We start from the raw sequence: 67,040 nt of genomic DNA, 5'->3' as shown, positions 1-67,040 counted from the left end.
ATTTAAAATATTTTATATATATTATTTTATTAAAAAAATGTGTCAAATGGTTTCTTTGAAATTAATATATATATATATATATATCCATAAAGCATTAAATGCTCCTGCTGTTGGAAGCTTTTTTTAAATATATATATTTCAAATTTTTTTTTATCGTTAACTTATTATTATTATTATTATTATTATATATTTTTTTACCGTTTGAAAATTTCAAAATTTTTTAAAAAAATAAAATTATTATATATTTCATCTTCTTATTTTTCTTTAATTTCTTTTAATCTCCACCCTTCATTTTTTTTAACACAAATCTAATGGTCCAATTTAAATTCAATTTTTTTTTCCTTTTCATCTCTTTATAAACCATCTTCCTCTCCAAATTTTGAACTAACAAATTTTACATTTTATAGTCCTCCAAAACTCAAAAGTTTCCATTGTTGTTCTCTCTAAGCTTTCAATTTTTTTTTTCTTTTCATCTTATTCTTGAGAGAGTGTTATTGTATTATGAGGATAAATTTGTTGAGTGTTTAAACTTGTAAATCCACTCTAGTGAGAGTTGTATTATGTTCTTCAAAAATTTCAACATTTGTAATGGTTTGATCCTAAACTGTGGAAAGGATCGGGTTTGCTTTTGAACCCGTAAAAGGAGCGGTGGTGTAATGGTTGGGCTCTAATTCGTGGAAGGAGTCGGAAAGATTTTATTCAAATTCCCAAGAGACACTTGGGGAGTGGAGTAGGTCAAGTTTGACCGAACCACTATAAAAATTACGGTGTCTTCTTCTCTAACTCCTTCCTTTTTATTTTTGCAATTAATTTAAGCAATTTATTGTATGTTTTAGTTTGTTCTTATTTATTTGCTAAAATTTGATAGAATTAAATTATCACACTTTTTGTCATCTTATTTGTTGCATAAATTGAATTTTTCTTATTATTTATAAAAAGTGTATTAATTAGTTTAATTGGGTTAATTTAAAAAAAAAGTTTAATTAAACCATATTCACCCTCCCCCCTCTAGGGTTGCCATATTGATCCAACAAGGTTGCCACAGATAGTCAAAGGTTTCACTGTGATATGGGTTATGGTAGACAGACTTACAAAGTTAGCACATTTCATACCTGGGAAGTCTACCTTTTCAGTGAATAAGTGGGCACAATTATACTTGAAGGAGGTGGTGAGGTTGCACGGAGTGCCTGTGTCCATCGTGTTGGACAGAGACCCTCGTTTCACGTCTAATTTTTGGAAAAGTTTTCAGGCAGCTTTGGGGACCCTGATAGATTTTAGTACAGCTTTCCACCCACAGACTGATAGGCAGACAGAGCGATTGAATCAGATATTGGAAGACTGTGCCATAGAGTTTTCAGGAAGCTGGGATGCTCACTTGCACTTAATAGAGTTTGCTTATAATAACAGCTACCAGTCCACTATTGGGATGTCACCATTTGAGGCCCTATATGGGAAGAGTTGCAGGTCCCCTATGTGTTGGGATGAGGTAGGAGAGAGGAAATTGTTAGGACTTGAATTAGTTCAGGCCACGAATGAGGCAATATAGAAGATCAGGGCTCGTATGTAAACAACTCAGAGTAGACAGAAGAGCTATGTCGATGTAAGACGTAAGATCTGGAATTTGAGACTGATGTGAAAGTGTTATTAAAAGTGGCACCCATGAAAGGTATTCTGATGTTTGGCAGGAAGGGGAAGTTGAGTCCAAGATTCATTGGACCTTTCGAGGTCTTGGAGTGGGTTGGCCCCGTAGCTCTACCGATTGGCATTGCCCCCAGCACTATCTTCAGTTCATAATGTCTTCCATGTTTCAATGTTGAGGAAGTATGTGACAGACTCATCCCATAGTTGACTACGAGCCCTTACAGTTGAATGACAACTTGAGCTACGAGGAGAAGCCTATAGAAATCCTCGTCAGAGAGGTAAAGACTTTGCGCTGTTGGGAAATTGCTTTTGTGAAAGTCCTGTGGTAGAATCACCAGTTCAAGGAGGCTACCTAGGAGCGAGAGAACGAGATGAAGGCCCAGTACTCGGAACTTTTTTCAGGAATGAACTTTCAAGGACGAAAGTTCTTTGAGAGGGAAGAATGTAACACCACGTATATTTTTTAGTAATAATGTAAGTTCAGTAATTTTTTATTATTTGGAATTTCAGTAATTGTTATTAGTTGGAGGGTATTTTGGGAATTTTGGAGTTCAAGTGTAAGTGTGGAAGTTTAATTGTTGGCGTAAAATTATTCAATTTGGAAATTAATGGCAGGAATTAATTTTTCTTTTTAGAAGAAAAGGAATTTAATAGTATAAAGTAGAATAAGGAAAGGATAAAAATATAATTATACTTATTTCCTTTTTAGTTGTTATTATTATTATTATTATTTATTTTTATAAAAATCAAATTTCCCTTTCTTCTTCACGCATCTGCGCCTCCCCCACCCCCCAATTTTTTTTCCTTCACCAAAGCCCTACCTCCAGCCGCCATCAACACCACACCTGCACCACGTCACTCCCGGCGCCAACCTCGACTAGTAGTCCGATCTCCTCAACCCGTCATCCAGACATCGTCGGTCCGACCCTAGCCGCTCGCCACCAAGGTTTTTGCCCAGCCGACGTCCACCGTTCGGCGAGGCTCGACCATGTGCGGACCCCCCCTCCCCGATGGTCGTCGCTTCTAGACGCATCAGCAATCGTTCTGTCGCTTTGCTACCCGCGTCGTCGTCCAGATCTGCCAACCACTGGTTACCGTCACTACTCTAGTCGCTGTCGCGCGTTCTGCCGCCCTCTATCGAGCGCCGGCGTCGTGGCTTCACCGAACCTTGAAAATAGGTGAGGTCTTGGGTAGATCTTAGAGCTACCGTTGAACTCTTTTGAAAGAGCTTTGAATGTCCATGGAGTTTTGATTTTGTTTTTTTTTTTTTTGTTTACTCAAATTAATTGGGCTTTGGATTCAAGTTCTGGAGAAGTTTTGAATTTAGAAGCGAACGATTTGAATTTGATTCTAACGAAAATTTTGGTGTTAGTATTTTGAGGTGATCTTGGCCAAACCACTATTGGGTAAGTTGTGCTGGTAATCTTGGAATGATTTAGTGTTTAAAAAAATTGGGCTTAAAGGTTAAGATCGATTTTTATCCATGTTCTAGGACCTCATTCAAAAGTTATGGAAAGCTAGAAGGAGCTTGTTCGCTTGAATTAATTTTTGGACTTTATTTGAGGTAAATAATCTTACTACTAGAACTACCCACGAGCCAGGCATTAGATGTATGCTAGCATGATAAATGAATGTTATGGCAGAATGACAGCATGATAGACTGATAGTATAATATGATCAAAGTATGTTCTGGTACGAGATCTGAATTATTTATTGATGCACATAGACACTTGAATGCTAATATGAGATGGTATGTGCTTCCATATAGTTGTATTTGATCTGATGATGTTGAGGTATACATGTATGTTGTAGAACCATGAGGTTGAGGTATATGTGTATTTTGTAGAGCCATAATGTTGAGGTTTATATGTTGTCATAGATTCGTACAGTGATGATTATGATGTTGAGACTGTGCAAATGTCCTTACTGATTAGTTAGATGCCCATTAGATTTTGTGTTTCCTTCGAGATTCACCAGTTTGTGTTTCCTTCGGGATTCACCAGTTTGTGTTTCCTTCGAGATTCACCAGTTTGTGTTTCCTTCGGGATTCACCAGTTTGTATGGGCATACTTAACTATAGTAGGATAGGACTCAGTCTCCTTCTTGTTTCATGTGTATATGTGTCCCATTAGGACTAGTGCAGTTTATATGTTTCACCAGAGGTGGGTATCTAGAGGACATAGATGTCTAGTCTGACCCCAATAGTGGGGTTACTTACTGAGTATTTTATACTCATTCCTTCTCATGTTGTTGTTTCATGTAAGGGTAGAGATGCACCGACGATGGACAAGCAGAATTCGTGATCGAGCCACTGGGACTAGTTTTTACGCTTCTGCTCATGAGATTTAGAGTTATTTTCATGTTTCTCTTAACTTTTAGTTTCGATGTTTAAAACTTACTTTTAAGAATCACTTTTCAGACTTATTAATTATCCTTTATGATTTTTGGGTACCCTACTATTGTTTTAGTATTTGAATTTAATGAAAGTCTTTTGAACTTACCTTATTTAATTAGCATTTATTTCACCATAACCGAGTGTCGTTTTAAGTTCCATGCATGCATATATTTAGTAACGGCCTAACTTAAGTCCTAGGGGGTCGAGTCGTTACAGTTGGTATCAGAGTGGAACCTCTCCCAGTAAGATGTGGTTCGGGGACAAACCAAGCGGAAACTGGTGGGCATGTAACGACCCGAGTTCAAGAGGGGTACATGAATGAACCGATATTCACATCCGAATGAGAGGGATCCTGAGGACATGAAAGTATGGTTAAGAAAGGCTTAAAAGAATTGAAAGTTACTACCTATACCAACAAGTTGTACCTTCCTTTTTAGTGGCTCAATCATAAGAACTCCAAAGTTAAGTGTGCTTAGCTTGGAGTAATCCTATGTTGGATGACCTCCTAGGAGTTTTCCTAGGATGCATGTGAGTGAGGACAAAGCATGCTGAAAGGACTCTTGTTGGTTTGTGGGGACAACTTTCACTTCTAAAAAGCATTCAAGGCAAGAGAGGATGACATAGCCAGGTCGAAGGGGACGTAGGGGAATGTCGAGGCCATCAGGGGCCGAATCCAGATTCTGAATCCTGATTCTGGGGCGTTACATATAATCCTTTAGCTGTGCAAATCTTTAAGGATTGTATCTAGGTACTCTTGCCCATATGCCCATACACTTCAATTCAAATGGTCATGCAAAAACTGGTCTCACGTTACTGATACAATCTAAAATGCCTTTAAGCTTCTGGTGGGATGTTTTTCTAATTTCTTCAATCTTGATAAATGGTATGCCAACATAAATTCTAAAAGGTAAATCACCTCTTGAAGTGTTATTCAATCGTAAATTGGATTTTAAAAATAATTGGTTGTACATGTTTCCCGTGCTTACGTCTCTGTTAGCCCAATAAATTTAATTTTCGCTCTAATAAATGTATATATCTTAGCCCAATCCCGATACATAAAGGATTCAAATCTCTGACTAAGTCTAAAAAGATCATTATCTCTCATCATGTAAAATTTAACGAAGTTGAATTCCCTTTTACTCAAATATTTGGCCCAGCCCAGTCAAACTCCCAACCTAGCCCACCTCTTATATCAAATCCTTATCTATCAGTTCTCCTACCTTGGCCTTTATCTTATTTACTAGCCCAATCCACTTCCCAATCTGCCAACCCACAATCGACCTCTTTACCTCATTCATCATTGTTCCTCTCCTATTCACCAATTTCAGCCCATAATTGATCCAATTAATCCATCAAACTCAAATAACCCACCTACATCAGTGCTCTTACTTACTCCTACCATGAACATAGGATTCGTGTGCCCTTCTCCCCAACTTCAGTCTCCATCTCCTTTATCTTCTCAACCTTTTGAGTCTTCTACTCTTCCGTTTACACACGATCAACCTTTGTTGACCTCATCCTCTCTGACTGATCATTTTGCATCAAATCCTCTGCCTCAGTCAACTCATCCCATGATAACTCGGGGAAAGTAGAGATCTTTAAACCGAAAGTTTGGGTATCGTCACATAAAATAGATTGGGCTCTTACGAAACCAACACGGGCGCGAGATACTATTGCGACTCCTAAGTGGAAGCAAATTATGGACGGTGAGTATTCTGCCTTAGTTTAAAATAAAATGTGGCATTTTGCCCCTTCTTTTTCATCACAAAATGTTGTTGGGAATAAGTGGGTTTTCAAATTAAACGAAATGTGGATGGTTCAATTCAAAAATATAAAGCACGTCTTGTAGCTATGGGTTTTCATCAGAATCTTGGCATTTGTTTTTTCTAGACATTTAGTCTAGTGGTTAAAGCTTCTATAATCTGAGTGGTGTCGTTTCCAAATTTGGCCCCTAAGACAACTTGATTTCAATAATGCATTCCTCAATAGAAAGTTGAAGTAAGATGTTTACATGACCTAGCCTCCCGACTACGTTGATCAGTCCTATTCTACCTATGTGTGTAAATTGGACAAGGCTATTTATGGCCTCAAGCAAGCGTCCATGCATGGAACACTATATTAGCAAATGCATTAATCAGTTGAGGATTTACTTATTCCAGGTCAGACTCATCACTCTTTATCTTTCGCAACAAAACCTCTATGATTCTGTTACTTGTCTATGTTGACGATGTTATGGTCACTGGTAATGATCCCTCATTGATTAATGTCTTAATACAATCCTTAGACACAAAATTTGCGTTGAAAGATCTGAACAAGCTGAACTATTTTCTACGAATACAAGTTCACTATCTTGAGTTAGGATTTATCATTAATTGAGCCAAATATATGGATGATTTGCTTCACAAGTTACAGCTTACTGATCTGAAACCTACCCTTTTCTCCTAGTGTTCTCGGGAAACACTTGTCAATCAATGATGGAACACCTCTTGATGATCTTTTTATATATCAAAGCACAAGAGGGGCATTACAGTATCTTACTCACACTTGATTGGACATTTCCTACGTAGTTATCACTTAAGTCAGTTTTTCAAAATCTAATTGATGTACACTGGCAGGTAGTCAAACAGGTACTTCGATATGTCAGTGGAACCAAAACATTTGGTCTTCTATTCCAGCCCAACACTAATCTCTCTCCATTTTCCTGCTCTGATGTTGATTGGACATTAAATATTAATAATTTTAAGTCTGTTGCAGCTTACTGTGTATTTGTGGGGAGAAATCTTGTGTTATGGTCGTCAAAGAAGCAAATGATTGTTGCTTGGTCTAGTAAAAAATCCGAATATCGCGCTCTTGCCCATGCTACTCTGAAATCATTTGGCTCAAACAATTACTTATAGAACTCGGCTTTCCTCTGTCTTCAAAGCCTATTTTATGGTGTGACAATCTAAGTGTTGGGGCTCTTGTTGCAAACCCCATGTTCCATGCTCTAACCAAACATATCAAGATTGATGTACATTTTGTTCGTGATCAAGTTCTTCAAGAAGCTCTCGAAGTCAGATACGTCCCCTCTTTGAATCAACTTCCTGATTATCTTACCAAGTTACTAACACATTCTCAGTTTTAATATCTTCGGTCCAAACTCGGAGTACTTGACATACCCTCTCGTTTGAGGGGGGATATTAGAGCGAATTGCCAAGTCAACATTGTAAGCGTCTCTTAAAATCATGCCAGGTCACAAACAAGTCATCAAATAAGAAAATCCACTTCATCGTCTTCCAAAAGCTCTAATCTGTTAGAAGGTTGTTCAAAGGAATATTCCTTTAACCAATGAAAAGGGTCCATCTGTATATCAATGTAATTTCTATGCTTTTATTCTGAATTAATTTTCACCCTAACTAAAAGGATTGTACCCGTATAAATTGTACCAAAATCATCTTATTTGTTGAGTGAAATATCAAAGAAAATTTCTCATACATTTTAGTAAAATCTCTAAATTCTTTATGTGTATTCTTGTGATAGAATGCATGAATATTTGGAGCATTCAAGTGAGGATTAATCTATGATCTAGTTTGTAGAAATATTATGGGTCTAGATTCTATTTGGTCTATAGTTTCAAAATGTTATACTTTTAGGGTGTGTTTGGGGCAAAAACTATCCTAAAACTACAACAACCAGCCATTGCTATAGTAAATACTATTTTGTATTCCATAATTAGCTACAATCAACACTATTTCAAAACCTCATTTGTTAAAGTATTAACTATTTGCTACAATTTTTACTATTTTACATTCAATCATTTTTTTTTTTTTTTGCTACAGTGTTTACTATTTCCTTCTCAAACTAAAATAGTTTACACATAAAAAAATCTATATTGTAATCTAAACTAAAATATTCTACACCCCAAACACAAATTATTATAACCCAACTATGATAACCAACTTCTTGCCCCAAACATCCCCTAATATTTAACTTTTTAGTTTAGTTTCAATTTAGTCTCTAGATTTCATAGTATTACATTTTTAGTCATTAAGTATTGAATTTTATTTTAATTTAGTCCTTATATTTAAAGATTTATACTTTTAACCTTAAATGTTCACTAAATATCCACTTTCAGTTTTGACTTTAATGTCTATTAATTACTTTAAAATAATTATGATGTGAGATTCCAAACTTAATTTTAATAGTTAAACTTAATTAATTATAATTACCTAGTACCAAACTAAAGTAAAATTCGAACCTCAATGGTAAAATTATATAATTTTGAAATTTAGGGATAAAGTTGAAATCAAGCTAAAAACTAGAGATATAAAAATGTAATCTATAGGTCAAATAGAAATTAAATTCAAAATTTTGAGACCAAAATAGTATATTTTCCTGAAAAAAATATTAGGAAAGTATAAAAATATAATAGATGAAATTAAAACATCTTAAATAATATTTAGTAAATTGTAAAAAATCTAACATTACCCATATATATAGCCAAAACTTTAAATATATTTCTGTATTTTACATATTACATTTGTTTTTTTATCTTTTTCGTTGCTGGGGATTATTCTGAGCTCTGGGGCGTTTGGCGTTACTTTTGCAGGTGCGGTTTTCATATTCATTGGGGACAAAGAAGACACCTTTGTTCTACACATAATCAGTGAGCATTCAGTTATTCCTCAAAGCTCTCTTTGATTAATTTTTCGTTTTACCCATTTCCCCCTTTTGATTCTTCACTCTTGCAGTTCTCGTTTCAATCCATTCGCCACATTCTCCCATTGTTCAAGATCCCGCCTTCTCTCGCGTTTAATCCACTTCTCAGCTTCTTCTTTGTCGATAATTTCTTTCCAACTCTTTTCGCGATCGTTTATTTCCAATCTTTCAGGTTCTTGTCATTGATCATGAACTATGAAGCCTCCGACAGTAGCGGTAAGTTAGAATAATTTGGATTTTGTGGGAATGTGTAGTTCTTTCCAATGTAGTTTGGGGTTTTTTTCTTCTTTGAGCTTGCTGGGCTCTTTATTTGGGCAATTGGGAGTTCTTTGATTGTTCTGTTGAGTTGAAGTGCCTGATTTGGTGGTTACTTCGACGAGTGCTTCAAAATAGGTTTTCAGTTTTTGGTGTATAAACGGAAATTGGGGTTTGGTCATTTGGGGCATCCATGGAATAAAGGTTTAATTGGGTTTTTCCCTTTGTTTTTATGAGTACTGGGTTTTATCTTTTCCGTTATTTAGGTTTTAATTTTTGTAATTCTTCGCGAAATTTGTATGCGAGAAGGGGGGAGATTTTAGACTATTGCGCTCGATCATGGTGGGTAACGGCCGTTGCTTGACTGGCAAGCCAAGGAATTTTCTTTTTGGTTCCATTTTCTCAAGGGCATAATGAGGCAGGCATGAATCTGAACGAAAACGAAAATTGAACCTTCGAGCAGAGAAATTATTCCATTTAGGACTGTGAAGATTAAGGCTTTTCTGGATTATGAGTTCCCTCAGTATCCTGTTCGGTTGAATTGTTCCTAACATAAAGCATACATGATAGGGATTTCATCATTATAGCCTGTTTATAGGAACCTGGAGGATGTTATCAGAATATCACCATGTTAATGGGGAAAATGATGAGTTATTCTAGGTGTAACATCCTTTAAAATCATGTATCCTGCATATGAAATAACTGCAGGTACTGATGATGATCTTCCACCATCACGTCATAACAGAGTTTCTAGAAAGGGGATGCCTGGTTTGAGTTCTTTCTCATACTCTAGAGTGCATGACATGGAGGCCCAAATCCATCATCTCGAACAAGAAGCTTACTGCTCAGTACTGCGTGCATTTAAAGCCCAAGCGGATGCCATTACCTGGGTGTGTTCATCTTTCTCAAGTTCTGCTAGTATATATTTCATCTTCATGTTGTATTTATTTTAAGTTTTTGTTCACTGAGGTTCATACTCAATGCTTGGCAGGACAAAGAAAGCTTGATAACGGAGCTTAGGAAAGAATTGAGAGTATCAGATGATGAACACAGAGAGTTGCTCGCCAGGGTTAATTCTGATGATATCATCCGTGAGATTAGGTTAGAATGTTTGCTAAGCAATTGATTTTTTTAGAATTTTAGTTCATTTGGGAGATGTATGTTTCCTCAACTCTATTGTGTTATGTGTTGAGATGGTACAAGGGAGTGGAGACAGGCAGGTGGGCACCTAAATGTGAGACGCAGTTCGTCCCAGCCAATTCATGATGTTGTTCCCAGTCCAACGGTTTCAGCGTCGCGTAAGAAGCAGAAAACAAGTCAACTGGTAGGCTTTCACACGTCAATTCTGGTTCCTAAACCATGCTTTTTGTTGCACTAAAGGGCCTTTCCCCCTTTTTTGCAGCAACATATAAATAAGACATGATTGTCCCGAGTTTTCTGCTTATTTTAGCTCTCTTCATTTTTTTTTCTTATTAGAATGCACCATTGCCTGGTTTTTCATCTATGAAACCGATGCAGTACTCTTCTTCTGTTCCTGCTGGAAGTAGACAGTTAAATAATCATAGTTCTTCTGGTGCCCTTCTGGCAAATGAATCTGCTGAAGCTCCACCATATGACACTTTAATTGGAAGGAAAGTGTGGACCAGGTGGCCCGAGGACAACAGCTTTTACGAGGCTGTCATAAAAGATTACGATCCTGTTAAGGCATGTCTGAGTCTGAAAATTTTGCCCCAAGTGTTGTTTTGAACTTATTTTTATTTGTGTTTCAACATATATGTCTAGATGTTTCAAATTCATATTATTACTTCACCTCATTCGAGCCATCACCCACGCCACCCCCCCAAAAAAAAAAAAAAAAAAAAAAGATAGAGCTACCTTGAATCTGATAATTATCGGCTTACCAGGTTTAGTTTGCAAATGCATAAATGACTCAGGTAGCACCTGCTTTGGCTGTTTGGGATGATATTTTCTTATGTGCTGATTGTTGGTTATCTTCTGTACTTCATACGCTATTTTTCTTTCAGGGCCAGCATGCATTGGTTTATGATATAAATACTGCACGAGAGACATGGGAATGGGTTGATATTAAAGAGGTATGTTTGGGTTCTGCTTTCTTTATTGTGCCAAAGTATTTCTCTGCATCAATTGTGAGATTTTTGTTTGTGAAACTTTGGATTTTAGGTTCCATGGATTGAGTTATGGAATATGTCAAATGTTGGCCAATTTTAGGAAATGCATGAGAATAAATGAGATTCAGTACATTCTTTAAAAATAAATGCCGTTTTCTGTACTTTTTAGGAAGTGTTAGTTTTCAAAAGTGGTTTTTGGTTCATGAATCATACATATTACTAAGACCTTTATGTTAATTATTTCCTATTTGTGACTTTGCTATTCTCTGATCTTAAGCCTTAGGCTTGACATACCTTAATTCCTCAAGTTAGACTACTGCCATCCCTCTTTACCACTTATTCATACGTGCAAATGCACAAATACGTGAACCCTAGTTTGGTGTATTGGCTCCTCTTGCTACTCAAAGTACTAGTAGTTCTCTTATCAAAGTTCAGTTTGATTGGCTCAAGAGACAAAAAAATAGACTTAGTTAGCATTGTTCCACCCTACCTACAATCGTGTGATCTTATTTTTAAGTTGGAAGGTTGGCGTCCGCAGTTTATTTGGATGACCTGTGGAGAAAAAGATTAGAATTCTCTTCTTCCCAAAATCGTTTGCTGAGTCCTTGAAAATTTTTATATAATTGACAGAAGTTGGAATATGTTTTGCTGAGGATATTGTTATGCTGTTTGCATAAAGTTTGCTTGATGGAACATGTTACATTTTGGTGTGATTAGGTTGTGAAGTCCAATCTTGTGCAGTGACTGATTTTCTGCTAACTGCAGATCCCGCCGGAGGATATTCGATGGGATAGTGAGGATCCAGGAATCACTCATCGAGGAGGTCACGGAGGGCAAAGCCGTGTCTATAGAAGATTGCAAAGCTTGGGTGGTGGGTTAGCTCCTGGTAGTACAGGTAGAGGGAGAGGACACTCAAAGAGCCAATCCAGAAAGGAAATTTCGCCATCACAAAATGGTGTTGGAAAGAAAGTGCTGGATGATATAGAATTACTTAATACAGAGGCATTGGTACAGGAGGTAATATATATATATATATATTTTGGCAACAGATTGGATAAAAATTCATACAGGGATATCCATTTGCTGATTTTCAACACCAACAGGTAGAGAAAGTTTTCAATACAAGTAATCCCGACCCTGCAGAGCTCGAAAAGGCAAAGAAAATGCTTAAAGTATGGTCCATATCATGCTATTCCAATTCCATTTTTCTCTGTTCCATCTTTCCTTTCCATTACAAGATAAATCGCGTTTCGTATTCGACGTGCAGGATCACGAGCAGGCACTTGTGGATGCAATTTCTAGACTAACTTATGCATCTGATGGTGAAAGTGGTAACTAATATGTGTACTTGATAATATAGCATCTCTGCATTCCGTTGTTTATCTCATATCTTCCTCTTTTGGTAGTAATAATCACTTAAATGTGTTTGTATGAAGAACCTGGAACAGGTTTCGGTTAGCATTATAAAAATTTATTGATGCCCATTTGTATTTTCCCTTTTTTTCTACAGAATTACAGCTGGAATCCCTCTTTCATCTTCTTGTATTGATTTTGAATTTTGTATGTTCTTGTGGCGCAAACGAATAGAGATAAACAAATTTTGGATTTTAACTGTATAGTTTCCCGACATTAGTCTTCAAAGCACGACAATAATTTTCTGTGTTTCATGTTCATTATTCTATCAAATTTGCTTAACTAGTGATCTCGTTAAATTTGACAATATGGTGTTGGGATTCGTTTACCAATTGTTGAATAAGCGAAACAGATGTTTGTATCTAATTTTCTTCTTTTAATGCATAACAGAAGGGGCGCAGCCAAATGTGCATGACCAATTAGTTGACAAGAACAATACTTGAGCTACCAATTGCCAGTGCAAGTGCCAGTGCCAAATCTGAATATGGAAATGTCTACAATTATTGAGTTGTACCAAAAATTACTCTATGTTAGTGGATCAAATTCTTTTGTTTTTTTTTTAATGTTTTTCTCTTCCAGGGAGGGGGAGGGATTGCCTTTTCTTATGATTATCTATGGCACTAGATAGAATAGTAAACAATATTGTGAAAATTAGCACTCTGTAGCTTTGTAATTGCATTACTCCCGAATTCTTTCAATTCTCTTTCGCTGTTGTTTCAATATTTGTGTTCTGCTTAAGCTGTATTATCAATCCAGCTAAACTGCAAGCCAAAGTAAAATGAAATGGTTATGTAAAACAAATAAAACAAGAACAGTGTATCACTGTATCTTGCAACTCTAGGAAACGCTTCAAATGGTTTAGAATTGCTGAAAAGTGAAGTTGATAGGTTAAGAAATAACCATCCAACATATTTAGAATTCAGATAATGGCATCTCTTTTCTAAGGTTTCTAATGTCTGCCAACTGCAAATTGATTGTTTGTAGCCTCCCTCCCCCTAAATTGACACCAATAAACGACCATGAAAGGACAATAGTGACGTATCCCTTCACAGAAATGTATACTTATGCAATATCAGTAAACTCTAATCATGCATGGTATCGATGTTTTAGGAGATCATTTTCAAAACAATTAAAGCAATTACTTTAAAAATTATTCCTATGAACTATGATGGCAGCGATTTATCTATTTAGAACTACTTGCACATGCTCATGCTCATGCTCATGGTTCATGTAAGAACATGTTCTTCAAATCTTGTAAAACGACGCCATCCGTGAGAACAGACTAAAGAAACAGAAGAAGAGAAAACAGCTTTTAAAAACTAGTAGAGCAGATATGTGTATATTAGTTTCTGTTCTTGGAAATAGAAATCTGTCATAGAAAAACAGCTCCTAACCAGCTGCTTGATAACGTTCGAAATTTCAAGCTTTATATAGTTGTCTTTAGCAGTCTTCTAACTTAGACTGTGGGAAGAGAACAAGAAACACAGAAGCTAACAGAACATTACTCCAATAGTCCAAACACAAAAAAGTCCTAGTTTCCAATTGTAAATCTAGAGTCCAAGAAAGATTGTCCCTAACATTGAAGGAGGTCACCGTCTGAACAACTCTTCAGCAGATTCCTTCAATGGATAAAGAATCTAAGTATGAATAGAGACATACACAAAGAACTCAATTGAAAAACATAGGATGGAACCTAGAAACAGATAGCACCATAAAAGAATTCAGATCCTTAGAAAATTATACCTCAATTGTTATCAAAGATGGGGTGAGATTCCAAACTCTGAAAAACAAAAGATAATAAAACGTTGTGTATGAATATACCAACATAAAGAAAGCCTTCTCCACCTTCACCTAGGGACCCCTCCATTATCATTTCTGTTGTTAAGTTTCCTGTTTCCATTACTGTGGCAAGCAAGTATCACACTCCAAATTGGCAAATATCCCTTAAGAATTGCAACTATCCAAGGAAGATATGGAAGATTTGGAGAATCTCGCAGTCTCCAAGTACAGAATCAATAGAGGGCAATACTTTGAGAACTATAATTACAACAAAAGAGTTGCATAAATTGTTCTACTTCGTTCTCTTTCAATCAATCTACTAATTATGCAAAGGTGAATGGAATAAAATAAAGAGTCATGGATGGTCAACTTCGACCAAAGGCATACATGTCTACAGCCAATAATTTATTGTCAAGCACCCCCCTCTCACCCCAAATGCATGGATTATAAAGTTTCAACAGATTGAATATGATCTCAGTCAATTCAAATAAACTCAAGGAAATAAAGTTCATGCCAACATAGAAACCATCAAAATCCAAAAGCTAGTGTACCAAAAGGAAACAACCACCGCCGATCGGAGCTGTCACTAGAGAACACAGCGAAAAGGCACAGAAAAAACAGGAGGTACCATCTGGAGCTACCCATCAAGTCAAAGACCACTAAAGTCCAGTTGAAAGAGGAAAATCGAAATTGAAAACAATCAAATACCCACAAAAAAAACAGATACGGAAGTGGTGAAACAGACCTGCAAATGAACCCCTACCAAACAAAAATGTGAGTGGCACAAAATTATTGCAGAAGAGACTTCTGTGAAGAGTTTTCATCTAATCGTGGTTGAATATCAGAGCAACCAATGAGAAGCTAGCCGGATGATCTTGCCGCCACGCCTCTCATATGGATCGCGGCAGCAGGAAAATGGTCGCAAGCGAAGCGATTGATGATAACTGAAGGAGCGACGCCATGAAAACGCTGAAAGATCGAAGCCCAAAAACCATGGTTGTAGATTGAAATCTTGCGTTACTTGATTCAATTCTTATCCCTCCTAATTAAACAGAAAATCAGGAAGAAAGGTTAATCGATGTCAGAGAGAGAGGAGGAGAGGAGAGAGAGAGGATGGACATTGAAGTGCAGCTGACGCTAAGATTGGGGGAGGAAATGCCGATGTTTTATTTGGAACCGATCCTCGAGGGTTGGTCGACATGTCGTTTTTAATTTGGAAATCTTTTTTTTTTTTTTAGAAGAGGATTTTGAAATCTATGATTAATGATGTTAGAAATAATGATATTGGATAAATATAGATGTTTAAGATTCCTTGTTATTTTCTTGGACTTTCTGGAATTATCTCTACTCTTGTCTTTGATAGATCTTGTCTAAGAGGTTGCTATTCATATTGTCAAATCTGTAGAATATTTCTTTCCTTGTTTATCGTATTTTGCATAATATTTTATTTGAATTTTTTTCCTCTTTAGTGAGTTGACGATTTTATTGGAAATATTTTTCATCTTTTGGTTGTGTTATTTAAGCTTAAGAAGTTATTCTGCTAGGGTTGCCGCTTCGATTATTGTGTGAGTTTTACGAACTTCTTGTAAGATCTACATTGTTTCTCAAGAAGAAGTTCTTTGTGTTATTTGTGGCAGTGTGTTCATCGCTTGTTCTTACTACAATTCATGGAGGTTGATTTATTTTAAAGGGAGTCAAAGACTTTGTTGATCGAGAAGGATTTCTCTTGCCTTAAGAGGAGCCCAAGTTCTCACGTGAAAGGAGTTCACAAGTAGAATGAAAGATATCATCAAGTGAGAAGAAGTCTCACACTTTTAAGGGGAGCCTAAATGTTTCAGCACTAATAGGGGAGAGAGAAAACCTCACATCTAGAGGGAGCCTGTCAAAGAATTTGGGTTGTTTGAGTGTCATTGTAATCGTTTTTATTTTATAGATAAGTACAACTTTGTAATCGCTTGACTTTTACATATTAGTGGATTATCTTTCTAGGCACTTTGTCCCCAAGACGTAGGTGGTTTATCACTGAACTGGGTAAACAATCTTGGAATGTTTGTCTTCATTTTACTTCTTGTTGTTTTACTGTTGTCTTTAAATGTGTTAGGACATTGTGTGAGACAATCATATAGAGTGCGAATAACCAATTTTCAAAATTTCAATTGGTATCAGAGAGGGCCACCTTTATCTCAAGTGCTTTGATCATGGAAGGTATTAAGGAAGGTGATTCCACTATGCGTCCTCCTATTATTGATAAAACAAATTACTTATATTGGAAAGCCAAGATGACTGCATTTCTTGAAGTCAATTGACAGCAAAACTTGGAAGGCTACCATGACAGGATGGTCTCCTCCAACTGTGAAAAATGGCATGACAAAGAAGGTTTGAAACCCGAGATCCAGTGGTTTGAAGCTAGAGATGAAGCCTCCTTGAGGAATTCTCCTACTTTAAATGTTTGATGTGGATCGCAACATATTCCACTTGATTAATACTGCATGTCAGCAAAAACAAGCTTGGGATATCTTGTTAGTTACTCATGAAGGAACTTAGAAAGTCAAGATGTCTAGACTGAAACTCTTGATTTCAAAGTTTGAAAATCTCATAATGTAGAATGATGAATCGATTGCCGAGTTTAATGTTCCATTACTAGATGTTGCCAATGAGTCATTTTCCTTGGGAGAGAAAATCTCTGAAGAAAAGCTGGTTAGGAAAGTGCTCAGGTCCTTACCTAAGAAATTTGATATGAAAATAACTACTATTAAGGAAGCCCATGACATCTTCAAGATGAAAGTTGATGAACTATTTGGCTTTCTGTTAACCTTTGAAATTTCTGTGGAAGGAAAACTGGAAAAACAAAATAAATGAGTGGCTTTACAGTCCTCGGTTGAAGAAGAGCACGATGATCTAAATAGGGAGACTGATGAGTCTCTTGTTGAATGTCCAAACAATTCAATTGTGTTCTCGAACGTTTTGAAAAGAAGGCGGGAAATCTAAGCATCCAGAATACCAGATCATGAGGAAATCTTCCTTCTACACATTCTAAATCCCAAAATATTTGAAAGGATCTTGACAAGGTTGGCTTTACCAACTACCAAAACAAGGAAAAGTCATACAAATCCAGAGAGTGTGAAGACTTCGAACACTTTCAAGAAGAATGATGTCCAAATTTTCTAAAAAGGCATAATAGAAGTTATGTCTTGACCTAGTCTGATGTTGACTTTGATGGGAGTAGTGACTCTGAAGTTGATGTCAAGGCTTTTGTTAGTAGCATCTATTCAGACACTTTGTCCTATGAAAATCTTGTCCTTAATGTGTTCGTAGAAAGTGAAAATAACGAGTATAATCCCGTGTCTTCTGGCCCCTCCTATTGAGCTCTGTTCAACAAGTGGCAAGACAACTTGAAGGACTTGATGTTCAAAAGAGAGGATTGAATCTCTAATGTCTGACAATCATAGACTTATGTCTATTATTGCTTATTTAAAACGTGAACTAAATCTTCTCAAGGTTGAAAAATACTCCATGTGCAAGTTAGTTAGAATGCTAAACTCGGGGACTAAATCTTTAGACGGAATCTTGTCAAAAGGAAAAGCAGCCTATGACAATGTCAGGCTAAGATTCTCAAGAGGGGGAATCAAAGACAATCAATCATCTCACCATAATGGGAGATGATGCGTAAAATTATGGTGTGTTATGGTGTGAGTTTGAGATGAACATGCAAGTTTTCCTAACAAGGCCTAAGTATAAGCCTCCTTAGGTTTCATGGTAAGTTCAGGGTCGAACACAGGGACTACTAAGTAGATATACGATAGACTCTTTGATTCTATTGCTGTGGTAAAAATAAATGAAGTAGATATTGTTTTGATTGAGATTTTTCCTATGCAACGGAGTTTAATGCGGAGTGATGAAAGCGTAGAGTTACGATAAGTATGTGATGAAGGGGTTGAGAAGAAGTTTAGCTAACATTTCATAAAATTATGCACAAGTTATGCGATCATACTACACACAAATATTAGTACTACATTTCTCAATGCAGAACCCACAATTCCTATTTCTAGGACGCATGCGATGCATATGCGAAAATGTCAATAGGACTTATTTCTAAGTTTCTATTCTTGCTTATGCGATCTAGTCTGACTCTCTCAAGCCTAGGTTCTATCTTTAGACTACTCTCTTAAGTATGTCCAAATGAATGACGCACACATAAGACAAGGTGACCGCATACCACCAATCCTATTTCTAGGGCACATGCGATGTGTACATAGCAGATAGAACTTATGTCTAAGTTTCTACTCTTGCTTATGCGATCTAATCTGACTCTCTCAAGCCTAGATTCTATTTTTAGACTACTTTCTCAAGTACATCCAAAGGTGAATGCTACATACATAAGACAAGATGATCGCATAAAATGTAAATCTTAAGTCATGCTAGCTAAGTGCTTTTCAACCCATTCAGAAATTTAGCTACTCATGCATGGTGTGGAGAGATTGAACACAAATCGAAATGAAGATTCCATTTTCTACTAATAAAGTACTGAATACAAAATAACAAATGGATTTGAGAGATAACAAGCCCGGTAAGCAATGTCTTGCTTCCCGTGGCCTTTTACACTACTCTTGATCACTTCAACTCTGTTCTAAATGTGGATTCTTGCTCTCGCAAGGGTTGGCCCTCTCTCCTTTGTATTGCTTTCCGGAAGTCTCTCGATCTGTCCGGGAGCGATTTCTCTTGGTTTTTCCTCGTCTCCTTGCTCACTCTGTCCTCATGTATGTGTATAAGTATGTGCGGGAATGGATTAACTAACTCCCTTTCTCTCTGGTGGCCTTTGGTATTTTTAGATTTCAAGGTGAAGCAGCTTTTCTTACATATGATTGCAATGATGGGCGGCATTAATTTCCCTACTCTATTGCACCATTTAAAAGTCACTGAAAGTTCAATGTACTTGCTACAGTGTAGCTTTTAACGGCTTGTTAACTAAATTCGGAATCGACCGTTATCAGCTTTACGTCCTATCACGATTTATTATGCTGTCACCTTGATACGAAGTCTTTATGTGATCACCTTTTCAAGAGAACTTCTCACGATCGCATGACTTGCAATCACAACTTCAAGCACACTAATGCATTGTGCCTTTGGATCGCAATTTCATATGTGTCATTGTATTGTACCAGCACAAAATAGGTAAATTAACTGGTTTTATGCGATGAGCACTCGCGATCACAATTCCTTTCAGTTTAGCACTTTCGGACATGATATTGCCTATTTTACCATCACATTCTCTCATTGTTTTACTTATTTGAGCTGTAATAACTTGTATTTCTACCAATTATCAGGAGACAAACAATTAAGTTTATAAGAGCACATCGTTCTAAATCATATGGCTTACCAAAAACATCTTCAAGTAGTATAAACAATAGACACAATCTTTAATTTAAACAAATATAGGTATGTCATTACTGTGGAAAAAAAGGTCACAAGAGGCCTTTCTATTTTCAACTATATGGAACTCCTTATAGACCTAAAAACATGTCGTACATGTCTCCTCATGCTAGAAATAGGTCTCCTCAAATGAAACAGGTGTGGAGAATCAAAGATGTACAACATAAATATAATATGGTCTTAACTTCCCTCAGGTCCTCTGCTAAGGAAGACTGGTTCTTTGACAGTGGCAACTCTAGACACATGACAGGAGAAAAGACCTTTATCTCTGACCTAAAGCCTCTGAGTTCTAAACGTGTTACCTTTGGTTATGGAGCTACTAAAAAAATTATTGGAAAGGGCAAACTGAACTTTCCTGGTCTTCCTTCTCTCTGTGATGCAATATTGGTTGAAGGATGTACTACTAATTTTATCAGTATCAGATAATTGTGTGATCAAGGGTTGAATGTCAATTTTACTAAAGAAAGATACATTGTTACAGATGTCAAAGCACTTGTCATGACAGGTACACGTTCTTCCGATAGCTGCTATTTATGGTTTCCTAATAATTCTTTTTAGGTTTGTTACCTATCTCATCAAGAAGAGGCATGTTTGTGGCATAAATGCTTCGGTCATATGAGTATGAAGTATATTTAGAAAGTTGTGTCAAAAAATGCTATCATTGGCCTTCTCCCTTTGCAAGTCACAAATGGGAATCATTTGTGGTGGTTGTCAAGCTAGTAAACAGATTCATGTATCTTATAAACAGGTATCTCATATTGTTTCTAATCGCATTATAGGATTACTTCTTCTGGACCTTATGGGTCCTATGCAAATAGAAAGTCTTAGAGGAAAAAAGTATGCTATTGTATGTGTTGATGACTACTCAAGATACACTTGGGTCATTTTCTTCATGATAAACCAAAAACGATTACTTCGTTTCAAGCACTATGTCTTCAAGTTCAAAGAGAAAAGAACTTGAATGTCATTCATATTAGAAGTGATCACGATCGTGAATTTGAAAATTCTTAGTTTAATGAATTTTGCTCCTTTACTGGTATTCATCACAAGTTCTCTGCCTCTATTACTCCTCAGGAAAATGGGGTTGTTGAACGGAATAATCAGACTCTCTGAGAGATGGCCCTAATCATGCTCCATGCTAAAAATTTGCCTTTCCACTTCTGGGTTGAAGATTTGAATACTACATATCACATCTATAACCGAGTAGCTCTACGTCTAAGTTCCCCAACACGAGTTATGAAATATGGAGGGAGAGAAAATCTAATGTCAAATATTTTCATATATTGGACAACATGTGTTATATTTTAGTAGATAGAGACACCAGGAGAAATGGAATTTCAAATCCAATGAAGACATATTTTTTTTGGTTATTCCACAAATAGTAGGGCCTACCGCGCGTACAACAAACGCACACGGTGTGTCATGAATCTTTAAATGTTGTAATTGATGATGTAATAAATGGTTCTGATATTGTCTCTAAGAAGAGGCATGTTACCTGTTGTTAGGTCCAATATCCAGAACTAGTTATCTGACAAGTGCCCTGAAAGCCAGAATGAGAATAGCAAGGTTGTGACTAAAGAATGCAAAGTTAGTGAGGATAAACCTTCGGGTAGGGTTAGTAAGAACCATCTTGTCTCTAACATAATCAAAAGTTTAGAAGAAGGGGTTTCCATTAGAAGAAAAGACAAAGTTAACTATTTTGAAATGATAAGTAACAGTTGTTTTACCTCCTCGATTGAGCTAAAGAATGTCAAGGAAGCTCTTGTTGATGAGTGTTAGGTGAATGCAATGAAGGAGGAGCTCGGTCAATTTTTGAGAAATGATGTTTGGACTCTTGTTCCTCGTCCAAACAATGTGAATGTTATAGGGACAAAGTGGATATTTAAAAACACATCTGATAAAAGTGGAAATATAACCAGGAATAAAGCTTGTTTAGTTGCTTAAAGGTATACTCATTGAAGGAGTAGACTTTTATGAAACCTTTGCTCCTCTGGCTCAACTTGAAGTTATCAAATTTATTTTAGGTATCTCGTGTTTACTGAAATTTAAATTATTTTAGATAGATGTGAAAAGTGTCTTCGTAAATGTGTACTTGACTGAATAAGTGTATGTTGAGCAACCTAAGGGGTTTATTGGTCCCTCTCACCCTAATCATGTATACAAGCTCAAAAAGGCTTTTTATGGCCTTAAATAGGCTCCTAGGACCTAATACAAACGGTTGACCCAATTTATCGTTGAAAATGGATATAGTAGAGGAGAAGTTGATAAAACTCTATTTGTAAAAAAAAATCTAACAAATATTTTGTTATTATTCATATCTATGTCAATGATATCGTTTTTTGTGGGATGCTTAATTGCATCATTTTTTGGTGTCGTTTACTTTTCGAAAAGAGTCATAAATCAAAAGAAAATTTATAATACTGAACTATCCTATCACTACAAAGACGTAACTATAGTAGTAAGTCTGAGTCGATTCACAAGGAAGCGCGATTTGTTTTGTTAAGTCAATTTTCCAACTAGAGCGATAAATGGGGGTTTGATGTGGATGAGAATAAAAGTGCAGGAAAGTAAAATAAAATAAGTAAATGTATCAAGGATTAGATATTCTAGCTCTTGGGGAGTAAATAAATTCCTATATAATTTCCCATCATCATATTGTTTTTATTAACTCATATTGATTATGCTTAATACAACACTTGTTTGATTAACCACAACTAGCATCTACAAAGGCATACAACTAATTAAGACTAAATCATACAAGCGACCTAAATTAAATTAAAACTTCTAATGAAGCCCTAATTAACTAAGTGTAATCAATTCAACCAAATTCGATGGCGATCGAGAAGAACCAATTAACACTTGCATTAAGTCCTAGGTTTCTATTGTGAAGTTAATTAATTGGATAGCCAACTTGATTAACTTGGTTTCCTTGAATTAAATCAAATCAAACAAATTAGGATCAAAGACCAGACTTAAAAATCTTAGCATGCAAGACTTAATTTTTACTACTCAATGACTTAGGCTAGACGAAGAGAAATACATCGGGCAAACCTAAAGTTCTTTAGCAATCAAAATACATTCATAGGAACGATCGTCAGTCAAACCCATAAACATACATCGAAGAATTAAAACATATTCAAAGATGCATAAAATCAATATGATATTAATACAAAACAATCCACAAAATTGTTACATAAGTTTACATCCCAAGATCTAGAACTGAGAAACTCACCTCGATGACTTCATAAACAAAGGAGAAGATATAGGTTGATCCTATCCATAGAATATAACCCAAAAATAATAAAATCTAACATAAAATGAAATGCAAGAATAATGAAATAAGGTTGGTTGACGACCTCCCTTTCTTTCCCCATCATTTTTCATACTTCAAACCCTAAATGAAGGTACATTTATAGAAAAAATTGGGATAACACCGAGGTACTTCGGCAGAGCGTAGCTGCACTTTAGCCTTCTATCATTGAGCGTTGCACCCAGTGCCACTGCCCTTTGCAATTAATCATTCGCACGTGCATTTTGCATCATACCCCCTCCCAGAATAACTCCTTAATCTAGAAGAAGATGTGAAAACAATAGATGCCAACCCACTTATGACATCCACTGCCCATCTCAACTCCAAAAACATGTTTTCCAAGCTTTGTGCACCTAATATACAGTTCATAAGCATGCAATCACTTAAACATTCTCACATCAACAAATAGCTAGCATAGATGCGCATGCTATAGACACACAATCAAAATAGTTTACACACATGAGTTACACAATAGTGGTTCTCGTTTAAAGTTACCCTTGTCCCTAATATGCACATGATGGTTACTTAACAAACAAACTTAACCACCTAAGCTCCTTCGACTTCTACTGTTCTTTAGACTTTGAGTTTCATGAGTGATAGACTGGCATATCAGCAAGGCTCTAAGGAGTTGATCGCTACCTGGGAATAGATAAAATATTGAAAAGATGAGCTAAACATCCAGTGAGTGACTTCTTAAAACATGGCATTTAATAAGTGATAACGGGCAGAAATGTACGTTATTACAGCGCAAAGTTATAAAACAATGCAGGATTGTAATGATAAAAATATACAATATTGCATCCAAAAGCATTAAGTTCACAACATTGCGGTCGCATACGTCAATCACATTAAAACAGCTAACTTATGTATTTTTGTGCTGAAAATGCGTTGATGCAAGGCGGAAATGCGATACAAAGAAATTAACGTCCGAGCGCACTAAGATATTGCGTTGACGCAAGGATATGTGATCATTTGTGCTCGCAAATATCTACTCAAGAAGGTTGCCGCATAGAGCTGGCACATCATGGTGGGTGCATCTGGGTGAAAAGCATAATAAATTACGATGGGACAGAAAGTTGATGACGATCGATTCCGAATTAAGTTGACAAGCCGTTAATGACCTACTATAGCAAGTACACTCAACTTTTCGATGATAAATATTCGGTGCATCAGATAAAGAATTAATGTCATCTCATTAGTGCAATTATAAGAGAGAATAAGTCTTTCACCCCGTAGCTCTATAAATACCAAAGGCCACCTTCACTGAAGAAGTTTGTTCAGTTAGATAATTTTCCCTATAGATAGAAGTAGCCTTGTTCATAGTTTTCTTTTACTTAGAAAGCGAAAGCGAGTGAAGGGAGATTATACCGAGAGATCATTCCGATGAACTTGGAAGAATGCCAGAAGCGTCGAAACCAGAGAGAGGGCCAACTCTTGCGGAAGCAAGAACATCTTTTGAGTAGAATAGAGATAACAGTATAAAAGCCTTGGGAAGCAAGGAATTGCTACCAGGCTTTCAACCCTTATTTTTATTGCATCTTTATATTTGTTCACTCTCTGTACATTATGCATGAGTAGCTAAATTTGTTGAATGGGTTGAGAAGCACTTAGCTAGCATAACTGGGGATCTTTATTCTATGCAATTATCTTGTACTATGTATGCGTCATTTATCCATTAGAGATACTCGGGAGGGTAGTCTAAGGATAGAATCTAGGCTTGAAAAAATCAGATTAGATTCTAGGCTTGGGAGAGTCAGATTAGAAACACATAATCAAGAGATAGAAGCTTAGGAATAAACTCTGTTTGCTATTAACGCATAGCATGTATCCTAGAGATAGGTTATGATTGTATGCGGTCACCTTGTGTCACACCCCGCTCCAGATTACCCTCTTAATCTGGATGGAGTGATGACTGCAGCAGTTACCAACCCTTTTGCTAGCACTTACTGCCTATCTAACCTGTTGAATTTGCTCAAACCCTGAATACGTACATTTCATCAATATACTGAACAAATTAACTCAGAACTTAACACATTTACATTACAGGGTTTTATAGCATTTTGTACATGAATATTACAACTTAATGAGCCCTTTCTAGGATATTAGTCCCTATCTGACAGACACATGTGTACTAACTAATACAGGTCTTCGATTAAGCTTTCTTCAGCCTGACTCTTTAAGTGGCAGAGCAGCAGCAGAGAAGTCTTTTAGGAACTGACCGCTACCTGAAAGGAAAACATTTGAAAACATGAGCTAAAAGCCCAGTGAGTGACTGACATTTAAATCATAATTTTCATACATAAATTTGAAATTAAGACTGAAAAATTTAACTGAAAACATAAGCTTGGCAACTATTATTCATGTCATCATCAACATCACATAGCACTTTTCTTACTTTGTTAGACTATGCCTTAGTCTATTTGTCTAGAGTGGCCCCTTTTGCTCACTCCTTATCATTCTATACGGCATTACTACTTAACTGGAAAGGAACCCTTTTGTTCACTTCCTAAAAATATAATTTGCATCCTTAGTTGAGAGAGAACCTTTACTCAATTTCTCAACGTCAATCCATAGCTAATGTGGAGTGATTATGACACCACCAATAACAACTTTTCTTACATTCATGTGATTCTAGTTTAAGTACCGTCATACCTTGGGTACTACTGCTCAGATACCTTCTCCGTGTACTTCAGTATCGAGCTGCTTGGATACCTTCTCCGTGTACTTCAGTATCGAGCTATTCACATTCTAAGACAAAGCTTTAGTACCTTCTCCGTGTACTTCAGTACTGAGCTATTCACATTCTAAGACAAAGCTTCAGTACCTTCTCTGTGTACTTCAGTACTGAGCTATTCACATTCTAAGACAAAGTTTCAGTACCTTCTCCGTGTACTTCAGTACTGAGCTACTCATACTCAACTTATATATTATTATCTCTTAATGACTTAGTTGCCCAAAAACATTCTATACTAACGCATCCTCATGGTCATTGAAAAGCATAGCATAAGTATAACATTAGTGTGTGATGCATTGCTTGGTAACTATTTGAGAATAGTTGTCATAAATAGCTTTCAGTAAACATGCATTGCTAAACATTCATAAGCATTAGCAATTTACTTAAAACATTTAAAGCATTTAGAGTCACTCACAGTCTTTGCCAATCCTTTTCATGTATATGCTTACTATGCGTTGAACACTTAGCCAAATTCTTAGGCCTTAACTTGATTAGGTAGTAACTTCATTACCATGCGTCCATGCCTTGCGTTAGGCGTTCAAGCCTCCTATGCGACCAAGCTTTCAGCTCACGCCTATTACCCATCGCATGGCACATCGTATAGAAACCTTTACACCCATCGTTTAGCTCATGCGCTCGTCTTGTGGCACGTCAACACATGCCCCATGCGTTCTTCTGGTTGTGCCCATCATTCCAATCATACGCCCATCCTGTGGCACATCAACGTATGCCTCATGCGTTCGTCTGGTTGTGTCCATCATTCCGCTCATGTGCCCATCTTGTGGAACATCAACGCATGCCCCATGCGTTCGTCTGGTTGCACCCATAAACTCCAATGCAACTTTGTGCTTACGACTTCAATATGCATTGCATAGTATAATGCTTCTCGGTGCGTCCTTGCGCCAATTCAACCTCCAACGCATGCGCTCAACATCATCATCAAGCCCTTAAAGTTACTTGCTTGTTCAACCCAAGCAGCTGCCTGCTTGCTCAAGATTCCAGATTTAACTTACAATTTTAATAACTAATTTTTCAGGCCTTTTCTCAAGAAATTTCCTTCTACAAACATTCTCTAAATTGTCTTAGCAAGCTTAACTTCAAATTTCAGCTCATAATTCCTCGTGGTTGTATCAGAATTCTCAGACCATCAAGACTAACCCAACTTACTCGAGAATTCGACCTCCAGCCAAATTCTTCATACTCCAGCTTTATTCCGCTAGAATCTCCCTTCAGCATTTCAACCTTAGCAACTAAACGTACTCATGTTTTGAATGACTCTATAATTACTTCATTTGCCCGAGCGAATTTCTCCCAACCTCTTCTTGAATTCGAGCTTCTCTTTTTAAACTAACAGCTGTATGTTCTCCTTTTAACATCAAGCTGCCACCTCATCCTTAAAGGATATATCAAACCTGAGTATGACAGCTGGCTTAGCTAATCAATCATCAAGATGATCTTTCCCTCTTGGTTATCGACGCAAAGGTCAACTTCCAAGCCAACGCTTGCAACCACATGGTCGCATACCTTCTCAATGCATCGCCCAACCTGGCTAACGCGTAGCTCACTTAGAGATTTCTATTGACGTCCCTTCTTTGGTCGCATACTTCTAAGACCAATGCATGTCCTAGCCCACGTATAGCTGTTTTATCATATCAACCATGTGTTAAGCCTTATTACGCAAGACGTTTCACCATGCATCCACCATTGGTTTGTCTCATCACCTAGCTCGTCGTCTTAATACTGTTGCCGCATAACACCATCGCATAGCGTTGTCGCATAGCACCATCGCATAGTGTTGCCGCATAGTGATAGCGAGAAATTGGAATCAATTTACTCAACAACTAACTTCCCTTTGACACAGTATGTATGCATGTTCCTTAAGATATGCGTTTATAGTCATGCGTTGGAATGAAAATTTCGTTATCGAATGTATGCGATGACCATGCGTCCTTGCCACAAGTTTTCTTGCGTTCACGCCAAGTATAACATGAACGCAAGTTTCTCGGGTAATCTGAGGTCGAACACAAGGACTTGTAACTATATGTTTGCAGTGATTGTGCATGTGGCGGTTGAATAAAAGAATGAAGGGAATGTTACTAAGTTAATCCTACTCCTACTTCTATCTATCAGACAACGCAATGAGATTATGCATGAAAGGTAGAGATGCGACAAACCTTGACATGGAATAAATGTGTGGGAAAATAGATAAAACGCGGAGATGTTTTCATTGCAACTATTAAGAGTGACCGTAAGGGCAACCCTAGTCAACGCAAACTAATGCGATCATGCAACACTCATACAATAGTAAACCACCTCTCAGTGCGAATGTTACGGCTTCTAATGCTAGAACACATGCGATGTATGTGCAGAGGTGTCTATAGGGCCTACACATAAGCCTCTAATTCTTGTTTATGCGATGATACATAAACAAGGCGACCACATATTATCATTCCTATCCCTAGGGTGCATGTAATGCAATGTTGACAAACAGAGCTTATCTCTAAGTCTCTATCTCTTACTTATGCCGATCTAATCTCACTCTTTCGAGTCTATATTCTAACCTAGCTCTCTCGAGTCATCAGTTCTTTCTTTAGACTCTCTCTCGAGTAGCTCTAAAGGGGTGTTGAGCACAACATAAGATAAGACAAACACATGAACTTGGTTGACGCAAGATTGTTACTTTCCCTAGTGAACAATGCATACCTTGCTTAATGCGTCCAACCACTTACCCTCTTGGGCGGTTGATTGTTGCTGACTTCACTCATAGACAAGCAATGCATTAGCCCATAGACAGCCATTGCAGCAGCTTCACACTAAGCAAATAAGATTACTTACATACTCGCACAACGCACACCTCTCGGTGGGTTGCTACATGCTTCATATTTCTAATCCACATGACTAAGTATGCAATACCCAAGCAATCTCACTAAGCGTTGCAATGAAAGTAAATATGTTAAGCAAGAAGATGGAGATGGAGTCGAAGGAATTGAGAAATACATTGAAAACACATTGTATTAATTTCTTAATTCAAAATATCATACAATACAATATAGAAAAAGAATGAAAAAGAAATGACCGGCTGGAAGCAAAACTTTGCTTCCAGCGATGCACGTCAAGGCTGTCGATGGTGCCATGGATGGGCGGAGGAGCTGACTCTCTCGAGTTCTAACTCCGGTCGAAGGCTCCAGTCGTCACTCGGAATGGATAAAGGAGGTGAAGAACTCTCAGCCGTCTTCTCACACGTTTGTCTGGATCGCAAGGATCCGCCATAGGCAACCCTTAGGCGAAAACCTTGGATACAATGAATTTTAGCTCATCGGCTTCTATTTATAGAGCTTGGGTCACCGACAGCATTAATTGGATTGCTCTAAGTCTGACATTTGACGCGTTAGTCTTTTTCTGAACCTCTGCCACTAACGGCATGGTAGGTGAAATGTCAACATCAGCTTTGGATTTTCTTGAGGTAGATGCGTTGATGCGTTCATTCCACCTACCTTGCGTTGATCTCATTAGAATGCGTTGTCGCGTAGCTGCAATCACTCAATGGCCGCATTCGTTTAACACTGCAACTCTACATGATGACTGCAATCGCTTAATGAGCGCAACTCCCATGCGATCGACGCATACGGCTGATTACCGCAACATCCATGCATTGATCGATGCATTTTCTTTGCGATGGAGTGTTTCTCCGCATGTGGTCGTCTATGCAATGGTCTGGTTCCCGCGTTTGCGTTCAATTCCTACATTGGCTACAAAAATAGAACATTGAATGCATAATTAATGCAAAATAACGGGTTAGCTGAGATTCGACATACTGATCGATGCATGCTCATATTCTTGTGAATTCCTATCAAGATTGATGCATATTCTGCCTAACAACCTTCATAATTCTAAGTAAAAGGCCTAAGATAACATGCATTTCTGCATGTCATCACATAGCACCATCGCATAGTGTTGTCGCATACTTTGCTAACCTCTCAAGACATAGGTTGCCGCATGCCTTATGAAACCACAGTTTATCCTTGCCTTCAACACTTAGCCTCTACAAGCCTTGGTTGCTACACATGCAACCTCATGCGTCCACACTTCTCTATCAACACATGCCTACACTTTACTTTCATACTTAGCCAATTTTTACTTGTTATATTATCTAAAACTCACCCGACTAAGTATTTCTAATACTTCGAATTTTCTTCCTCCATCTTCCTACTTTCTTTACCTCCTTTCATAATTTTACTTAACATGCTTGTTACTCATTTTTGTAGGAAAAATAGAGTACCGGGTTGACACCTTGTCCTTGTGTGCATCTTGCATCATCGCATAGGCAAGAAGTAGAGACTTAGGAATAAGCTCTATAGACATTATCGCATGCATCCTAAAATTAGGAGCCACTACATTTGCATTGGAAAATGATTTGCTGTCGCATGAGTGTAGCATGATCGCATAGTTTGATGCATTCTCGGGAAATGCTAGTTAAAGACCTTCTCAACCTGTTCCTCCACATACTCAGTGTATCTGCCACATAATTACTCTTTTCTCAAATCCACCGCATACTTTTTATACTGTAAACAACAAACCAACCAACTCTTTGATTTATTGTTACCGCAAAGTGATCTAAAAATTACCACTGCATATTGTTTTCCTTAGTCCCTGAGTTCGACACTGGGCTTACCAGGAAACTCAGTAGGATTTATACTTGGGTTCTACTGAGAAAACTTGTTTGCACAACGCATATTCCACCATCGCATTCTATTTCATTATTCCATTGCATAAAATAGCGCATCAGTAAGTTTGAATGAAAACATATTCACATCTAAAGCATAAACTCACTAATTCAAGGTTCAGTAAACATTTAAAACATCATAAATATAACATCTTTGAAAATGCTTGTAGGAACCCTGAAAACCTCGAATGCCATTCTACTCGTTCGAAAAACATCATTCTCTAGCCGTAGTCGAGGAAGAGCCCTTTTGCTCGATCACTCAACATCGAATTCCTTAGCTGATGTACAGTAATCTCAATACAATTAGCGTCGATAATATAGAACCTACGTGCATGTGGTCAAGCCTTAAAGGCTATTCATATGTCCTGAATACCATCATCCCTTAGGTATCAAGAGACCCAGATACCTTCATACCTTCAGTATTGGGTTGCCTCAGTAAAACTTCATAAAACTCTATTTAAGTTGAACTTCGATAATCTCAAGCATTCCAGCAGAAACATGTCGTAAGTATCAAAATCATTAAAGAATAGCTAAACTTTTGGAATGCTAGTAAAAACATGCTTAAAGCATTTAAACTCAAGTATGCTTTATAAATTTATTTAAGAGTTTGTCACATATAGGCTTTAAACTTAACTTTGAATGCTAGGAAAATCATACTTTAGAAATCATAGTAAAATTCATCGAAGGCATGTTTTATTTCACTTTTAAAACTCAACATTTTAGAAAGGAAAGGACTATGCGTCCACATTGTTGGGGTTGATGCCCTAAATTTTGTAGGTTTTTATAGTTTGTAATTGTATTGTATAAACATCTTATTATCTAATAAAATATGTGATGTTTTATTTGACATTTAGTTGCATTAAATCCACAAACCAATAAACTAACATCCAAGGTTATCTTGTAGCTTAAACATATATGTAAAGACATGCAGTGGATCATATTTAAGTGATAACCTAAATGGTTTGTAGTAGATGGATAAGGTTGGATACCTTATCCTAGTGACACTACAAGTATGGCCCACTTTATAGATGTTACAATTGTTGTAAAATGCTACAAATGATCTAATCCAAACCATTCATATGGAGACATGTGAGCAGGGATATTCTATACAAAGGAGTTTGTATAAGACCAGACTACGAATTGTTTAGTCTTATTATACAACGTAGTTTATAATAGAGACATTTCACCAAGATGACCATAGGTAACATGACTTGAATCCTTAGTGAGTTGTGAACTCCTGCTTATGAAAGCGGTCCTTTGATTTGTATGGGTGAGAGTGGTTAGATCGCCGACTCAACAAGCCTACCATTTTGGGGATTCGTTTTATTGAGGAGTTGGGAACATAGCTACACAAGAAGGAATTCACTCCTTCCCCAATGTCGGGTTAAGTAGATAAATTGCTCCCTTAAGAGCTGATTCCGGGGCTTGAATAGATAAATTGCTCCCTTAAGAGCTAATTCCGAGGCTTGAACAATATGGCGTTACACCCTCTCCTAGCCTGAGAAGGGTTTAATCATACTTAGACTATGATGTATTGTTCATTAGAGGGATCAGTGGTACTTACGGAGTTAGATGTAACTACAAAAGCAAAACGATAATTTTGACTCAGTTGTACTTACCAACAATTTGTGAAGGGTCTTTGTACTGTTGATTGGTTATATCTAATGGACATAGAAATATATTTGTAGTACGAAGAGTGCAGCTGTCGGTCTTTAGTGGAGTGCCTGATAGTTAACAGATGGTGCATAATTTAATTAAAGAGTTTAATTAATTATTTGTGTATCGTTAGAGCTTCAAACTACAGGTCCATAGGTCTCCTTGGTAGCTCAACGGGATCTAATGAGAATCAGTTTTTGGATTAATTTGAATGGTTCAAATTAATTGGGGGAATTAATTATATATGATATAATTAATTAAATTTTAATTATACATAATATAATTACTATAGTGTATTTGATACATGATAATATTAATGTATTTATTTGAGAGAAATAACATATTTGAATATGATTCAAATATTAATTATGTGAATTGGATTCATATAATTAAATTTAATATAAATGAGATTTATATTAAATATCGTTGTTGAGAGAATTAAACTATAGGTTATATTGTATGGGATATAATATCAAACTATAGGTTATATGTTATATTGGATTTAACATATAGTTTAATATATATATTATATGATAGAGTAGTTATGTATATATAAGCTCTTTTTATTAAAATTAATTTTATTTTAATAAAAAAAACTAATTATGGGAGGGAGTTGTAACTCTCTCCCCATCTTTTATTCTCTCCACAGCGTGCAGAAGTAGAGAGATGACCTTCATTCTTCTTTTTCTTGAGAAAAACAAATAAAAGTGCTCTTGGTATTTTTTTCGCTTGATCCATCATCTCACCTCTCGATCTCTATCCCTCTCTCTAAATCTAAGATAGCCAGAGCCTGCTTCTTATGGGTTATCATCCTAGAGAATACCGCGGAAACCATTATGGTGGTGTTCTTCAGTTTGAGGGTTTTCAATTGAAGAATCATTATTCAAAGGTAAGGGTTTTGAACCCTATTTGTTTTTATGTAATTTTGTTAAAGGCATGCTATAATTTCTGTTAAATGCATATTTTTGTTTTTGTCTTTGTAAAATTTTACGTTTTATAAAATTTTTAAAAAAGTTGGGACGATCCGTTTCCACTTATGGTCCATTCACAGGATTCCTTCACACAACTCAATTTCAAACTAAGCATGCACTGAAAGCTACTTAATATTAAGCATGTTTTATTAAAGTAAACATCTATGTAAAAATGAGTAGCTATGCATTGAAAAATCATTGAAAACTTTGTAAGTTATAAGTTTTACTCCATGGAAATCAAATCAAGCTCAATTTAATGAAACTAGTTACTCACAGTATTTGAGTCATTTCCTCAAAAGGTTATAGGCTTCTCTTTTATATGTTTGCCCTATGAGAATAATAGAAACCTTTAGCTTCTCCTTGAGCTTAACCTCAATATTCATATTAACACTACTATATAAAACTTCCTCATAATATTCTAAGTTTAAACTTAGCTCAATGCATCATAACATCCAGCTATATTTAACGCATCCTCAACATTTAAGTGAACTCAACACATCACCATATTAGCCAAATTTTACATTGCAACTAGGTTGATGGGTGGCAGCACGCATACGTGTACTTACTGACGCCAAGACGCGCCTACCTTGTCTATGCAATGAGCGCTCGTGGTCGCAACCCTCAGCGTGCCTTAACCATCACATGCAGCGTCACGCTCACTCCGAGCACACACCTTGGCCAATGCTCGTCTACACCAAAGTGTGCCCTCGTAAATCGTATACACTTACCCAAGCACAGCCTTAACCGACCAACTGCTTGCTTATGCTTGGGTGGTAGCTATCTGCTTATTCATTCAACCAGATTTTTAGATTCAACTTCCAGCTCAAATAACTTAAATTCCAAACATTATCTCACGAAATTTCCTTCTAAGAACTTGTTTCTAAACATCTTAACTTTCTTATCTTAGAATTTCAACCACTGATTCCTTTTAATGAGCTTAGAATCCTTTAATTTTCCAACCTTCCTAAGTAACCCGAGAGCCTCCAACACTTAGGAAATTCTTCAGCTTCCAGCTCAAATCCATGAGAATTTTCTTTCGATAGCCCTAGATCAACTTCAACACTGATCAAGCCTAAGTGTAGCAATAGTTCCTCTTCCTTTTCACGAGTAGTTTGGGTAAACCAGGCTTTCTCTTTCACACCTTCCTTTTATACTGGGGGTTGCATGATCAAATAATTCATTAAAGTGCCACCTGGCCCACTATTGTGTGCTTAAGGCCTCTAATTAGGCCATTTATCTCACTAATCGGGTGATTAAGCTAAGTGTTTTAGTCTTTTATCAACGCATAGGCTTGCGCCCATGCAAGCTTCCCCTCTCGACCAATGCATTCCAGCTAGTAATGCATTCCCTCGGTCATCGCATCTTTAACTAGCACACACTCTCGCCATGTCTTAGTTGTTTGTGCCTATGTCTACCACCCGTCAATACCTTAAATAATCTCTTAAGCATGCTTTTGTGCCTCGAGCATCATCGCATACTGTTCGCCTCTTGATTTGTATTTAAAAGTGCTTATGAATGAAGATGAAAGATGATAACTTAGGTGAATGGTGATTACTGACAAATTTCTTCTCTAGGTGAGAAGAATAGGCGATGCGTTGAGGTGGTTGTAGTTCACATATAATGCATACAAGCTTTCCTGAATCAAACCTAAGTATAAATCTGACTTAGGCTTCTTAATAAGTCCAAGGTAGAACATAGGGATCTTTGACAGTCTAACACAATCCTTGCATTGTTTCAATTGTAGATGGTTCCCAGATTAATGAGAGTGAAGATTATTTATACTAACCTCAATGCACGCATGTAAGAAAACATAGGAGCTCAAGGGGGAAAAGGGAATCTATGGGTGAATGGTGCTAAGTGTTTGGGGCTATGCGTCGATTCCAAACTAGATGAACAAGTGCATGAAGGCGTGAGAGTGAAATGAAGATGATATGGATGCTTGTTTACAAACCAAGTGTATTTGTATACATTAGGTCTCTGTTCCTTAAGTCGTATTGTTTAGAATTTCTCAATGCAAACGTCACATGTATTCTTATCTCTAGGGTGCATGCGTTGGAGACAGAGAATGGTAAAAGAAATCGCAAGTATTTTTATCTCTAAACCTACTATGCATTCTAACTCAGTGCACTCCTTAGTTAACCTACTCTCTCGAATAGTTTATCTAAGTAGTAACTTCAATTAAGTAATGAAGATGATTAAAGCATGGAATTCAAGTATCCAATGACTCAGAAAAATGGCAGCCACACACAAATTTGAATGTAAACAAAGGAACAAGAGTGGATTGATCAAATGTAAGATTGAATTTAAAGATAGCAAATATGTTTACATCAATCTCAACTTAATCGAATGAGCTGGTAAATGAAAGTGAGAAGTAAAAGAAGAGAAAGAATTCAAGTTGCAGAGTTCAATCTCTTGTCCTCTTTGGCTTGATTTAAATGCTTGTTGCAACCAACTTAGTGAAGGGGTGATGAAGAATTCTCTCTCGAGCTTAGTCTCCAACAACTCTTTTTGATCAACGATGGAAATGGGCCTTTTCCTTCTACCTTTTTCTTGCAACGGTAGAGTTCCTAGCTATATGAATTCTCAAAAGTTTCTAATATGTCTAACTCTTTTCTTTTGACAACAAACTTCCTATTTTTAGGCGTTTCCTTCAGAAACTTTTGATGACTCACATTAAATTCCATGCCATGGTCAACCGTTTGCCATTTCAAAGTTTTTCAGACGCCACCAGACAGGTGCCCATACTTGCAAGTGGTGATTTGACAGAAAAGCGTGAGCCAATGTATCTCTTCTACGTTAGACATATTTGGACGCATGCCCTCGCGTTAGCTTCGTATGCAACACTTGGTGAAATTTCTTGAGTTCTTGCAATCAGAGGCGTTAGTGAAGCAGTTCTAAGAAGAATGTTACTTTTGTATGCGTTAGTGATATGTTAAGGAATTTCATGCGTTTTTCCTTAAGATGAATGCATTTTTATAACTAAGAATCGTTCCAATCTTTAAGAGACAATAACTTGTATTTCTACAAGTTATCACACCCCCAAATTTGAACAAAGCTCGTCCTCGAGCATTCCTAAAATAATTTCTTATCATACTCCTATCATCTTGATGCACTAGCTCTACCTCTCATCATGTCAACTTATAAATGTTTTAAGTTCGGTGTCTGAAAAATACAGGTTTGTTCCTTATCCTAAAGAAATATATATCCCATCTCCTGTGCGACAAACCCTTCTGTCAACAACTCTTTGTTTTCTAGAATATTTTCATCTTTCAAAACTAGTAATGCATTAGATGCCATTTTTCTCAAACTTTTAACATGAAAATTGTTATCCTTTTAGGACTACCCATGCATTGATTTAGGTGACCTACCTTCGTTTTGGCTTGCCCCCATGGGTATCATGCGAGCATCCAACTAGAAGAAAGTGCCTTTCACAAATAAACTCATATATGAGCATAAATGCGTTTCAAATGACCAAATTTTATTGGGCTTAGGTAGTTGAGTCAGGACGCACTGGTCTTGGTTACTTAACTTCGTTTTAGCTTGCCCCCACGGGTGTCATGTGAACATCCAACTATGGTTAAGTGTCATTTCCAATCTTCTCTTATCAACTGGGGTTCTCTTTCTTTTTCGTTGACAATGGAGTTAGCTTATTATGTCCAAAATTGCTTTTATATATATTATATGTTTTTTTTATGGACGCAATAACTCGGACATCTCCTACCCCGAAATTTTGGAGATCAACAAGGTCCTCATTGCTGAAAGAGAATTATGAAAATATTTTAGAATTTTAAAAGGAGGTTTAAGTTTAGGCTTGCACGCATTGGAAATGAAACATATGTTCTACTTCTAGAGAAGTTTTGAACTTGAGATTTCTGATGCTTAACTTAAACTTGTAGGTTTCGACATTACCAATATCATCAGGTATCAACGCAAGGCACAAAATATGAGTAATTTGAGAAATCAAGAAAGGAATCTAGAAAGACAAATGCAAGGATTAAAAAGTGAAAGTTCCATTAATTAAGGAAGAATACATACAGATTCATCATTGATCAAACACATACAAAAGAGATTTAATCAACAAAATTTCAAGCTAACACCCCCAAAAATATTTTACGATGCTGGTGCATCGTCCCTGCATTCAGGTGCAGGGTCTTCATCCATGAATTTTAAGGGGTTGACCAAGTGTGCCGGTAGATGGGGTAATGCGAACATTCTCATCAGCACCTGGTTGATTTACTGAGTTGTAAAGTTAAACCGATCCTGGCTTCTCTACATTTGTTGGCACATGTAATCCCTTAACACCATGGCTTGGTGTTGTAGTGTTGCCAACTGAAGGTGAAATGCCTCAATGGATGTGGTCAATTGTCTTATTTGGGCTTGGATGAATTCTTTAATTTCATCCATGTTGGCTTGAACTCTTGGAGGATGGTTATGTTGGCGGGAAGTTGTTGGTTTTCTTGCGTTTCCCCAGCTGGGTCTTCTGTATGCTAAACATTGCTTGTACCGAACCCAGTTGGTTCATAAACGATGGAATGGGGGATAACGGAAGATAGTATTGGTGAGCTTTGAAGAGAAAAACAAGGGCAATTAGGTTCACCAACTTGATTCTCATGGGTTTCATCTAGAGGTGTTGGATCAATTGGATCATCAATTGGTGAGGGCAAGGTTAAGGCAGAAAGAGGGAGGTTTGGGTCTAAGTGGGTCTCTTTATGCTCCAATGCTAGCTCTGCTTTTGATTCTTGCTCATTTATTCGATCATCATTGCTATGTTTGTCATCAAACTCCTCGATGCGTCTCTTTTTTGTTACATGTTTGGAAGGTTAAGGTCTCCAGCTGCCTTGATCTTGACAAGTAGAGTAAGTTGGTTAGGCGAGCCGCGGAGCAAATGCCTAATTAGCTTAATATCCATGAGACCATCAACTTCATCAAAGTCATTCCCCAGAGGGATACCCGTGCGTTCACACAGCGCACAAATAAGCCACAGAAAGTATAGTTGGTCGTGTGGCTTCCCCTTGACAACCTTGATTTGTTCCACTATTAATTTTCCAACATCAAGGGGAATGCATTGTATGATGCAGTAAATGGCCAAGGCATGCTCCCTCTATACCATTTTGTCATGCGTTGTAGGCCTAATACGGTTTTTTCCAAAGGTTGCCGTGGGGGAGTAGGTTCCTAGAAGCCATCATCATTACACCCATCCTTGAGATTTGCCTTGTACTTCCAGGCTTGGCCACAGTTCGTAACCTGTCTCTTATACACATCTAGATGTGTATAAGAGACAGGCCTTGTACTTCCAGGCTTGGCCACAGTTCGTAACGCATCCTCCAATTGATCTAGAGTTGGATTTTCGAGGATGTGATTTCCTTCTACGTCTGGATTGTTGACTGCATTGAACACTTCATTGATTATGCTAGAAGAGGTGTTGAGCACTTCATTGATTTGAACTTGCATCTTTCTTTTCACCGAATTGACTTTTGAGAAAGCGCAGACGAGGCGAGACCAGACCCTTATAGGGCCTATACAGAGTTGCAGTCATCCCATTGCATCGATTGTGTCCGTGATGTACTCGGTCAATGGGTTGCGCTCGGGGAAGAACCCTTTCTCAATGAGTATATCACTGAATTAACGTTCCTTTCCTTTGACCTGTCATGGTGACATAACTGTCATCTTTTTTCCTTTTTCTGCCTCATATTTTCTCACCTCACGAGCTAATGCCCTAGCTTCTTCCTCCAACTCTCATTGAAGGGTTGTTTTCCTTTGCCCTTGACGTGCATGCCTATACTCTTCGAGCCTGCATTCCAACTTATTTGAGTCAGAGCTACTTGCCTGCGTTGCACCCTCAGGATCGGCTGCAACTTCATTTTAATTTTCTTCATCTTCATCCATAACCAGTCTTCTTTTTCTTATTGTAATGTTATTTTATGGCCCATCATTCGCATTAGCTTGTCATTGATGAGATGCATTAGGGTTGACTCCTCTTGCCTTACATCCATTTCTTCTTCTTTCGTCTCTTCCTCTAGCATTATCGCATAGCGATCTGCCTCATCCATTGTTCTTTCTACTAGACTTGAGGTGCTAGTCATGCTTTGTTCTCCAAACTCTTCTTATTCGAATGTGTTAGTATGAATTGGACGCATCATTTAATCTATTTCTTCCATTTTCCTTTGGTCTTAGCTGGCTAAAATTGGTTCGAAGACCTCTTGCTCATCTCTGCAAACCAACTCTTGAGGGTTAGTTAGGTGTGGGGTTTGTTCCAACACAAGGCTATTAGAACTTGGTAGGTAGCTAGCAGGTGTTGATGGTGTAAAGGGTGGAGTGGAGGTAGGTGTATGCAGTGATCTTGAAGAAATAGGAATAGGAGAGGAGGACCGGGCGATTTGGATGGTTTGGGCAACGTCACTAGGGAAAATTATGGCTAGAAGTTCAATTATAAGGGGTTTCATCAAACACACATCAAACGATGGAGCCATTTGAAAGTGCTCTAGAATTCAATCATGTGTTGGGATAACGGAAGTGATGGTTAGAATAGTTGGTGGAGGAGCAGGTTTTTTGTAAGGTTGTGTGGCAGCTGATTTGGTAGGGCCTTTAGATGCAGACTGCCACATTGAGTTTACTGGTGTCGATGACTTGGGTCTGTTGGATGACACAGACGCTTGGGGTTTTTTTAGGATTTTGGCAGAGGTGGAGGCCTGCTTGGTGGTTTTCGTCAAAGTTCGTGATGTGGTGGGTTTAGGTTGGGGTAGATTCTGGGAAGTGAAAGATAGACCATCATGTTCTTTGGCTGTAATGGACAAGGGTCTCGAGATAAGGTAGGGGAGGATTTCGACGATAAAGAAACGGAAAAAGAGAAAGAGCTTACCAATGAGTCTCCAACGAAGCAAATGGACAAGTTCTGGCTATCTAAGGCGTCTGACATTGTGATATAACTGAAGAAGCTTGAACAAACAGTAAAGAGCTTGACTGACTGGAAGGTTAAGAGCTCGAGAAAAAAGAAGAGAAAAGAGGAAGAATGGCTCAGGCATCTTTTATAGCTCAACATAGAAGAGAAAGAAGAGGACAAAGCTGACAGGTGTCAGTTGAAGGTGACGTTCTGGTTATTCATTTAATATGAATGGGAAGAGTCGCTTCATGAGCCACCCAAACACTTGATTGGTTCATCTCCCAAAAGAATGTCCCCTCATCTTCCAACGCATGGGCATGTGTTGGCCTAGTTCTAACGTCACTAACTAAGTACCCTTTTCTAAATTTTGAACTTTCACAAAGTTAGTTTTCTAACAAGCATTCAAAAACATGTAGAATAAATATTCAGCCACATGAAAGAAGAAAAAAATAAAAATAAAAACAAGAACCAAAGAAAAGATAAAAACAAACACATGATATAAGAAAAATAAAACAATAAAGCAATAAAGAAGAAGCATCTTTGGAGTGTATATCTTGATTCAAACGCAGAGGCACTTCAACGCGAGGCTCATATAGCTTTGCATAGCTCGACGGATGATTTCTGGTGTTCCAAGTTTTCTTTAAAGTAGGGTTTTACCCACTGCCTATTTACTTTGAATGCGTTTATACCATCCTCTCGCATAAGTTCCACAGCTCTATGAGGAAAGATTGCCTTGATGAACGGTCCTAACCATTTGGATTTTAGCTTTCCTGGAAACAGTCACAAACGCGAGTTAAACAGCATAACTTTTTTACCAATAAAGAAACCTTTCTTACTGAGGCGTTGGTCATGCCAACATTTGATCTTCTCTTTGTAGATTTTTCGCATTCTCATAAGCGTTGAGCCGCCACTAATCAAGTTCATTGAGTTGCAGTTTATAGTTTTCTTTTGCGACTTCCAAGTTCAGGTTCAGCTTCTTTACCGCCCAGAAAGCCCTGTGCTCTAATTCCAAAGGTAAATGACATGTTTTTCCAAATACCAAAGAGTAAGGAGACATACCTATAGGTGTCTTGTAAGCAGTCATGTATGCCCAAAGAGCTTTATCAAGCTTTTGTGCCCAATCTTTCCTAGATGTGTTGACAACTTTTTCCAGTATCGACTTGATTTCTCTGTTGGATATTTCAACTTGCCCATTGGTTTGTGGATGGTATGCGGTAGCTATCATGTGCCTAACATTATATTTGGCAAGCAACTTAAAAATGATATGGTTAAGAAAATGCGTACTTTCATCACTTATCAGTGCCCTTGGCGTCTTAAAGCGCTTGAAAATGTTTTTGGTCAGAAACTTTGAAATGGTCGTCGCCTGATAACTTGTAGAAATAAAAGTTATTTATATTGTTTTATTTAGATATTGCGGCCAAAAGAAAGGAAAGTTGCGTCAATTGTATAGAAATTACCTAAGAAATGCGAGAATTATAAATTGTCGTCAATACATCCACTGACACCATTGCGATGGTAAAAAACAATATTTCAAGTCTGTTTTGCAGGAAATCAAGTCACCGCATGCATTCATGGCTCAAGATAAGTTGAACAACACATCTATGTCGCATTGCGCCCATCATTCAGGAATGAATAGACAATCAATGCAATGACGGCGTATGCAACAATCAATCAAGAGCTAAGTGACCAATGCAATCTTAACCGCATGCGATATTAAAAAACAACACCGCATGCGGGCAAACGATCGAAGATGTAAAGAGAAAAGCAATTGCAGAGGATTCTGATGCGTGTACAGCTGACCGTTGTGCATTTCTGATGGGATTGATTGCGTAACAGAAGGAATATTCATTCCACCATTTCCGGAACTGCCTTAACAATAAAGTGAGGACCACAATGCAAAGAGCCAAAACTGAGCCTACAAATAGCTCTGGCCATTCCACTGAAAAAGGATGCGTGAATACAGAGAAAAGTGTATATACTGATCTGAGGGAAAGACTAGTTGAGCGACTAATCAGAGTAGATCCGAGAAGAATTAAGAGACAAGGCTAAGAGGTGAGTCTCCGGGCAAAGAATCCTTCTGATCCCCGGCGTCAAAGCCCTGTACGAATGTCACCTCCACCAGACGAGCAAGCCTGAGAGGGAAGCTCTTATGTTCACCCATTCCACACGCCGGCAAGCAAAACCACCATCCAGATCTGTGTCAAGACGTTGACACTCTTCTATATTTGTTTCTATCTCTTTATCATCACTTGTACTCATCTTCTTAATCTTTATCATTCACACCATGTATCAGACGCTTAATCTTAGTATTGAAAGTTAAGATCATTTCCATTATCATTTTGATGTCTATTTCCATTCACCCATAGTTCATTTTCTCCATGACGTGTTCTTAATCCCATGGGTAATTAACAAGAATTAAAAAAGTAAATTAATTGGGTTAAGGAAATAATTAAGTTTAGTCAAGGCATGCTAGACGACATCTTCATCTATGAGAGCAGAAGTGAAGATGCCATTCCGCCTATCAAGAAAGGGTTGGAAGAATACGTTAACTAAAGCAAGAAGTACTTCTAGAGATGGAAGCAACTTGCGTTCACCACGTTCATCCCTATTTCACCATAGAGATATGGGAACACGGCCGATTACCGAGAGGTGTATGCCAAAGAAAAGCAGAACCTTAGTTACATCTTTAACAAAATTAACAAACTTGCGATGTTTGTACTAATTATTCTTGCCCCTTCTGATTCATCCATAAAGACTTGCCATCGCATACTACGATCCTTTGTATAAACTTCACAATCAGTCTCGAACTCAGTATCATGTATATCATATATCATATATCTTGCATCACATTAGCTTAGGTTTATTTTCATCGCAATTTATTTTATTAACGCAACTTTAGTTTATCTGCATAATTTTACTTTACCGCAATTTACTTTCCTGTACAAACACACAATCTTTATTAATTGTAAAAATCGGTCGCATATATCACAAATGTAACACATTAACGACAACAATCCCTGTGTTCGACCTCGAATTACTCTGAGAAACTTGCGTTGGAATTATACTTGGTTTCAGCGCAAGGAAACTTGTGACAATGCATAGCATACTACAAACATTTCATTAATAACGCATACATCTAGAAGTAGTATCACATAAAGTGTAAATAAGCATAACACAGCACCCACACTCCATCTCCATCTTTCCAAGTCATCAAGTTTATGGCAACATGAGCTTGTATGATTCACATCCATATATTCTTAGAGAATCAATTTACGAGTCTACAAGTTTATGGCGTCGTTGCTGGGGATTGGTAACAGTTATTGTTGAGTACGTTTGGGATATTTTGTAGGACAAATCTCTTTGTACTGGCTGCTTATCGCGGAGAGTAATCTGGCGGTTTATGAGTACTGGAACTGATCCAGAATTCGAGGTTGACCCAAAGATCGAGCGTACATTTCGCACAAGGGCACACCAGAACTGAGCAAGGCGAAAGAAGCCAACATGGCAGATAATAACAACGATAATGTGGCACCCGAGGTAAATCAAGGGGTGGGAAGGAAAGTGCAAGATCTTGTTTTTCTTGTGGCTGACCGTAACATCCCAATGAGAAACTTCGCGACGCCCAATCTGTATGATTTTTCGCCCGAAATTTCAAGACCGATAGTTGAGGAGAATACAAGATTCAAAATCAAATCAGTCATGCTCCAAATGATTTAGAATGCAGGACAGTTTGGTGGTCTACAAGGTGAGGACCCACATGCCCATCTGACCAGTTTCGTTGAGATGTGCGGTAACTTCTCTACACCTGGCGTTACCCCAGAAGGTATCAGACTATACCTTTTCCTTTACACTTTAAAGGATGAGGCTAAGAGGTGGGCTCATTCACTGGAGCCAAATTGGAAATGACTTCCTGGGATCAGTTGGTTGGGTGGTTTATGAAGAAGTTCTTCCCTCCGGCAGTCAATGCAAGAAGACGAAAGAACGTGCTGAACTTTAAACAGATGGATAACGAGACCCTTAGCACCGCATGGGTGCGATTCAGAAGATTGGTGAAGAATTGTCTGCATATCGGGATACCCGATTGCATCCTGATGGAAACATTCTATAATGGCCTAAACAGATCAACGCAGGCTGCTGCTGATGACTCCGCAGCAGGAGGTTTTATGGATAAAACATACACCGAGGCCAAGGTCATCCTTGACCGCATCTCGCGAAATATGGATGATTGGGTTGACGATGGGTACGGAGGAAGAGGCTCCAAGAGAAGAAGAAATGATACTGCCATTGTGCCTGTGGAGACAATGACAACTTTGGCCGCACAAATGGTCACGGTAACCTCTATCCTCCAGTTGATGGCGCTTAATCAAGGTGCCCTTTCTCAAGAACCAGCGCAACCCAATGTGCCGGCATAAGTGGCTGCAATCAGTTGCGTCAATTATGCAGGAGGCCATGCGGTGGACATGTGCCCATCGAACCTGCAGCGAGTATGCACTATCCAAAACAATCCGTACAACAACACGTATAATCCTGGTTGGAAGAATCACCCTAACTTCAGTTGGGGAGGGAATCATAACCAAGGTGGGCCAAGTAACCATCAGAATAACAACTCCGGGAATCAAGGAAACCCTCCATCTTTTCACCAAAACCAGAATCAAGGGCAACAGAGACAACCATAACATCAACCATCCTCTTCTAACATCTCTAGTAATTCATTGGAGTCTCTGCTCAAGCAATACATGGATAAAAATGATGCGGTAATGCAGTCGCAGGTGTCTTCAATCAGAAACTTGGAGATTCAAGTAGGGCAACTGGCATCCGAGCTACGTAATAAAACACCTGGAACGTTGCCAAGCAATTCTGAAGCCCCAGCATCTCACGGGAAAAAGCAATGTCCCTGAAGACATTGGGCAGGCAAGCTAGACCGCCTGTAGAGGTGTGGATTGCGCTCATTAGAAGAAAGTTGTCTTCCGGTCCATATCTCTAAAATCTTATGTTTACATGCTTTCTTAATTTCTAAATTTATTGCTTCATGAACTTTGTCATTTATTGCTTCATTCAATTTGTTTTTATTGCTTTATGAATTTATTTTCTTTCATTTAATTCTCTTGCATTTATTTCAATGCTCTCTTTAATTTCCTCACTTTTTTGTATTAATCGTGTTATTCTTAAAACTTGGTGAATGATTGTGTAATAAGAAGAGAATTAATACCGCAAGGTCCTTGTGACTTGCATTGATGAAAAAAAATATTTAATAATAAAAATAATAAAACAATCAACATCTGGTATGCATTGCGATGATGGGTGCATCTTGTACCAATAAGATAAACTTTGCATTCATCCAACTCAAATGCATTGCGCTGAGAGGTGTGTTGCGCTCGTATGTGTTCTTTGCCCGTCCTTAGCAAAGGTAGTGTCGCGCCAGTAGAAATACCGTGTGCCCGTCAACCAGAATTGCGTTGAGTTAAAGGGTGTGTTGCGGGGATACATGCGTTGTTGCCCGTCCTCTGCAAAAATGTATTTGCGTTGATGAATTCATTGCGTTGATTCTTAACCTTGCGCCCATCGAATAAAATACCAAAGAAAATTATTTTTGCAAATTGAGAAGTCTAATCACTTAAGCTTCCAAGGACATGATGAATCTGCAGAAGAAAGGACGTACGACTCTGCAAATTCATAAATGTGAGGCACGCGAAGGCAGGCTTTTTGAGTACCTCGAGGCCTGCCAACGCAAAATTCGCGTTGGGCCCATTAAGGCCCAACCAATAAATTCTGTCTCCTCTGTCTTAGGTCATTTATTTGCTTTATTTTACAAACAGAAACCCTAGAGCCTTTGCATACCATACTTTCTTCCTTCCCCACCATAAAGAATTTTCCAGTGTTCTTACTCCGACATCCATGGCAGACCAGTCTCCCCAACCATCTTCTTCACCCTCATCACCCTCAAAAGCCCAACTCACTGCACAAGAGGCGGCATTCCTCGCGACAAGCTATCGTCTCACTGCCTAGCCATAAACCATCCCTCAAGTCGTCGGGAAACCTCGACGAAAGCTTGTAGCAGCCGTACCACTCGAGTTCAAAAGGGAGCAGAGCTCAGAGAGTACCCCACTCCCAACATTTTCCTCTGAAAGTGAAAAGAAAAGAAGAGATAATAAGGAAGTGTTTGGGAGTATACTCAGCAACATGGAGTAAAAGGGAGGACTGCTCGAAGCTGGGGTTGTGAACCAGCCACTGCCTTTGGAGGAGGAGATGGAGGAACGTATCAAGGAGAAGCGCTCTGACAATCTTAGATCCTAAGAAACTGCTAACGCAGAATCCTATGAGGAACCCATCAGGGTCGCTTTGGAGGAAGCGGCGATGGAGAAAAAGCTTGAAATGGCTGAAGAGAAGAAGAAGAAGAAGATCAAAGAGAAGAGGGCTGAAGGAGATGAGGAAGCCCATCCAATCAAGAAGAGGGAAGGGAGGACGGATGAGAAGAAGGAACGCAGGCGGGAAGAGAGGCACCTGAAGAAGAAGGAAGAGGGGAGAAAGAGGGCTGAGAGCCCAAAACTGGATGGAGAATCCACCTCTGAAAAGAGGGATAAGGGGGAGTCAGCGCAACTGAGAGAATCAACGCAACCCGAGGAGGAAACAACGCAAGTAAGATTGGTTGCGACTGATGATAGAGAAGATGCAGACATCACCCCCTTGACACGGCGTCGCAAGGAGAATGTGCTGCAAGGGTTAGCAGTTGTCCCACCAATTTTGATAGATGCATTAGAAAAGCAGGAGAGGAGAAGAAAGGAGGAGGAAGAGAAGCACGAGAAAATGTTGCGAGCGCAGCTAATCATCGCAGAAGGTAGTCGAAGAAGAAAATTACAAGATGAAGAGGTGCACCGCAACAATGAGATATCGAAAGAAGAGGAAAGGAAAAGGCTCGAAGAGGAACAACGCATTTTGCTGGCCTCCGAGCAGTTTGAAAAGGAATTTGAAGAATAAGTGAGAGAAGAGGAAGAAGAAAAAAAAAAGAAGAAAGCAAAAGAGGAAAGGAAGAAGAAAGAAGAGAAGAAGAAGAAGCGTTGAGCAAACGTTCAGCGCATAAGAGAGAAGAAGGGAAAAGAAATTGCAGAATGGGAAAAGGAAGAACAACGCAAGGCAAGGGAAAGGAAACAAAAGCAAAAATCCCGCCTTGCGTTGACCAAAGAAAAGGTAAAAGCAGTTGTAGAAAGTAGGGAGCTCACGTTGGCTAAGGGGCGTCCATCGAAGAAGAGAGAAAACGATGATATGCTGATGGACATAGGATTTTTCCCCCTACCAACACCACTACCAGACCTGATTACAAGCGTTGTACTGGAGTATGGATTGGAAACATTTTGCCAGTGCCCAACCATCGTCATTCCAAAGGTAGTGAAAAACTTCTACAATGGATGGCTACATGGCACCAAGGACGTGGTGACCATAAAAAGGGAAATGGTGTCTTTCAGCGCAAAGGACGTCAATGAAGTATACTTGATGAAGAGAAACCCAGACGCACTGGGTAATAAAATCATTGATGATCCTACTGAAGAGCAGATGGAAGATGCGCTGCAAACATTAACGTAACCGGGCACTAAGTAGACGGCTTCATTAAAAGGCATCAGAACTCTGGCATCTAAGACACTGCTTCCCGAGGCGCGACTTTGGGTATATTTGGTAAAACGGCGACTCATCCCTACTTCCCATGACAAAACAATTTTGAGGAATCGAGTCATGGCCGCATATTGCATTGCGCACGGGATTCCTATCGATGTGGGCCAGTTGATCGCAAGAAAAATTCGAGGTTTTGTGGGGCACATAAGAGGTCAGTATTTCTTCCCGTGGACGGTTTCAAGCTTATGCCTATCATTGGGTGTAGGTATTGATGAAGAGCTAATGCCAGAAGTTTATGGCCTCATAAACGTCAAGATTTTGAGGTTGCTTTTCAAAGATTCCCCACACTGCCCCGAGCTTCTATTGAAGAGGCCCGTCATTGATTAAAATACGTCACAGCAAACCAAGCCAAAGAAACAGCGCAAAGATGACAAAGGAAAAGGGAAAGTCCAAGACTCACCAACACAAGAACCAGAACCCTTGGACCCTTTGCCTTTGATAATTTGCCCTCCAAACCTTCCCGCACAACCTTCTTCTTCCCTTCTCGAGCATTTCACCAACCTTCTCCTTGCCCCTAATTCTCCAACTGCATATCCAGTAACTCCATCCTCACCTTCATCAACATCACCGCAACTTCTCCTTCCACCGTCGCATGTTGATGACTCACACGATCTGGGTGAAGGCACTTCTGCCTAACCCCAAAATGTCGATGGCGAAACATCGCAGACACAACCTACCATTGCCTCCTTGTCTACTAAACTAGCCAATATGCGAACCCTTCTTACCCAACAACAAGAACTCTTCTCCCAACAACAAAACTTTTTCTGCTAGAGAATAGATGCGGTAAACGAGCGAGTAGAAGATTTACAATGCAGTGCTGCCATGACAAGGCAGGTGATGATCAATATTCAACACAACATCTATACGATCCACCTGAACCAGAGGCAACTAGCGGAGCACAACCATAAGTACTTCAACTTCTTGACAACGTATCTTCATGGTTATATGGTGCCTCCACATTTGCAGCAGCGTCTGAATTTTGAAGAAGCTCCTCGCGTACCTCATCGGAATCCTCCACCAGAACCTCCTCCTCCTCAATAACTTTACATTTTTTTTATCGCGGTCATTCTTTTATTTTTACTTCATTCATTATTTTTCTTTATATAGAAGCTAATTCTTTGTACATGCAACATTTTGTATTGCATTAATTGTAATTCCTTGTATACTTAGTTAATTTTTAATACAACTAAGTAACAATTCTTTCAAGTACGCAGTAGCCTCTTCTTTATCATCCTTTGTCATTATTTTCAATATTCTTGATCTTTTATTTTGCGTTATTCATTGCACTGCCATGATGAGTAATATGCATACATTTAGTAGCATTTCCCACACTTTGTATTTTCTAACTAACACTTAGTTAATTCGTAGCTATGGCAATGCTTTACCTTTTATCCTTCAAAATTTTGCTTAAACCTTCTTTTTGAAATTTTGTCTAAGTGTTTGTCTATTCTGTCCAAACAATGCAATGAGAACCTTGCGCATCTCTAAATTTGGGGGTGGGGAAGGTATGAGTAGATGAGATCAAGTGTTGCGGTCATTAAGAAAAATGTGTTCATTTCCATTAATATATATATATATATATATATATATATATAAATTTTCATATAAACTTCAATGTCAGCGCAAGGGAAACTCTTAAAACAATCCTAACCTGACAAGAGTTCAGTTGTGAAAGAAGCCTGCTCGCAGTTGGATGTTCACATGACACCCGTGGGAGCAAGCCAAAACGAAGGTGGGTTTCCAAGAACAACGCAAAATGAAAAGAGAAAAAAAGGAAAAAAAGGAAAAAATAAAAGAAACAAGAGACAACTCCTCTGAAATTTAAGAGTTAAAGTTGATATTAACATACAACCGTAGTTGGATGTTCGCTAAGCACCGGTTAACCACCTCGGTCTGGGGGTGCTGTACTCATGTGAAATTGTGTCCCTTTCTATGTAAACGAAAGAGCTCCTGCCAGAAATAGCTAATGAAGACCGGGTCCCCTGTCGCTGACAATTGAGTGTGGCATTCCATGCAATGAAGATATTATCGAAAAAGATCTGAGCGGTCTCGTTGCAAAAAATTTGCATCTTTCTTTTTGTTTGTGAGTCGGTCCACCACGATCAAGACCCATGACACCCGTGGGAACAAGCCAAAACAAAGGGTGTAACCATGATCAACAGTCTCTAAATAAATGATGCAAAGTTTGACCATCGCATCCAGATGCATCGAGTTGTTTTGACAAGAAGAGGTAAACATTCTTTTTAAAACTAGAAAAACATTTTTGAGCAGAAATTTGTTGTATAGAAGAATAAAGTAGGACTTTGCTAGAAATTTTCAAGGATAGAAAGAAATTGTGATATTAAGTAATGTGCCTAGGTGGAGCATTCGGAGCAACCAATCGACGCAAAATTTAGGATAGGAATTGAACAATATTGCCTTAGTAGAAGATATGCTTGAGGATAAGCATATATCTAAATTTGGGGGTGTGATAACTTGTAGAAATACAAGTTATTTATACTGTTTTATTTAGATATTGCGGCCAAAAGAAAGGAAAGTTGCATCAATTGTATAGAAATTAGTTAAGAAATGCAATAATTATAAATTGCCATCAATACACCTACTGGCACCATTGCGATGGTAGAAAAGAGTCAAAGCTGAGCCTATAAATAGCTCCGACCATTCCACTGAAAAGGGATGCTTGAATACAGAGAAAAGTGTATATACTGATCTGAGGGAGACTGCTTAAGCAACTAATCAGAGTAGATCCAGGAACAATTAAGAGACAAGGTTGAGAGGTGAGTCTCCTGGAAAATACTTTCGATCCCCATCATCGAAGCTAGTCACCTCTACCAGACGAGCAAGCCTGAGAAGGAAGCTCTTCTGTTCACCCATTCCACACGCCGGCAAGCAAAACCACCGTCTAGATCTGTGTCAAGATGTTGACACTCTTCTGTATTTGTTTCTATCTCTTTATCATCGCTTGTACTCATCTTCTTAATCTTTATCATTCATACCATGTATCAGACGCTTAATCTTAGTATTGAAAGTTATGATCATTTCCATTATCATTTTGCTATCTATTTCCGTTCATTTTCTCCATGACGTTTTCTTAATCCCATGGGTAATTAGCAAGAATTAAACAAGTAAATTAATTAGATTAAAGAAATAATTAAGTTTAGTCAAGGCATGCTAGACGACATCTTCACCAGTGAGAGCAGAAGTGAAGATGCCATTCCACCTATCGAGAGAGGGTTGGAAGAATGCGTTAACTAAAGTAAGAAGTACTTCTAGAGATGGAAGCAACCTTGCGTTCACCATGTCATCCCTGTTTCACCATAGAGATATGGGAACGCGGCCAATCATCGAGAGGTGTACGCCAAGGGAAAGCGGAACCTTAGTTATATCTTTAACGCAATTAACAAACTTGCGGCGTTTGTACTAATTATTCTTGCCCCTTCTGATTCATCCATAAAGACTTACCATCGCATACCACGATCCTTTGTATAAACTTCACAGTCGTCTCATTTTTGGCAGACGATACTGCTTCAACCCATTTGGATACACAATCTACCGCTATTAAGATGTATTGTTGTCCACAAGACTGGGGAAAAGGCCCTCTAAAACCAATGCCCCAAACATCGAATAGTTCAACTTCTAGTATGTTGTTAAGTGGCATTGTGTCCCTTAAAGAGATATTACCCATGCATTGGCATGGGTTGCACTTCAGTACATATTCCCTTACGTCTTTAAAAAGCGTGGGCCAGAAATGCTCACACTGAAGGACTTTAGCAGCAATCCTTTGTCCTCTAAAGTGACCCCCATAAGGAGAGTCATGACTTTCGGCTATGATGCATTACGTTTCAACTTCGGAGACGCATCTACGCATGATGGAATATGGGCCTTGTTTGTATAAAAACGGTTCATCCGAAAAATAGAATTTATTGTCATGTGCAAGTCGTTTCTTTTGTTGGGCATTGAAGTCTTCAGGGAATTTTTTATGGTTAAGTAATTAACTATGTCTTCGTACCATGGTTCTTTGTTCTCAAGTCTAAGTATGTGTTCGTCAGGGAATGCGCCTCGAATCTCAGCTTGTTCTAGTTGTATCTCTTTGTTCTCCAATCTTGACAGGTGATCAGCCACCTAGTTCTCATTACCTTTTCTATCTTTAATTTCTATATCAAACTCTTGTAGCAGCAGCACCCAACAAATTAATCTAGGCTTCACGTCCTTCTTGCCCATCAGGAACTTAATAGCAGAGTGACCTGTATAGATTGTTGTTGACATACCAACCAAATAAGCTCTGAATTTTTCAATGGTGAAAACTACCGCTAACATTTATTTTTCCTAGTGGTGTAATGTTCCTAGGACTCGTTCAGTGTCTTTGACGTGTAAAAAATTGGGCATATTAAGTCTCCCTTTTTCTGGCCCAACATGGCTCTGATTGCTATATCGCTTACATTACACATTAGAATGAAAAGGTTGTAACCAGTCCGGGGCTATTAATATCGAAGTTGTGGTTGACGCATACCTCAAAGTCTTGAATGCATTGTGGTAGTCTTCATCGAATATGTAGGGTCTGTTTAACTCTAACAATGCGCTCAATGGTTGCGCGATTTGGGAAAATCCTCTCACAAACCTAATGCGGTAGCACTTCATATCACCCTGAAACGGCCGCCACATCATTTTTGGCATCTCCAGAATAACGCATCATATTGTTCACTTGGAAAATAAAAAAATATGATATATTGATTTCAATTTTCACATCCCTATATAATTCCCACTGTGAGATCCGTGTAGCACTTCGTGTCACCCTGGAAATGACCTCCATTCAAAAAGTAGTCGTCATAGATCAAGACCAAAGTGAATGGGGGAGGTAGCTCATAGTAAGTGGGTGAAGGATGTGTGTCAACATATCCTACAGTCTCTTCTATTCGTTTTGAACCGCGAGATTCCTATGTCGCGTCTGTTTGTCGTCTTTAAGTTAGCCTCGCTAGTTGTTTAATGATGGCTATCCCCTTAGAGGATTTTAACATAGGATTCCGAACAACTCAAATTCCAGAAATGGATAGGATTTCTAAGGTCGGTTTCAACTTTGACTTTCCAACTTCGGGAGCATCGTTGGGATCGGACTTCTGAGGTCTAAAAACAAAGGATTACACTTACAGAATGACTAAAAAGTTAGTAATTTCTGACCAAAATGGTAGCTAAATGACTATCGAAATATGAGTTCTTCTGGAGATAGTGTTTAGTTAAGAATGTCTTGCTACAGTATCGTTGCAAAAATAATATTGGGTATATTATTACTTTACTAAAACTTGATTGGGTTTAAAAAGCAATTCGCTTATAAAATTTATTTATACTTTCAAAATGACAAGTGCACTAGTACAATTTTTGGCGTTTAATAAATTGATAGGGGATAATTATGCAACCTGGAAATCAAATTTGAATACTATACTGGTGATAGACGATTTACGATTTGTCTTAACAGAGGATTGTCCTCTCATTCCAAGCTCTAACAAAAACCGAACTGCTCGAGATGCATACAATAGATGGATCAGGGCGAATGATAAAGCTCATGCTTATATCCTTGCCAACATATCTGATATTTTGGTGAAGAAACATGAGGATATAGGTACTGCCAAAGAGATTATGGAATCTCTACGAGGGATGCTCGAGCAACCGTCCTTCTCCCTAAGGCATGATGTTGTTAAGTATGTTTACAACTGTCGCATGAAAAAGGGGGCCTCTATTCGTGAACATGTCCTAGACATAATGGTCTACTTCAATGTGGCAAAAGTAATAGGGTTGTTGTTGACGAGAGAAGTCAAGTCGATTTTATTCTAGAATCTCTTTCGAAGAGCTTTCTGCAGTCTGCACGAACGCGCTTATGAATAAAATTGAATACAACTTGACTACTCATCTGAATGAGCTATAGGCTTACCAGACAATAGTGAGAGCTAAAGGTTTGAAACTAGAAGTACACATTACTACCACTAAGAAGAGAGGAACGTCCTTTAAAAAGCCTGATGTTGCTTTCTCTTCACAGAGTAAGAGTATTCCTGTTAAGAAGAGCAAAGGGAAAGGGATGAAGAAAACTGTTGAGAGAAAAGGCAAGGCTAATGCTGTAGACAAAGGAAAGTGTTTCCACTGCAACGAGAAGGGCACTGGAAGAGAAACTGCCTTTAGTAACTTGCTGAGAAGAGAGCAAGAAAGAAAAACAGGCAAACTAATTCCTGAGTACTGCTTGCTCAGCTTAACCAATGGGAGATGTTGCTGGTTAAAGGTAATCTTATCTACTTTTGTTATCTTGTAAAGAACAAATTATATATATTTTTGTTGTAAATGAAATGTTCGTTTTTGAAAATTATGTTTGTTCGATCTCATAGCAACTTCTATTAAGAATCAACCTAGTTAAAAGCCATTTACAAAATATTTAGATATTTAAAATGGCTAGAAATTTGATTAAGATCACCTTGTATTATTTATTTCCATACAACTTGCATGAATCAATAAAGAATTATTGAAATAACACTGTAAACAAGAGTTTTTTAGATAGGTCAAATGCATCTTACTCAAAAAGTTGAGAGTACCTCGATGTAGTGGGAGGAAAGTATGACTTCCTGGTCATTATTAAGAATAAGATGCATTCCTCATATAGTTTAATAGGAAGTCTATTGTACACTAGCATGTTTACAACGCTTCTCTCGGCTAAAGTGTTAGAGAATCCCATAGAAAGACTAGGAATACCAGGTTAATAACCTAGGGCACATGGGAGAAAAATCGGGTATGGGATATCGAATGGTAAATCATGGGTATGGGATGTCCTAGTTTATTGTATTTCTCCATAAAACTCATAAAGTCAGTTTTATATATTCGGATATATAAGTTACCACTGGAGTTTTAGGTCCAAGTGGGAGTTTATTGGATTTTATGTCCTAAAACTCGTGGTTTTATTGTAGAAGTATATCAGCATGCAGCAAAAGCAACTAGGATCAATAAGCATTCTAATTCATCAATTTTGGTTTTAAATAAAGCATGGTCATACAATAATAAGCGGATTTCAAGTTATACCTTTGTAGAACCTTTAGAATCTCGAATTCAGCTGCAAATCTTCTCCAAATCTCGTTTTGAACCACCTCAAGATCTTCCTTATATTCTTTTGGAGCTTTAGATTGAGTTGTGAGACTCAAAATAAGTTTGAATGAAGGGAATTTGGAGAACTCACTATTGCACCCATTTGAAGAACACCTTCTTCAACTCAAATTTTTCTATAAAAATTCAATTGATGCATGCCTTAATTCCACTTCCATCTTCTTTATTTATTGCAGGACATTCATGCAAAGAAGAAGGCTACATGAGATGCAGCTCATGCTTAAAATCGGGTATGGGATACCGAATGATAAACCATGGGTATGGGATACTCTAGTTTATTGTATTTCTCTATAAAACTCATAAACTCGATTTTATATATTCGGATATATAAGTTACTACTAGAGTTTTAGTCCAAGTGGGAGTTTTTTGGGTTTTATGTCCTAAAACTCGTAGTTTGTAAACAATAAAACTTAATCTGAAAATTCAATAAGTTGTTATTGAAAATATGAATTGCTTATTTCGTTTTAGAAAGAAATCTAATAAACTAAAAAGATCCATAACTATTACATGAGTACTTGAACTTTATGTGGAGACATAAAAGTAGATCAGATTCGAGTAATTAGTCAAAATGATCTATAGTATATGAATGAGGTTGGGTGCCTTATTCTGGTAACACTATTGGATGTGGCCCACCCTGTAGTTGTTACAAAGAGTTGTAAAGTGCTACAGACGAAGTGATCCTAATTCGTACATGTTATGATATGAGGAGTGGGGGTGTCTTGTGTAATGAGTTTGTACAAGATCGGACCACGGAATTAGTCATTCTTACTTTATAACATTGTTTACTATTTAAGACTGACTATTTCAAAGCGACGACCTAGGTAACTTAACCTTAATTCTAAGCTAACTATGAACTCATGTTTATTTGGGATTATCCTTAGATTTTCATAGGTGATAGTTGGCTCAACAGCGCCGGCTCAATAGACCTCCATTTCAAGGGTAAGACCGGGTAGATAGCTGAGAACATAGAGTGCAAGATGGAATTCACTCCTACCCGTTTTCAAGGATAGTAGAGAGGTTATTCCCTTAAGTGTTGACTCTGGGTCTTGAACAAGGGGCCCCACCCTCTCATTGGCCCAAGAGAGATTCGGTTTGTTTATTGGATCACAAATCAATTATTCATTAAAGGATTAGTGAGAGTTAAGGAACAAGAGGTAATCTCGGGGGTAAAACAGACATTTGACCCAGCCGTTATTACAAACAACCTGTGAATGGTTAACTTACTAATCATGGTTATATCGAGTGGACATAATATATCTACAGCGAGGGGAGTGCAACTATGGGCTTTAGTGGATTGACCCATTAGTTAACGAATTGGGGTTAATTTGGTGTAAAGAGTTTAGCAAATTAATCTCGGATCGTTGGAGCCCATGATCTGTAAGTCCATAAGGTCCCCTTACTAGCTTATAAATGGATTAGCTTTAGAGTAGCGTGATAAGTTAATTTGAAACTTTCTAATTAGAATTAAGAGAAATAGTAATTATATGAGATATAATTATGCCTTTAATTTTGGAATTAAATGGAATTGGAGAATTAATTAATATTTAAATATTTAGTATTAATTAAATTATTTATTATTAATTTTATTAAAAAATTAATTTATGAAATTAATTCTTTTAAAATTAATAAATTCTAAATTTTGAAAACAAAATTGGTTTTGGAAATCAATTTATAAAAAACAAAATTGGAAAATACAGATTTAAGAAATATTGGATTTCTCCACTCACAACCAAGTAGCTCACTTAACATCCACTTGACTCTAGCTTCAATACTCCAAGCATGAACTGCATCTCGTGCAGCCTTCTTCTTTGCATGAATGTCCTGTAATAAATAGAGAAGATGGAAGTGGAATTGAGGCATGCATTAGTTGAATTTTTATAGAAAAAATTGAGTTGAAGAAGTTGTTCTTCAAATGGATGCAGCAGTGAGTTCTTTTCCAAATTCCCTTCATTCAAGCATATTTTAAGTCCCACAACTCAATCTAAAGCTCCAAGAAAATAGTAGGGAAGGTCTTAAGGTGGTTCACTATAAGTTTTAGAGAATATTTGCAGTTGAATTCGTGATTCAAAGAGGTTCTACAAAGGTATTACTTGAAACCCTCTTATTATTGTATTAGCGTGCTTTATTTATAGCCAAAATTAATGAATTAGAATGCTTATTGATCCTTGTTACTTCCGTCGCATGTTGATATACTTCTATAGATAGAAGTCCCTAAAAAATGAGAAATCGTCCATAAATAATTCAACGGATTTCTTAAGGAAGTCAGAGAAAAATTCCATCATACACCTTTGGAAAGTTCCCAACGCATTACATAGGGCATGCATCAGAATGCAAATGTCCCAAAAGGGCATGTGAAAGTTATTTTCTCCTGGTCTTCTAGAGCGATAAGGATTTGGTTGTCCTAGGTATCCATCTAGGAAACAACAAAATTCTTTGTCAGTCAGTCGATCGAGAATTTAGTCAATAAAAGGAAGAGGAAAATGGTCTTTCTTGGTCACCGTATTAAGTTTTCTATAGTCCATACATATGTGCCATCCTGTGACAGTTCTGGATAGGATGAGTTCATTGTTGCTATTGACTATTACAGTAGTGCCTTCTTTCTTGGGGATGCATTGTATTGGGTTCACCCAGCTACTGCCAGAAATTGTATAAATTACCCCTACATCGAGCCACTTTATAATTTTATCTACAATTTCTTTCATAATAGGATTTAACCTGCATTGAGGCTCGGTTGATCTGGTTTTCCCTTCTTCCAATCGAATCTTGTGCATACAATATGAAGAGCTGATTCCTCGAATATCAGCCACTATCCAGCCAATTGCATGTGTATACTTCTTTACTATCTACAAAAGAGAGAGCTCGTTAGGTTGTGATAGCTCTAAAAAAGAGGTCTATTTTCTTGCTTAATTTGAGCTCATTGTTAGATTTTATGTGTTTATTGTCTTATTTGATAGGTACCAAGCAATCAAGAGGCAAAATTAGTGATTTAGAGCTTTATGGGGTTAATTTGAAGCAATTTGAAGGTGATTTGAGCGTCCGGGCTTCAAAAAAACAGAAATTATGAAAATGCCATTATCACAGAGTTGCAATGCTAGCCTGACGCTTACCTGACACTATAAGACAGAATGTGCAGCGTTGCAACACTCTGAAGTTTGCACAATGCCAGCATTGCAATGCTTTTTCTAGCGTTGCGCTGCTGTGATGATTTCTATAAATACCTCTCTTCATCTTTAGGTCAGAATATGTTAAATTTTGGGGCCAAAGTTAACCTTCATTCTTCTTCTCTCCCTTTAGAATTTAGTGTCTTTAGGTTATTTTTTTTATTTTTTTATAATCGATGAATTGGATGTGTATCTCAAATTTGTCTATGAATTAAGAGGTGACTTCTATCTAATTTTCTTTGAACAAGAGCCCTATATCTAATTTCTTGAGTTTTCTGTAATTAAACTGTGATTTTCTTCAATTTTATGTTTTTCTTTGAATCTCAATGAATTTAGATTTGCATTTGTGTGTTGGACTGACGGACATATCATGATTACATATCTCCGCTAGTTAATTTCAAGCTCACACGTTTCCTTGTAGTTTGTCTATGCTTGATTTTACCCGGTACAATGGTTGAATGTGAAGGAAATCGGATTCACGAGATTTCCATGAGCAGCAGAACAAGATTATTCCAAATCACAATCATAAATGAACATATATTTATAGCCGACTTCAAACAAACGGTTATACAATTAACAGACAAATTACAGCATGAATAAATACAAATGAACAATGAGAAAAACTCTACGCACATAGGCAGAAGCGTCTCCACGCTCTGTTGCGCGACCGCTCGAACAACAGCTACCACGAACGCTCGATCTACACGACCACAACACAGCAATGAACACAGCACGAACACTTCGCGCTCGTCCTCAACGATCGCCTCGGCACGAACTCTTCGCACTCGTCCTCAACGATCGCCTCGGCCACGAACTCCTCAACAACACGAACGACCTCCACAGCACCACAAACGACCTCCAGAAAACCTCAACGATATCGAGTTGACTCTGACACCATCAACAATGCGACCTTGGTATTCTCGGTGTGAAAATCCAAAGGGTGGACTCTGTTCGGACTTGGTATGAGGCAGACGAAGAGGAAACATTGATCATGTACACGACTAGGCAAGTGGGAGATGGCGAAGACCTATTATATAGGTCAATGCCCAATCATTTAGATAAAACTATGTGATCGTCTAGCAAAAGCTATGCGATCGTTTAGCCTATTGTTTAGCTCTGTCTGTCGCCTACAGACACTACACGATCGTTTACTTTAGGCAAGCAATCGTCTAGCAAAACTATGTGATCATTTAGTAAACACTGCACGATCGTTTAGCTCTACTCTACACGATCGTTTAGTTCACCCAGCCGTCGTTTAGTAAATTCATATTTACTTGACAACTACGTGAGTTTCTTTTTCACGATGGAGAAAAATCAAAACCTTTTTAGCATTTATTAAAACTTCTTCTTAAAATAGGAAAACCATTTTCCTTTTAAATTCACGGTCACCATGATTCAATAACCACCCACTACTTTGGTTATTTAAAAGAAAAAGAATTAATTATCCAATAATTAATTTTATTATAAACATAAATGATAACCAACTTATCATACTATATTTATAACCTATAGTTTTAATATTTCATCTCATGAAACATATAAACCATAGTTCTTTTTCTATTCCGTGGTGCTTAATGTAAATCTCATTTACATCAATCCTCCACTAGATATATCTGATACATCATACCGATTATATCATATATAATCAAAATACTTCTTGTCAATTTGAACATTTCAAATCAACACCAAGAACTGATCCTTAACTGAATCCATTGAGCTACCAAGGGGACCTTATGGACCTATAGCTCGAAGCTCCAACGGTACGTGAATAACTGACTAAACTCTTTAGTCACGGGATCTACCATCCGTTAATTACCAGGCACTCCATTAAAGACCGACAGCTGAATTCTCCTTACCACAGATATATTATATGTCCATCTTAACCAATCAGCAGTGCGACAACCCTTCACAGATCGCTCGTAAGTACAGCTAGGCCAATAACCGTTATGCCACTGTAGTTACATTTGTCTCCTTAAGTACCACTAATTCCTCTAATGAACATAAGTCATAGTCCTACTATGACTGAGTCTTCTCTTCCAAAGAGAAGCTTTAACCACTATGTTCAAGCCCCAGAATTAGCCCTTAAGGGAGTAATCTCTCTACTTATCCCTGCTTCAGGAAAGGAGTGAATTCCATCTTGTGGATTGAGTTCCTAGCTCCCAGATCAGATAAGTTCCCAAAAAGGTAGGCATGTTGAGTTGGCAATCTGGCCACTCTCACCCACACTAATCAAAGGACCACCCTCAAAGGTAGAAGTTTCCAAACACTGAGGATTGAGGTCGTGTCATCTATGGTCATTTAGGTGAGATGTAAGTCTCTAGTATCAACGGCGTTATATATAGAGTCTAGTCATCTCGTGGTCCAGGTCTTATACAAACTCTTTGTATAGGACACCCCTGCTCGCACGTCTCCACATGAATGGTTAGGATAAACCATCTGTAGTAGTTTACAACACTTACAAACCTCTACAAAGCGGGCCGTATCCGTAGTGTCACCAGGATCAGGTATCCCACCTTAATCCTTATACTACAGACCTACTAAGGTTATCATTTAAGGCATGATCCACTTGTACATCACATATACATGCTTAAGTTCACATAAGATAACCAAGGAGCTTTGTTTATTGGATATGAGTAAATGCCAGAAGTGAATAACACTTATTTTATTCATTGAACAATGTTTATCTTTACAAAACAACGAGACTTTGGGAGAATTAGGACACCAATCTCAACAGAATGTGTATGCTTAAGATTTATAGGTTGTCCTTGAATTTTGGCATTGCATGTTTAATCCAGATTTGAAGAATAAATTGGTTAATTGAATATGGATTTTCCTAACTTTTAATCAACACGATTGAATCCCTATTCTTAATGCATATGTTTTTCTAATTCTATATGATCATTAAGAACCCAGTAGAATTGAGAGCATATAGTTTAATTAAGGCATGGTCTTTCTGATCTTAATTAATATTAGGACACTTGATTGATTTCGATTTAATTGATTGTCGGCCTTTTAGAGATTAGTTAAGTCGAATCAATTTAGTAGTCGTGCATGTATAGAATGAAACGTTTGTTTAATTATTGATTTCCATGATAGAAATTGCATAAGATTCTCTCTCTTACTCTAGAAATTAGATAAACTCCTATTCTAGATTACATTTACCCTTTTATTTTAACTTCGCACGTTTTATCTCTTCCAACCAAAACCCTATTCGCCACTCTAGCTAGGAAATAAACTTAACGTAACAAATCGCGCTTCCCTGCGGATCGACTCGAACTTATCACTGTTGCTACGCTTCAGTAGTAATAAGAGTAGTTTGGAATATAAAAAAAAATGATTTTGTTTTGTAGTCCTTTTTGGGAATTAAATGACATCGTAAGAGGCTCGAACAGGCTGAGAAAGATTAGCTGAAATAATAACAAGTAAAGTACTATTTGGTCCAAAAAAAGCTTCTTTTAAATACTCAGGGAGAGTTTTTAATTCGACCGTTGGTGGCTCATCCAGGGAAGGGTAGGTCAGTTTCGTCTGCCACTCATCCAGACTTAGCGGCTCAAATCTTCTCATAGTTTTACTCAACGCATGGACCTCACAAACTTAGTCCATTTCTTCTTCTTCAGCCAGTTCGATTGAGTCGATAGATGGACATTGCTCTACATCATCTGGGAATCTTAATGCGTTTACCACATTGAATTTAACTTCCTGGTTGTCCACATGCATGGTCAATTCCCCTTTGTGCACGTCTATCAAAACATTTTTGGTAGCAAGGAATGGGCATCTCCTTTTGGAAGATACAGGATCGAAACAATCAACCTATTGATATTGGAAGAGCCAAAAGATTCTTCCAATGTATCATTTCTGGGTCCAATGAAATTCATAGGTATAGGAAGAAACCCTGTCAAATAGAGATTTTTTCTTTCGACCATCTTTCGATTGTTAATACGATATACCATTCAGCCATGGATGCTTAGCGAGGATCAGAAACATCCCAACTAGCCTCATAGTCTAAGATGATGAAGTTCGTCAGAAATATAAATTTGTCAACCTTTACCAAGACATCTTCAACCTTTCCTTCAGGGTACATGATAGACTTGTCAGCAAGTTGAAGCGTTACAAAAATAGATTGAGCTTTACCAATTCCAAGTTTCTTGAAGACTGAGAAGGGCATCAGATTAATACTTGCTCCAACACAAAATGCATTCCCCACATCTATTCCTCCAATTGAACAAGGAACGGTAAAACTGCCAGGATCCTTCTACTTTTCAGCAATGATGTTGTTGATCAACGCATTACACTCATGTGTTAGCGCTACTGTGTCCAATTTGTTGATCTTCTTTTCTTCATTAAGGCATCCTTCTGGAATTTTACGTAGCTTGGCATTTGTTCTAGCGCTTCTATGAGAGGAATGTTAATATGCAGATGCTCAAGGATTTCAAGGATATGCTTGAATTATTTTTCGTCATTCTTCTTTTGTAGGCATCGAGGGAATGGTGCCCTCAATTGCATCGCAGATGCTCCCACGTCAGACGTTTTCGGTTGTGAATGATTGACAGAGCCAGGTCCTCTTTCATCTTGTTGTCTTTCACATGCCATTGTTTGCATTGTGTTCTCAGCTGCTGAAGGACGATTGTCATTTCTTGGGCTCATATTCTTCTCAACTAAAGGTCTACCACTCCGCAATGTCACCGCATGACATTGTTCATTTCCAGTGTTACTTCCTAGAGCCTCAATGTTGCTAGGTAATACTCTGTGCAGTCAATTCTTCAGCTCGTTTGCAATTTTTCCTACTTGTATCTCCAAGTTTCGAATTGATGACGTCTGACTCTTCAGTTACCCATCAATCTAGGTTATGTATTCTTTCAATAGGTTCTCAAGCGAAGATGTTGAACTCAATGCCTGACCCCCTCTATTAAAGGTCTGATGCTAAGGTTGTTGCAACCGCTGGAATCCAAGTGGCGGCCTCTACCTAGGTAGTTGATGCATCCCAATATGTTGTTGCTCTTGTTAGTGACCTTACCAAGAAAAATTTGGATGGTTCCTCCATCCAGGGTTATATATGTTTGAGAATGGGTTATTTTTTTTATAAAATAGGCTGACTGTGGGTTTTGTGGGCAGTCATTATAGGAGTGTGGTTCTCCACAACCCACACAGCTAGCCATGGGCTACGCGAATGTGTACACCTGGTGCACCTTTTGAGTCTGTGTTCCGCTTCCCATTGATAAATTTTGCAATAGGTTTGTCATTGCAGCCACCTGTGCAGAGAGAGTGGTTATTGCGTTAGGGTCAATTGCATTCGCGTTCTGAGAATGCCTTATACTATTTGTCCTAGAATCATAAGTATCATCAACCTATTCCATATTGTGCTTTGGGATGCTGTCTAAAATTTCCTTAGCCTCATTGTATAATTTGTCCATTATGCCACTAATTGCGGCTGAATCTGCTGCCATTTAGGAAGGTCTATTCAACCCCCTATAAAAAGTTTCCATCTAGACAATCAAGGGTAGGCCATGTTTGGGACAATTCTTGACCAATCTCTTGAATCTTTCCCATGTCGCGCTCAAGGTTTCAAAATCTGCTTGTTCAAAGTTCATAATCTTCTGATGCCTTCTTGCGTTGACAGTGTGAAGAAAGTACTTTTGCATGAACTTTTCCACCAACTTTTCCCTTGTTGTTATCTCACCAGGTTCTAAAGAACTCGCCCACTACTTGGCATCATCATAGAGAGAGTAGGAAAATAAGGATAATCTGATAGTTTCCGGTGTGATTCCAAGAATCACAAACGAGTTGCATGTTTCCAGGAAACATTTCATATGGCCATGTGGATCTTTGCCGCAGGTGCCTCCAAACCGTCCTACTGTTTGCAGCATCTGAAGCATCGCAAACTTCATCTCAAATCTTGTCCTGTCAGACGTTGGATGTATGATCCCTGGCGAAAAGTCATACAATATAGGCAACGCGTACTCTCGCATTTGATGTGTGCTATTATTTGCCTTTAGGATCGGGTTTATGGCAGCATTGGCTAATTGCTGAGCTAAGTTCTGCTTCCTCTGATCATCCGCCATTTGTTGTTGTTGTTGTTGTCTTTGTTGTCTTTGTTGTCTCTATTGTTTCCTTAACCTTCAACGATGATTAGATCAGTTCCTTTGTCTAAAGTCCTTTCAACTTTAGGGTTGTAAATGAGTTTAGAAGCATTCTCCCTTCTTATAAAACGTTTACAAGCTTAGGCTTGACTTGTAATACTCCTTTAGCTGAAAATTCTCTACAAAAGAGACAAGCGAAATTCCGATTAGTTTTGTTGCTAAAATTCCTAGCAATAGCGCCAAAAGCTTATTCACCTCTTAATTTGTATTTAAAAGTGCTTATGAATGAAGATGAAAGATGAAAACTTAGGTGAATGGTGATGACTGACGAATTGCTTCTCTATGTGAGAAGAATAGGTAATGTGTTGAGGTGGTTGTAGTTCACATATAATGTGTACAAGCTTTCCTGAATCAAACCCAAGTATAAATCTAACTCAGGCTTCTTGGTAAGTCCAAGATCGAACACAGGGATTTTTTATAGTCTAACGCAGTCCTTACATTGTTTCAATTGTAGATGGTTCCCAGATTAATGACTCAAGATTATTTATACTAACCTCAAAGCACGCATGCAAGAAAACATAGGAGTTCAAGGGGGAAAAGGAAATCTATGGGTGAATGGTGCTAAGTGTTTAGGGTTATGTGTTAATTCCAAACTAGATGAACAAGTGCATGAAGGCATGAGAGTGGAATGAAGATGATATGGATGCTTGTTAACAAACCAAGTGTATGTGTATGTGTTAGGTCTCTGTTTCTTAAGTCGTGTTGTTTAACATTTCTTAATGCGAATGTCACATGTATTCCTATCTCTAGGGTGCATGCATTAGAGAAAAAGAATGGTAAAAGAAATTGCAAGCATTTTTATCTTTAAACCTACTATGCATTCTGACTCAATGCGCTATTTAGTTAACCTACTCTCTCGAATGGTTTAACTAAGTAGTAACTTCGATCAAGTGATCAAGATGATTAAAGCATGGAACTCAAGTATACAATGACTTAGAAAAATGGCAGTCAGACACAAATTTGAATGTACACAGAGGAATAAGAGTGGATTGATCAACTGTAAAATTGAATTTAAAAATAGCAAATATGTTTACAATAATCTCAACTTAATTGATTGGGCTGGTGAATGAAAGTGAGAAGTAAAAGAATGGAAAGAAGAAAGCTACAGAGTTCAATCTCTTGTCTTCTTTGTCTTGATTTAAATGCTTGTTGCAACCAACTTGGTGAAGGGGTAATGAAGAATTCTCTCTTGAGCTTAGTCTCCGACAACTCTTCTTGATCAACGATGGCAATGGACCTTTTCGTCCTATGTTCTTTTTGCAATGACAGTGTTTCTAACTATCTGAATTCAATAGAGTTTTTAATGAGTCTAACTTTTTTCTCTTGGCAGCAAGCTTCCTATTTATAGGTTTTTCCTTAAGGAAATCAGATTTTGAGATTTCCATGAGCAGCGGAACAAGACTATTCCAAATTACAATCATGAATGAACATATATTTACAGTCTACTTCAAACAAGCGGTTATACAATTCATACAGAAATTACGGCATGAAATAACTACAAATGCTTAAAGGGAAAACAGTACGAACATTTGCAGATGCGTCTCCATGCTCCGTTGCACGAATGCTCGAACAATCAGCAACCTCGAACGGGCTAATTCTGGGCTTGAACATAGTGGTTAAAGCTTCTCTTTGGAAGAGAAGACTCAGTCATAGTAGGACTATGACTTATGTTCATTAGAGGAATTAGTGGTACTTAAGAGACAAATGTAACTACAGTGGCATAACGGTTATTGGCCTAGCTGTACTTACGAGCGATTGTGATTAGGGTTTCGCACTGCTGATTGGTTAAAGATGACATATAATATATCTGTGGTAAGGAGAATTCAGCTGTCGGTCTTTAATGGAGTGCCTGGTAATTAACGGATGGTATGATCCGTGACTAAAGAGTTTAGTCAGTTATTCACGTACCGTTGGAGCTTCGAGCTATAGGTCCATAGGTCCCCTTGGTAGCTCAATGGATTCAGTTAAGGATCAGTTCTTGGTGTTGATTTGAAATGTTCAAATTGACAAGAAGTATTTTGATATATATGATATAATCGGTATGATGTATCAGATATATCTAGTGGAGGATTGATGTAAATGAGATTTACATTAAGCACCACGGAATAGAAAAAGAACTATGGTTTATGTTTCATGAGATGAAATATTAAAACTATAGGTTATAAATATAGTATGATAAGTTGGTTATCATTTATGTTTATAATATTAATTATTGGATAATTAATTCTTTTTCTTTTAAATAACCAAAGTAGTAGGTGGTTATTGAATCATGGTAATCGTGAGTTTAAAAGGAAAATGGTCTTCATATTTTGAAAGAGTTTTTTTTTTTACAAAAGATTGAAAAAGTTTTGAGTTTTCTCTCCACGCAAAAGAAACTCATGAAGTCGTCGAGTAAATTCGAATTTAATAAACGACGCTGGGTGAGCTAAACGATCGTGCAGAATAGAGCTAAACGATCATGCAATATTTATTAAATGATCGCATAGTTTTGTTAGACGATCGCTGACCCAAGGTAAACGATCTTGTAGTGTCCTTAGGCGACAGACCGAGCTAAACAATCGCATAGTTTTTGCTAGACGATTGATAGCTTTATCTAAACGATTTGGCATCGACCTATACGACCTATACGATAGGTCTTCGCCATCTCCCACTTGTTCAGTCGTGTACGCGATCATTGTTTCTTCCTTCGTCTGCCTCATACCAAGTTCGAAACAGAGCTCACCCTTTGGATTCTCACACCGAGAATACAAGGTAGCCTTGTTGGTGTGTTTAGACTCAACTCGACACTGTCGAGGTTTTTGGAGGTTATTCTTGGTGCTGTAGAGGCCGTTCGTGTTGCGGAGGAGTTTATGATCGGGAGATCGTTGAGGACGAGCACGATGTGTTGTGCTTGTGTTCATTGTAGTGTTGCGGTCATGTAGAGTCGAGC

General features: G+C 38.0%; 1 protein-coding gene and 1 long non-coding RNA gene across 7 annotated transcripts; one reads left to right on the top strand and one right to left on the bottom strand.

Moving 5' to 3' along the window:
• The first annotated feature begins 8,531 nt into the window (after nucleotides 1-8,531).
• On the top strand, nucleotides 8,532-13,229 carry LOC120089962 (protein EMSY-LIKE 1-like). 6 transcript variants are annotated; one of them, XM_039047413.1, is made up of 10 exons: nucleotides 8,532-8,681; nucleotides 8,767-9,879; nucleotides 9,981-10,090; nucleotides 10,193-10,313; nucleotides 10,466-10,693; nucleotides 11,014-11,082; nucleotides 11,884-12,135; nucleotides 12,222-12,290; nucleotides 12,386-12,449; nucleotides 12,922-13,229. In XM_039047413.1, exons 2-10 carry the CDS (start codon nucleotides 9,670-9,672, stop codon nucleotides 12,972-12,974), a joined length of 1,176 nt encoding a protein of 391 aa, XP_038903341.1. In that variant the 5' UTR covers nucleotides 8,532-8,681; nucleotides 8,767-9,669; the 3' UTR covers nucleotides 12,975-13,229. The 6 variants fall into 6 exon arrangements, with proteins under 6 accessions (XP_038903341.1, XP_038903346.1, XP_038903345.1 ...); XM_039047418.1 differs by having other exon boundaries at nucleotides 8,544-8,681; nucleotides 9,698-9,879; XM_039047417.1 differs by having other exon boundaries at nucleotides 8,562-8,950; nucleotides 9,735-9,879.
• Nucleotides 13,040-15,576, bottom strand: LOC120089963. The gene is made up of 2 exons (XR_005485361.1): nucleotides 14,275-15,576; nucleotides 13,040-14,150 (listed from the first exon to the last, which is right to left on the bottom strand). It is a non-coding gene; the product is annotated as an uncharacterized LOC120089963 (long non-coding RNA).
• Between the last annotated feature and the right edge of the window lie 51,464 nt (nucleotides 15,577-67,040).

This window comes from Benincasa hispida, chromosome 11, assembly GCF_009727055.1.
Source record: "Benincasa hispida cultivar B227 chromosome 11, ASM972705v1, whole genome shotgun sequence".
Classification (NCBI taxonomy): Eukaryota; Viridiplantae; Streptophyta; class Magnoliopsida; order Cucurbitales; family Cucurbitaceae; genus Benincasa; species Benincasa hispida.
This window is presented reverse-complemented; position numbering and strand designations above follow the sequence as displayed.

What these genes read in the sequence shown, in the direction of transcription:
- LOC120089962 (XM_039047413.1), top strand. Translation starts at nt 9,670, where the DNA reads ATGTATCCTGCATATGAAATAACTGCAGGTACTGATGATGATCTTCCA. An exon ending in AAGATTACGATCCTGTTAAG is followed by an intron (nt 10,694 to 11,013) that starts GCATGTCTGAGT and finishes TTTTTCTTTCAG; the next exon opens with GGCCAGCATGCATTGGTTTA. An exon ending in AGGCAAAGAAAATGCTTAAA is followed by an intron (nt 12,291 to 12,385) that starts GTATGGTCCATA and finishes TTCGACGTGCAG; the next exon opens with GATCACGAGCAGGCACTTGT.